This window comes from Tiliqua scincoides, chromosome 3 (genome assembly GCF_035046505.1).
Source record: "Tiliqua scincoides isolate rTilSci1 chromosome 3, rTilSci1.hap2, whole genome shotgun sequence".
Classification (NCBI taxonomy): Eukaryota; Metazoa; Chordata; class Lepidosauria; order Squamata; family Scincidae; genus Tiliqua; species Tiliqua scincoides.
The window spans coordinates 241,445,420-241,506,367 of record NC_089823.1 but is presented as its reverse complement, the minus strand read 5'-3'; the positions used below and the strand labels follow the sequence as shown (position 1 = coordinate 241,506,367).

The window sequence follows — 60,948 nt, the reverse complement described above, 5'->3', positions numbered from 1 at the left end:
CTTGGACTCAGCAGCTGGCCACTTGCTAGTTCCTTTGGTCCATTTCTTTAGGGGTCTAAGGAAGAGGCCTGAAAGGAAGCTTCCCATCACAGCTGCCTGAGTGGAATGGGCATGTGGGCAAATAGATAAGGGCCCAGCTGGCACTTGGCCCCCCCCCCACTGTCAGAGACAGTCGCAGCCCCTCCCTTCTGTCTCTCCACTCAAGTCAAGAGAATGACTGCGCAGAGCAGCCTCTGTTGCCAGCCAGCATTTGCACGCCTGAATCCCAGGATGTGGCCTCTCCCACACAGAGCCTCCAGCAAAGGATGCTGAGCTCAGCACAATCTGAGGCCAGAAGGAAGCCTGGCCGAGCTCCACAAAGGGCTGGTCACTGCTGCTGCTGCTGCTTGCACTGGAGAGGAAGCAAATGCCCCACAAGCTGCACAGCATGCCCTGGGACACAGTCTCTCCCCAGGACGGGCCCCAGTCCCGCTACAGTTTTGGAAACGAGGGGTTGGGACTCCTGCTAGCTGAGCACCCTTTCTGATTTGTTGTCTGGTGAAATGCCTGTGGGTGCCACTGAGGTGCAGGGTCCACACCACACGGTTGTAGAGGCGCAGGTTCAGCTTGTACAGAAGGGCAGGTGCTGCAGGCCAGAACTGGCCTCCATGCCCTGCTGAGCAGAAAGGGTGACTTCTCCAGACTTGGAAATGTTGGAGAAGGGCGGACTTGCTGACCAGTCGGTCTGTGGAGGAGCAAACCAAGGAGAGAGAGGCAGCATTGCTCTGCTGGAGAAACCCTCCACAGTTGGAAGAGCAGCCTTTGCCATTCTGGGCATCCGCTGGGCAGGTGGTGGTGGGGAGGAAAGAGCTGGTGCAAGAATCCAAAGCAAAAGGCAGGGGGGGGGCATTTTGGACCACATCCCAACCCAAGATGCCACCTGGGGCTGTTTCAGGGGGACCCTCTGCCTCTGAATGCCAACCAGGTGGTGCCCAAGTGCATCTCAGCATCCTGTGCACAAAAGGAGCCCAGCTGGACAGGCTGCCCCAAGGCTGGCCTTCTGCAGGAATCGGTGAGAGGCAGGACCTCTGAGAGAAATTTTATCAGGGGGTACAAAGTTTCTTTTGGGCCCCTTCCCCAAGGGGGAGGGACACAATGGGGGCAGGCAGAACAGGGGGCAAAATCAGACAGCGGGAAGGTGCTGACAGCCAGAATAGTCTTTGGAGCCCAGGTGTACCAGGTTTCTTGAGCAGATCCCAGGTCTACCCGACCATGTGGCATTGGCATTTAAATAAAATAATATGGAAAACCAAGCACACTCCCAAGTCTCTCTCAAATCTCTGAAATCTAGAAAATCCAATGCAGAAATTAGCATCATGGTATTTAGGTTCACACTAAGACAGGAAGTGTCCTGCATGCACCAAAATGATCTTCTGCAGCACCTGCAGCCGGGTCCCTGAGCTCCCACCCACTTCTTCATGGTTACTGGATCCACAAGCCAAAGAGCTGCTGCATCAGGCCAGTTTCCTCCCAGATTTGACACTGTGTTAAGGCAGGTCATGGATGCCTTGCCTTCCTGGGCCTGGTGTGTATGGCTGGCAGCAGCAGTTAACACAGCATGCACGTGGTTGTGCCCCAGCATCATTCACTAGCAGTCAGTTCAGGTGAGATAATAAAATGGCAGAACCCAGGAACTTTCTGGGCCCCCTCCTTTGACTCCTTTCTGACCCTGGGCCCGGGTAAACATAGGCCTCCAGGATGACCACCAGCTGGCCAGGTAGACACGCCCAGCCTCACCCTCCAGAGGCTCACCCCCCCGCGCCGAGGCTGCTTCCGCGACAGCCACAGGCCCCTGTCCACAGGCAGCAGACCCACGAGAGCAGTGGCGTAGCTAGCGGGGGCGGTCCACCCCAAGTACTACCCTTGGGGGGGTGTAACACCACAAATGCCCCAACAGCGCTAGCATTGTGAAGGTTAGGGGTAACCCTGTCATGCTATGTACTGTTGGATGTGGAATTTCCAGCAGCATGCAATGCAGAAAACCAGATTGAACTTTCCATCAAATGTTACGGCCAAAAGACCGGAAACCAAAAAATGCATGGAACCCTATGGAAAATGAAACTCAGCCATATCGTGCATTTACTCGTGAGTAGGCAAAGGTGCTATAGTCTGTCGGAAAGGGCAGGTTGAGAGGAATCCAATGAAAGCAGCCCCCCAAAAACACCCAAGAAGGCAGTCCCTCCCTGCAAGCAGAGGAATGTATTAGACCCTATGGAAAGCGAAAGTAAGCCACATGGTAATATTTACTCTAGAGTAAGCAAATGTGCCTTGGCTCCTGGTCAAGTCAGGCAAAGAGGAATGCAAGGCTAGCTGCATGGTCCCAATCTGATGAAAGTGGAGTTCAACTCAACAAATGCTCAGGAAGGCAGCCCCTCCAAGAATAAACCAGAGGCTTGAGCTGGTAAGGTGGGCACTGGGGAGGGCTGAAAATCTCACTGCTTTATTTGTGGGGGAGGGGTTTATCGCAGGCAGGCTACAGAGAAAACTCACTTGGTGAAACGGCTGGCTTCCCCTTATTTATCTGTTTTAATTTAATTTAATTATTTATCATTATTTTATTTTGTTTGATGATGTCACTTCCAGCCATGACATCACTTCCAGTGGGTCCTGGACAGATTGTCATTCTAAAAAGTGGGTCCCAGTGTTTGAGAACCACTGCCTTAACTCAAAATAATAATAATAATAACAATAATAATAACAACTTTATTTTTTACCCCGCCTTTCTCCCCGAAGGGACTCAAGGCGGCTTACAACAGATTAAAAACATAATTTAAAAACAAATAAAAACATATTAACATATTAGACCAGTATGACAGGCCAATTAGACATCCAGGGGTGGGGTGACACCCTGGTGACCAAAATTCTGGCTTTTAGGAATAACACCATCATGTTATATACCATTTGATGCAGAATTTCATCCATTCCTTGTGGGGAATCATTCACTGCATTTCTTCTTCTGGCCACTGCTATTATTCATTGCATGTCTCACCTACCTCACAGGGCTGTTGTGAGGAACCATGCACACCACCCTGAGCTGCTTAGAGGAAGGGTGGTATAAAAACTGAATTAATTAAACTAATTAATTAATTAATATGGAGTGGCAAAAATTTGTGGGGGCGGGGGGGGTCAAATGACCGAGCCAGGGCTCTGCCTATAGAGCGCTGGCTGCAGCAGCAGGCTCTGCGATGCCCCGCCCCGGGACATTTCTGGACCCCTCCTCGGGCTCCTCCGCCCCTCTCCCGGGCCGGGTGCGGGAGCGCGGGCGGCGCACCCAACGGGCCACCTCAGGCGCGGGAGGGTTCGATGGAGGGCAGTGGATGGAACCGCCCGCTCCGGGGGCGAGGGGCGCGCCGAGAAGGCGCGGGAGGGCTGTCCGTGCAGGCACTTCTCCCGCGGCCAGCGCGGCCGCCCGCCGTCTTCGACGAAAGCGCGCGGAACAGCCGTCGGCTGCCGGTAGTCGCAGCGCCACCTCCGAGGACGCGGCCACGGTGCGCCCGCCGCACGGGGTCTGGAGCCGCCCCGAAGGCAACTGCGGCCGGCAGCGTCTCTCGGAGGCGAACTCGGAGCCCCGGGAGCGGAATGGCGCGACGGCACCATCTTCGCGGCAGGGAGGAGGCGGAGGCGGCGCGGCATCAGCCGTCGAGCAGCCGCCCTGCCCCGCCCCTCGCGCCAGCCGGCCGGCCGGCTTGCTCTGTCTTAGCCCGCGCTGCCGGTAAGCGCCCCGCCCGCCGCGGGACCCCGGGCCGGGCCTCGCTCCCCGCGTGCCCAGCAGCACTTGCCCGGAGGGGGGCCGCAGAGTGCTGCCCGCCGCGGGGGAGAGCGAGCGAGCGAGCGAGGGGGCGCCTCTGACCCGGCGCAGCCGCCGCCCAGCCCGGCAGCGCGCCTGGCGGAGGAGCCGGACTCGCGGGCGTCGGGCCAGTGCCGGCGGGAAGGTGCCCGAGCCCGTCCAGGGGGAGCCTTGTGGAGCTCGGCTTGCTGGAAGCAGCCGGTCGGGTCTGAAAATCTGCCCCGGATCCTGGCACTGGAGGGCGGCGGCGGGAGGGGCGCGGGAGCCCTGGCCCTGTCGGGGGACGGGCCCGAGTGCCTCCCGGCGGGGCCCTCCCTCCGGGGGGAGCGCAGGCGCCTGGGGGCAGACGCCCCGGGCGGGCCTGAGAGGCAGGCGGGGCCTGCCCAGACCCAGGGGCGCTCCAGCCGCGTACAGAGCCTGCCTTGGCGGCGCGCCTGCCCCGCGGCCGCAGAGCTGCCCGCAGCGCCGCGGCCCCTGCTCAGAGTTTCCGCCCGGCAGCCTCAGCCAGGCGCCCCCCCGGGCGCTAACGAGGAGCACATGGGGCGCGCCCAGGCACGCAGGAGGCGCAGCCGCCCATTCGGGACGCGGCAGGGAGCGCGCGGCCGGCCGGCTCTGGCTGTTGCCGGCTCCCGCTGGTCCTGCAGCACTGCCCGCCACTTGAAGGGCCTGCGTGGGGGGCTGGCCGCAGCCGGGACCGTCCCCGGGGACTCCGTGGCCTGCCGCGGCTGCAGCTGCAGAGGGAGCTAGACTGGCCCGTCCCCTGCCTCTCTCTCGGCTGCGGCCCCCCCGCCCCAGGCCTCCCCGAAGCGAGATCGGCGCGCGTGGAGAGACCCCCCAGCCAGGTCAGTGCCCCCCGGGTTCCGTGCAAGAGCGGGCAGCGGAGAGCCCGTCTGGGGCTGCCTCTCAGAAGCCGGCCCGTTAGAGCGCGCGGGGCCTGCTCTCCGCAGCCGGAGAGCCCCGAGGTGGGGCAGGGCCGACCCCGCTTCCAAGCTCCCGGCCACGGAGCCTGCGACCTGCGCCCGCCTCGGGACGGAGCGGAGAACGTCTCCTCCGCGATGGGAGCGGGCGGGGGAGAGGACCGGCCCACCGCGGGGGGCGGGGCACTTCCCTTCCCCGGAGCCCGCAAGCCCCGCGCCGGAGCGACGTCTTCGGAGGGGTCGCCGGACGGCTCTGAAACGGAGCCTCGTCGGGTCTCGGTCGCGGAGACTCGAGGGGGAGACCACCGGAGGAAGCCCGGGGAGGGGCTTCCAGGACCCTCGGCCGGAGATCAAGCTGGAAGAGCCCGTCCAGCCTCTTCCTCCTCCGGAGGCGCCGCCGGGCCTGCACCGCTGTAGGAAGGGAGGCCGCCCCGCGCACTCTCGCCCGCCTGTCTCCGAGGGCTCCGCGGCCCGCAGCAACTGCGGGGACGAGGCCCTTCCGCTGCCCGCGCCCTCCTAAGTGCCCCTGCGGTGCTGCGCTGCCCCGGGAGGGGCCTGGCGACTGGCCCGCCCACAGAGCGCAGTGCTGCTCGCCGGACGGCGAGGCCCTCCTCCGCAGCGTGCTCGGAGCCGCCCCGCCGCATGGCTTCCCTGGCCGGCAGGCAGCCGCGCGCAGGCGGCCCTTCCCCTCTGGCCACTTGGGGGCGCTCTGCCCCGACCCTCTCTGGGTCCCGCGGCCACCCCAGCAGCGCGCCCCCAAGTGGGCAACCCTCACGCCTGAACAGTTTGGGGCCAGTCTCCGGAGGCCCCCTTCTCCCGAGGGGCCTGCTAAGATCTTCCGAGAGGCCCCTGGGTGTGTCCCCCACGCGGAAGCCGGAGCAGCAGCCGTCTCCTGGAGGGAAGGGCCGAGGTGGAATTCCCTTCTGGGTGATCAGGCCCCAGACGCTTTCTGAGGGGTCTGAAGACTTACCGAAAAGCAAAGGTTTTTGGTTGTGAATGGGGGGGGGATATTTGATATGGGGAGGGGTCTGCTGGACTAGTTGCGTTAATCATTGCTTTCAACCACTAGTTGCCTTTATGCTTTATGTCTCAGCTGTTTTTAGGCGTTTTCTGCTGCCGGCTATTTCTGGTGGTTTTAAGTACTGTGATTTTATTGTTTTATTTATATAGTACTGTGTGTGTTGTGAAGTGCCGGGGGCGCCAGGCTTTGTCACCCAGGGAAAGGGGGCATTTAAATCCCCAGCTAACTGGAAAAAAACAAAAAACCTGGGGGAAAAACAACCTGGGTCCCATGAAGAGAAGTGGGTCAGCATCTGTCCCAGTTGCCCCACCCGTCCCCCGCCCAGTCATAGCAGAGCCCTGGACTACGGGGCTGTTTGGGTATCAGTGGGGTTAGGAACAAGGAGGTAGAGAATGCAGCAAGCAAAGACTTGGTGGGGGAGGGGCTGGGTCCCACATCCTCCTTTCTCAGTTAGATCCATGTGTAGTTTTTGGCTTTGCATTCTTTTCCTGAGCCTCTCACAATCTCCAGGCTGAATCTCTCCCCCCCCCCCCATTAAAAGATTCTGCCAGAGATCAAGCTTGGAGGACACTCCAGTTGGGGTCCTCATGGGCTGGCTCAGCCCTGCTGGCTAATCTTCCCTGCCTGTGAGCAGGCCGCCCCCCCCCCGCTTTTTCGCCTCGCTGGCTGGCCAACTTCCTTCTTTGCACAAGGACCAGGTGTGCCTGTGGGCCGTGTCCCGCCTGGGACGCCCTCCAGTGGGACTGAGGGTGGGACAGGACATCTGCCAAGCAGCCAACAAGGGCTTGGGAAGATGGGCGGGGGGAGGGGCTGCTGCCGCCGCCGCTGCTGGGTCTAACACTCAGTGTGGCTTTGCTTGCAGGCACCATGGAGTGGCGGAGTGGCTGCCTCGCTCTGCTGGCGCTGGCTGCCTGATCTCCGCCCAGCTGGAGGTCACTGCCCCGGAGAATGTGCCTGCTCCGTCTGGCCCAGGTGGAGTGCTCAGGCCCCCAGATTGTGGCGGTGCCCGGCCCCCTGCCCCCCAATGCCCTGAGCCTTCAGATCCTCAGCACCCACATAGCTGCCTTGGGGGATGCAGCTTTCGGGAACGCCTCTGCGCTTGTCGCCCTGCGGATGGAGAAGAACGCTCTGGCCCGCCTCAGCCCAGGGGCCTTCCAGGGCCTGGTCTCTCTGCGCTACCTCAGCCTGGCCAGCAACCAGATCCAGGTGCTGCCGCCGGGGGTCTTCCAGGGCCTGGGCAGGCTGGAGGCGCTCCTGCTCTCGGGTAACCGTCTCCGGCACGTCCACCCGGCCCACTTGGCCCCACTGAGCAGCCTCAAGGAGCTGCAGCTGCATGGGAACGACCTGCAGGCCCTGCTGCCCGGCACCTTTGACCCGCTGCAGGCCCTCACCAAGCTCAACCTGGCCAGGAACCACCTCGCCCACCTGCCCACCCGGCTCTTTGCTCCCCTGAGGCGCCTGCAGGTGCTGCGGCTGTACGAGAACCAGCTGAGCGAGGTGCCGCCCGGGGCCTTCCACACCCTCGGCGAGCTGCAGGAGTTGGGCCTGCACCAGAACCGGCTCCGGGAGCTCCCGCCCAGGCTCTTCTTCGCCACCCGCAAGCTGCAGAAGCTGTTCCTCTCCCACAACCAGCTCGAGGGCCTGCCGGCCGGGCTGTTCCTGGAGCTGCCGGAACTGTCCCGGCTGTCGCTCGTTGGGAACTGCCTGCGGGAGCTGCCGCCGGGGCTCTTTGGCCCCATGCCCAGGCTGAGGGAGCTGTGGCTGTACGACAACCGGCTGGCAGCCCTGCCCGGCCCGGCCTTCAGCAACCTCACCGGACTGCAGCTCCTGGTTCTCAGCAGGAACCGGCTCCACTCCGTCTCGCCGTCGGCCTTGGCCGGGCTGGGGGAGCTCCGGGAAGTGTCGCTGCACACAAACGAGCTGCACGCCCTGGCAGAGGAGACCTTCCACGGCCTCGCCCGGCTGCAGAACCTCTCCCTGCAGCACAACCGGCTGCGCGACTTGCCAGCGCGCCTCTTCCGAGACACCCCTGGCCTGGTGAGCCTCCAGCTGCAGAACAACTCCCTGGAGACCCTCCCAGCCGGCGTCTTCGCCCGCCTGCCCCACCTGCGTGTGCTCCAGCTGCAGGACAACCCCTGGCGCTGCGACTCTGCGCTGCTGGAGCTCAAGAGGTGGCTGCAGGAGAACCGCCTCCGCCTGGGAAGCAGCCCCCCTGCGTGTGCCCTGCCACCCCTCCTGCAGGGCGCGCCCATCGCAGAGCTCGACGACAGGCACTTTGGGCCTGCGCTCCCCAGTTCGGCGCCCGCGTCCACCCCAACGGAGGACCCTGGTCCGCAGACAGCTGCGCCAGCACCGTCCCAGCCCCCTTTGGAGGATGGGTCCGGCAGTGCCGCGTCTGAGCAGGAACTCCGGGGGGCAGCCACTGACCCTCCTGCTCCTGGCACTGAGCAGGCCAGGGGGGGCATTTGGGGCCTGACTCGCACCCAGACCGGCGTGGTCGTCACCTGCATGGTGGTTGGCTGTGCGGCAGTCCTCGGCGCAGGGGCGGCATTGGCCATCTACGGCAGCAGGAGGCGGCCGTGCAAGGCCCTTCAGCCTGCAAAGGCGTAGAACGCAGCACTGCTTGCCTGCCGGAGACGGGGGGACCCCCCACCCTTGCTTTGCACCCCTTTCTCCAAACAGTCAACTCTCACCCGCTTGGACATGCGGGACCCCGTGCACTTGCCCACCCCGCCACTCCCGTGCCCCTCCCCTCCTGGCATGCATCGCACTGGGGAACGTGTTCCTCTGCTGAGTCTTCCTCTGGTCGGATGAGCCCAGGGCCCCCCAATGGGCCAAACTGCCCAGGTGCTCCCCCCTTCCTTCAGAAGGGATTCAGCCCTCCATGGCTGAAGAGCAGTGCTGTCCCAGCAGTTGTAGGGTCTCACCCGTGGTGGGCGCCATGGGGCTGCCGACCTTGAAGAAGCAGCACCTGTTCCTGAGTCGCAGAGAGCAAGAAATGGAGAGGCCGCTCGGTCTCTTGCACCTCTTGTGGGTCCCTAGACGGCTGCTGCCACTGCCTGCCCCAGACATGCCTATGCCTTCCTGCTGCCTGCCCTGCCGAGGCATCTTGCAGGACAGGTGATGACCAGCCATAGGGTGGCAGAAGCAGAGAAAGCTCAGTGCCCCCCCACCCCCAGGAGGTTTTTTAACTATTCTAAAAGGTTCCTTCTGGGAAGGAAAAGGGGGACGTGTGCAGGGGTTTATGGGGGTTTGGCTGCAAGGCCAGTGTTCCCTGAAAGCACATGGCCCTTACGGAGCTGACAGATCCCCTGAGTGACCCCCCCCCCGCTCATAAGCCTGCCTTGGGGGGGTGTCAGTCTCAAAGGCCAATGGCATCAGGCATGCCTGGGGAAGGAAGGGGTTGCTCAAGGGAAGGCGCCCTGTTCATGCCCGCTTCCTGCACAGGGACAGTGGAGTTATGCTAAGCCACTCTGCCTGCTTGCAGGGAGTCCTGCCTGTTGTCTGCTGCAGCACCCTGGGGGGCAGTGGAGGAGAGGCTTCGGGGGGGGGGGGGTCCCAGGAATGACAGGTGGCTCAGATTCTGCTTGCAAGAAGACCCTTCTCCTCCAGGAAGTTCCTGCATCCTCCTCTCTGCCCCTGCATGTCCTCTCCCAAACTGATTTTGGGGGTTGCCATGGAGTGCGGGGTGGTCGCTTCACCCGACTGGCTTTGTACACTGACAGATTGGGCCAGAATCACTGGGGGACGGGACGGGACGGGGACAGCATTATGTAGCCTTCACTTCCATGTAATGTCAGTGCTGCCAACACATTTAGAAAGCCTCCCCCCAACCCCCCTTTGTAAGACCCCTGCAACTGGCCACCCTCTGCAGGCAGAGGAGAGGAGGGCTGGCCTCTCCTCTCCTCTCCCCTCCCAGGTGCCCAGCTGTGGGCAAGGGGTGTGGGGCTGTGTTTCCGCAGACTCTTCATTCCACATTCATCATGTTGGGGTTTGTGGGACTGTCTGAAATTCATGGAAATCTGCTGCAAACGGAAGTGTCTTAAATCCATGCAATGCTTGTTGCATAAAGCACCTGTCATTGCGAAGATAAGTGAGGAGTGGAGAGGTAACAGGCCACCCTTCCCACTCAGGGCTGGACCATCTGGGAGGCCCACTGAAGTAATCGCCTCAGGCAGAAGATTGGGAGGGACACCGTCCTCTGCCTCTCATAGGAACATCAGGAGAGGTCTGATGGATCAGGCCGAAGACCCGTCTGGTTCAGCTTCCTGTATCTCACAGTGCCCCACAAGATGCCTCGTGGAGTACAAAAGACAACGAGATACCTGCATCCTGCCGCCACTCCCTCACACCAGGCGCAGCCAACCAGGAGAATGCACATGCCCACTGTGGCTTGTAACCTGTGATGGACTTACTCCAGAAATCTGTCCAGTCCCCTTTAAAGGCATATAGGGTTAGGCCATCACCACATCCTGTGGTGCAGATTAATTGCATGCTGGGTAAAGAAATGTTTTCTTTTTTCTGTTCTAAATCTCCGGCCACTCAGCTGTAGTGGTTGCCTCCTGGTACTTCCCTCTACCCCAGTGGTTCCCAACCTTTAGGAGCCCAGGGACCACTGAAGCAAAAATTGGAATCGCGGACCACATGCAACCCTCAACCCCCCAAAATACAATTAAGTTTTTAATAAGATTAATTAATCAATTGGTTAATTAACCCCACCACTGCACACAAAAAATAAATATGTAATAACAAGAGAAGATGAATAATTAATGTGATTGTTGTGCTTCCCTGTTCTGAGAAGCAGACTGCAGTGCAACTAGCAAGCAGGGAAGGAGAGAGTGAGTGAGTGCTCTTCCATCATGGACGTAGACCAGGCAGTCCTCTCTGCGGTCCAGCACTTTTCAGAACAGCAGCAGCAAAAAAAGCATCTTGCCATCTTCCAATCTGGGACAGTCAATGAGATCGAATGAGGAAAATAGAAACACAGTGAGGGGCACCAAGATGAACAAATGTACACACAGGTATTGACATACACTTGCGGTGCAATCCTAGGCATGTTTTCTCCGAAGTCAGTCCCAGTGTATTCAGTTGGGCTTACTCCTGTGTAAGTGGGCATAGGCAGTGCATACCCAGCTGTAAACAGAGCTACAGCCAAATTTGCCAAACTTGGAGGGAGAAGGGGGAAAGCCCAGAAAGGTGCCAGCGAATGCCAAGTCAACTGCGGTGGGGGAAGGGAGCCCAGATCAGTGCTAGGTGTCTGTAGAGGTTCCTCCCCCCCCCCAAGGCTGGCACTTCCAGGTCAAAAAAGAGCCCCTGCTGTGCTGCCCTTTCCTGAGAAACACCTCAAAGCAAGACTGGGCATGATTGTGAAGGAGGCACAGGTCAGGCAGAGTGGCACTCCCCCCCCCCCCCCACTGGCAGCAGCCACAGCTCCCAATGTGATGCTGTGGTGATCCGGAGGTCCTCCACTCCATGGGACACCTCCTGGAGCCCCGGGCCTGCCTGCCAGCCGAATGCAGAGAGCTGTAGCGGCTCCTGGCCGGCCAGTGCCGCGCCTTTCAGAGGGCTCCAGACCATGTGGAGCCTGCTCCCACCTGCAGCGTGCCAGGACCCACTGTCTCGGGCAGACAGGGAAAACCCTGGAGCAGCCACGTGATTGCGGAGCCCCTCGCCAGCAACCCCTGCGGGCACAGCAGCAGGCAGGCTGTGCCCTCCCGGGAAGCAGCATCAGCAGTGCGCAGACATTTGCTGGTGACCCTAGAGAGGCCAGCAGGGAGACCTGGCTCCAAACTGGAAGGCGGCAGTCCGACCCCTCCACTCGCGGGGCCAGGGACTGCGCGCACCCTCCAGGCAAGCCTGCTCAGAAGCAAGTCCCCCTCTGCTCCATGGGGCTCACTCCTGGGAAAGAGTGCCTGGGCTGCACCCAGTGGCATCACCAGGTTTTGTGTCACCCAGTGCAGGAGGCCTGTGCGTAACCCCATGCAGTGGGGGGGGGGGGCAAAACCAACACCCCACCCCCACTGGTTTTTTGGCTGTACCTTTTGTTAGAACACAGATATTTCAGTGTGGTTTGTTTCATTGCATTCTGCATGAAATTACGCATTGATTGATATATAACATGATGGTCTTATTCTTCCAAACTGATTTTAGTGATTTTCAAAACTTGTAGAGTCTCGCGCGCGCACACACAAACACACACACTCTGTGTCAACTTACCAACACCTTATTGCGGCAGTTCTCAAACTTTTAGCACCGGGACCCACTTTTTAGAATGACAATCTGTCCAGGACCCATTGGAAGTGAAGTCATGGCCAGAAGTGACATCATCAAGCAAATTAAAATAAATAGTTATAAATAATTAAATTAAAATAAAAGAAATAATTAAATAAGGGGGAGCCAGTCCTGTTCCACCAAGTGAATGTTCTCTGAAGTAAGTCCTATTGTGGTCAGTGGGGCTTACTCTCAGGAAAGTGTGGGTAGGATTGCGGCCTATGAGCTCAAGCCTATGCATATCTACTCAGAAGTAAGTCCCATAGTGGTCAATGGAGCTTACTCTGTAGCCTGCCTGCAATAACCCCCCACCCAAAAAGAATCAGTGAGATTTCCAGCCCTCCCCAATGCCCAGTTTAAAGTTCTTCTGTTTCAAGCATATCAAGATAAAGACCCACCTGGCTTTGCAAGTGCAAAATAGAAAACATTCCCCTTAACAGTTGAAGCCTTTTTTAAAAACCTTTTTAGTGTGTGTTTGTGTGTGTGGGGGGGGCTGCCTCTGGACATTTGTTGCACTCCAGCTCCATTGAATCAGGACCATTCTGGTGTGCTCACATTCCCCTTTGCCTGGCCTGACCACCAGCCAAGGCACGTCTGCCTACTCGCGAGTAAACGTGACCGTGAGGCTGCTTTGCTTTCCATAGGGCTCAATACATTCACAGCTGGGGGGGACTGCCTTCTCCGGTGTTTTTGGGGGCTGCATTCACTGGATGAGGACCATTCGGACCTTGTTGGAGTCTTCTCTGCATGCCCTTTCCGACAGACTAAGGCAAGTTCGCCTACTCGCGAGTAAACGCGGTCATGTGGTTTTGTTTTGGGCTCAGACTCGCAGCTGGAAGGGAGGGAACTCGGGTGTTTTTTTGGGGCTGCATTCTTTGGATTGGGACCATTCTGGTGTCCTTGGGTTCCTCTCAGCCTGCCCTTTCTGACGGACTATGGCAAGTGCGCCTACTCGCGAGTAAACACGTGATATGGCTCACTTTCACTTTCCATAGGGATCCATTCATTTTTTCTTTCCAGTTTTTTGGCCATAACTTTTGAAGGAAAGGAGCTATTTCAATTCTGATTATTTGCATTGCGTTCCGCTGGACATTCCACATCCAGCGGTATCTGGCATGATGTGGTAGCTCCTAACCCCCCCCATGTTAGCACATCACCCCCCCAGGGCGCATCTACCCCCTGGCACATCACCCGGTGTGGCCCGCACCCCTCTAGCGACGCCACTGGCTGCACCTGAGCCTTTCCTTGGTGCAGAGACCATCCCCCACCTTATAGACCAAACATGGCTGGGACGTGGGATCCATCACAGGAGAGGCCTCCTTGGAAGTTGCACCGGTCCTGAGTACAAGGTGGGCTGGATGGAGTAAGGTCAGTACTGTGTCCACGTGCAAAGGAGGAAGAGGGCTGGGCGATGGTGCCCTAAGAACCCTCTGAGCCTGCCCAGCTCCCAGCGCTCCTCCAATCCCCCGCACAGGAGGAGCTCTCGTGTTCTAGGCTGGGCCAAACAAAACCCCAATCCTGCTGCTTACGTTGCGTTGTTTGTGCACCCCCCAATGAACAACATAGCTGGGAGAAAGGGCCACTTTGTTAATAGTTAGATAGTAAGAAGGAAGAGAATGAGACCTGCAGAAATGTGACAGCAAAGCAACCTGTGGTGCAGAGGCTGGACCATTAGAAGGAACCAGAATTGCCTCTGTCCCCAGCTGGTCTCCATGCCTGGCCCCTTTCACAGGTGGCACAGCAAGGGGGCTTCCAGGGGAGGCTGCAATCCTAGCCACACTGTCCTGGGAGTGTGAGTGTCCCCAGTCTTATCCCTGTTGGTTTAGGCAAAAACTCTTAAAATCTTCTACCCAGGCTGCTTGCAAGCTAAGGCACAAAAACTCAGATCCAAAGGTTAAGAACAAAGGCAGTTTACTTACAATCTGATGCAGAGTTATACAAACGTTTCTCACATCAAGGTTCTTAAAACTAGAAGACCAGGAGCCCTAAAAAGCTGCCCCTGGATGCATGCAAGTATGCTAAAACAGATTAAAATACACTCTCCTGTTCTACTAAAGTCAGCAAACAAGAAGCTATATATACATAAGGAGGAATCAGCAAGGGGACACACCCTTTAAAAAGACCATTAAAGGGACCACATAGAATTTCAACATTAAAGAACCAGATACTCAACTAATAACCACTACTCAGTGTTGTTATTCCCCAACAATCCCCTGGGGGCTGGGGATAAGAATAGGCCCTCAGTTTGGCTGTACTTGTCATAAGAGGCGACTAAACAGCCACGGGGTAGATGGGACTCGTCAGCCTGGGAAGGCAGCTCATCTGAGAGAAGGAAAACTCTGATCCCAAACCTCCACTGCCTTGTGGCTACATCCAGTTGTGGAAAAGGCTTCAGGAGTCAACCTCGAGGCAAAATCCGGAGCCGGAGTCCCTGAGGCAGTTCATGGCTGAACACAGTCACGTTCTGGCAACTCCTGCGACGCCGCTGGAACCAACCGTATTGGCCTCTGCCTTTCCATTGGACCATTTCAGCGACGTGGAGAGGGGGGATTTGCTGCATGGGTATCCTCCATACCTACTTTACCCAGGCTTCGCGCACTGGAGAGGACACTCTGTTCCAGAACCACCATTCAGAGCGTGACACCATAGTCTTCCGAGACTGAAGGATGCCAACATGTGTCCTGGGAGTAAGCTTCATTGACTTTAATGGGGCTTACTTCTGAGTAGACATGCCTGGGACTGGGCTCTGAGACACTTGGCTTCTGAATGCACTTCATCCCCCTGCTGCTGATCTGCAGCAAGCTTGGTTGCCTGCTCCTCCATCAGCCCATGTAGAAGAAAAGGAAGGAAGCGGAGCCTCTGCCTTGGAGGAAAAGCCTCTCTCCTGCCGCTGAATGGAGAGCTGCTGACAAGAAAGGTGGGCTGAAAAGATTTTTTTCTTTCAGAGGTCTGTTATATCCGAGACCTTGCGGACCATCTAGCAGGGTCTCGTGGGCCATCGGTTGGGAACCCAGGCCCTTCCCTCTCTTGACTGCTCCCTGAGACACCTGATGGACCACTGTTGAGATATAGAAAGTACTACTAGATGGGCTCTGGACCTGATTAATAATAATAATAATAATAATAATAATAATAATAATAATAATACAGGTATTTATATACCACCTTTCTTGGTTGTCAGATTTCTCCTCAGACTTTATTCAAGGTGGTTTACATAGGCAGGCTTATTTAAATCCCCGTAGGGAATTTTACAATTGAAAGAAGGTTCTATCTTTCAAGAGCTACAACAATTCAGATGTTTCGTTCTTGATCTGGTCGCACATTCTGGCCTCCATCCTCCCACGCTCAGAGCAGATGGAATAACTCGGCTCAAATGGAGGCTCTACCCTCTAGACCAGACCTCCTGCTCCTGATCCAGCGGGGCTCTTCTTATAAATGGAGTTTCAGCATCACTGTTCTGGCATCCCCACTGAGAAAGAAGCCAAGGATGGGTGAAACATTTGTCCCTCCATTCCAGAAGGACAGTCTGTCAGAAGACTTGGGGGGGGGGCATGCAGTTGCCCTTGTGCTTTTAAATGTTTAAAAAAATGAAAGGGGGCAAAATGCAAGTCAGGTTAAAAACCAGATAGTTTTAACCAAAGACAACTAACTATCCTTGTGGAACCTACTGCCACTAGATTGAAAAATGTCCTTTGGGAGTCTCGAGCACCCGTCTCCCAAAGGACCCCAGGCAACCTGCAAGAATACACTAGCTGATCATTCCACATCAAATCAAAATGAGATCCAATGATGTAGCTAAGACCAAGAGGCTCAGCAGAGTGGGCGACTCCCTCCCTCAGCGCAGGGAGTCCGTGGCCGCCTTCACTGAGCCTCCATCTCTTGGGGAACATCTTGTGGGCATCAGCCTCAGTGCGGTTGCAGAGGAGCTCCATACCCCAAGGCCAGGCACAGGCCATGCATCCGGGTTGTCCTGTGCCTGCCGGGTCTGCGGAGGGGGGGCAGTGCTGCCCCCTGCTGGGTCTGGCCCTTCTGCCTGGCAGATGCTCTTCAGGGATTCAGGCAAAAATTCCTTTGGGCGGGTGGAGTTACCACGGCCCGTAGTTGGGTGTAATGCCTAGTGCTGGTATACAGTCCATGCAAGCCGACCTCCCCCTCGTCCCACACTTGGATTCTCCCAGCAGGGGCTTGCTTTTCAGGCACAGGCTCACGCAGAGAGTGCACAAGACTCCGTCTCTTGCTGAGATACGCTGCCATGGCCAGATCAGCCTGCTCCAACCTGCAGCAGGCACAGCCGGAAGAGCAGAGTGGGCTGGGCTGCACCCCGACTTTGCAAGGAGAATGCCCCCCACCGCAGGAGCTGGCAGAGCCCCCACCAGGGCAGCTGTCCTGCTTTGCCTGGGTCCAGCAGCCGCTTGTCCTCTCATCACACCCAAACCAGTGCCCAGTCCAAACACTGTCACAAGACACTCCCTGCAGATATGCGCCGTCCTCAGCTTGGGGTGGCAGAGGAAGTTCCCATCCAGGCCTTTGGAGGCTGCAGGCTGGTATTGAGCAGCCCAGCACCAGGCCCCAAACTGCCTCCCAGCACAACTGCGCCTGTGGCTGCAGCTGACGTGCCCAAGGGTGCAAGAAGCACCGAGGACGCAGAAAGGGCAGGGCAGCACTGGCATATCTGTGGGGGATGCCCCCTGCAGTGTTTCTCAGGCTGTGGGTTGGAACCCACTAGGTGGGTTGCGAGCCCATTTCAGGTGGGTCCCCATTCATTGCAATATTTTCTTTTTTTGATATGAGACTTGATGCTGCCCTGGGATGTAAGTGCAATTGGGAAATGTGACAGACCTGTACTTTGAACAGGCTACTATGTATATTCTTTTAACAATGACAGTCAATGGGACTTACTCCTGGGTAAGTGTGGGTAGGATTGGATTGTTAAAATCCGTGCCCCCCTCCCCCACTGCTGGTTTTAAAAAATTTTTTAAAAAGTGGAAGTGGTGGAAGTGATATTTTTAGACTGCCTGGAGGCCTCAGGAGGTCCTGTGGAGGCATCGGAAGGCCTTCTGGGCAGCCTCCCCAGCCCTCAAAGGGCACTTCTTGGTGGGGTGGGGACCCTGTGCTGTAAGGGCTGTGCTTAGAAGAGCAGGCTGGTGATGAGGCTTTCTGAAACGGCAGCAGACACGTTCAGTGCTGAGACCCCTGGGCCTGGCGGACAGAGAAAGGAGCTGCTCAGGAAAGCTGGGAGAAGGAACTTGTGCTGTGCCAAACTGCTGTTGGGGAAAGGGAGGAGGGGGCTCTTAAGGAAGCAAGAGGAAATGAAGCCACCCCACACTAGGGCATGCCCCTGGCACCCCTTCCTGGGCTTGGTGTTTTGAGCACGACTGGTCAGCTGTCTTCAGAAGGAGGTTGCCTGCTGGCAAGAATCCAAAAGCAGAGGGGCGTGGCGGCGGCAGAGTGATCAGGCGTCCTCTCTTTCCAGGTCATATCCTCATTTTTAGTCTCACATCCTGGAAAAGTACTTAAATGTCCTTCTTCTCCCTTTGAGCAGGCCCCTGCAGGCAGATACTCCACTATAATACCTAAAATTTTTGCCAAGTAATCCAGCTCCAATTATCACTTTGCCTTATCTCCGGGTCAATCAGAGGGCAGAGCTTTCCAACTCTGAAAAGTTTCCTTTCTTGCTCAAGAGGGTCTTTAGAAGCAATGCAGAGATTAGTTTCTATAGTAACTTCAATTTACTTCAACTTTCAATTCTTTGAAAAGGTCAACAGGCATGTGGATGCAGGAGAACCCATGGGCATTACATATCTGGACTTTCAGAAGGCGTTTGACACGGTCCCTCACCAAAGGCTACTGAAAAATCTCCACAGTCAGGGAATTAGAGGGCAGGTGCTCTCCTGGATTGAGACCTGGTTGAAGACCAGGAAGCAGAGAGTGGGTGTCAACAGGCAATTTTCACAATGGAGAGAAGTGGAAAGCGGTGTGCCCCAAGGATCTGTCCTGGGACCGGTGCTCTTCAACTTCTTCATAAATGACCTGGAGACAGGGTTGAGCAGTGAGGTGGCAAAGTTTGCAGACGACACCAAACTTTTCCGAATGGTGAAGACCGGAAGTGATTGTGAGGAGCTCCAGAAGGATCTCTCCAGACTGGCAGAATGGGCAGCAAAATGGCAGATGCGCTTCAATGTCAGTAAGTGTAAAGTCATGCACATTGGGGCAAAAAATCAAAACTTCGCATACAGGCTGATGGGTTCTGAGCTGTCTGTGACAGATCAGGAGAGAGATCTTGGGGTGGTGGTGGACAAGTCGATGAAAGTGTCGACCCAATGTGCGGCTGCAGTGAAGAAGGCCAATTCTATGCTTGGGATCATTAGGAAGGGTATTGAGAACAAAACGGCTAATATTATAATGCCATTGTACAAATTGATGGTAAGGCCACACCTGGAGTATTGTGTCCAGTTCTGGTCACCGCATCTCAAAAAGGACATAGTGGAAATGGAAAAGGTGCAAAAGAGAGCGACTAAGATGATTACTGGGCTGGGGCACCTTCCTTATGAGGAAAGGCTACGGCATTTTCAGCCTGGAAAAGAGGCGCTTGAGGGGAGACATGACTGAGACATACAAAATTATGCATGGGAAGGATAAAGTGGATAGAAAGATGCTCTTTGCACACTCACATAACACCAGAACCAGGGGACATCCACTAAAATTGAGTGTTGGGCGAGTTAGAACAGACAAAAGAAAATATTTCTTTACTCAGTGTGTGGTTGGTCTGTGGAACTTCTTGCCACAGGATGTGGTGATGGCGACTGGCTTGGATGCCTTTAAAAGGGGATTGGACAAGTTTCTGGAGGAATAATCCATTACGGGGTACAAGCCATGATGTGTATGCGCAACCTCCTGATTTTAGAAATGGGCTATGTCAGATGCAAGGGAGGGCACCAGGATGAGGTCTCTTGTTATCTGGTGTGCTCCCTGGGCATTTGGTGGGCTGCTGTGAGATACAGGAAGCTGGACTAGATGGGCCTATGGCCTGATCCAGTGGGGCTGTTCTTATGTTCTTAACTACAATTCCCAGGAGGCCTTGCAGGTCTCTTGTTATCTGGTGTGCTCCCTGGGCATTTGGTGGGCTGCTGTGAGATACAGGAAGCTGGACTAGATGGGCCTATGGCCTGATCCAGTGGGGCTGTTTGATGGGAAATTCCAGCCAAAGTTAACCTTTTCTTCTCCTCTGTTCCATTTTGCAAATGCTGCTGCAGCCTTGTTCTGTTTTGCAGAGATCTGTTTTTTTCCACACCAGGATGGGATCCTCCTTTCCATTTGAAGCAAAGTTCCAGGCTACAATTCAATGCACCTTTATTTAAGAATAACTCCCATGGAAAGCAGTGGGTCTACTGAGTAAAAAGGGTTGCAATTCAAGGTGCTGGTTTTGACCTTTAAAGCCCTATACTGCTCTGGGCCAGGTTATCTTAGAGATCGCCTACTTCCGCACAATCCGGCTCGTCCTCTCAGGTCATCAGAGAAGGCCTTTTTACAAGTGCCGCCGCCCAAGGAGGTTCGTGGGGCGGCGGCAAGAAATAGGGCCTTCTCAGTAGTGGCACCAACGTTATGGAACTCCCTTCCCCTTGACTTGAGAATGGCTCCCTCTCTTGAGTCCTTTCGGCGAGGCCTGAAGACCTTGTTGTTTAACCAAGCCTTCTGACTTTATGGCCTTTTTAACATCTTTTATACATCTTTTAGTTGCTTTTTTACAGGCCCGATTCCTCTAAGAACTGCTGTTTTATGCTCTTTTATTCTGACTTATATCTGACTACTGTTTTTATGGGTTCTGCTAATGTGTTTTTTAATATGTTTTTATCTGTTGTGAAATTATGTTTTAATCTGTTTTATATGTTGTTAGCCGCCCTGGGTCCCTTTGGGGAGAAGGGCGGGATAAAAATAAAATTTTATTATTATTATTATATCTCATCTCTCTGCTGTGAGTTGAATTGCACACTCTCAGTTATGTGTTATGGGTTGTATGTTGTACGTAGAGCTTCTGGCTTAACACACCAGACACCTTAAGGGTGGATTTGATTCATGGATCTCCTGCAGGGGTTCCCAACCTTTTTCACTTGCATATCCCTTGGCAGGCAGCCCATTTCCATAAATTGTACCCTTCATATTAGCTAAATGTTTGTAATACAAGCGCTCATCTCCAGACTTCATGTATTCGTCACATATTTTCTCTTTTCATCTGTTTGAAGAACAGAAGACTCTGCCTTTGCACTGTTTTGCACCAGAAGTGTGCTGAGAAATTCTGGCTGATTGATCACTTTCCATATTATGTTTCAGCTTTTTTACTGTGCTGGTTTTCAATCACTGGTTCATACATGAACATCTGCAAGAGGGATCTGAAGGCCTTAGGGATGGACCTCAACAAGTGGGAAACCCTGGCCTCTGAGCGGCCCGCTTGGAGGCAGGCTGTGCAGCATGGCCTTTCCCGGTTTGAAGAGACACTTTGCCAACAGTCTGAGGCTAAGAGGCAAAGAAGGAAGGCCCATAGCCAGGGAGACAGACCAGGGACAGACTGCACTTGCTCCCGGTGTGGAAGGGATTGTCACTCCCGGATTGGCCTTTTCAGCCACACTAGACACTGTGCCAGAACCACCTTTCAGAGCGCGATACCATAGTCTTTCGAGACTGAAGGTTGCCAATACATGAAATGATGACCAAAAACTAGCTATTGGTGGGGCTTTCACAGCCAACTAGCTACGTCCCTTCCTGCCTTGCTGGTCTTTGCAAGGCATTCTGGAGCACAACCTGCCTTTTTCTGCCATTATGCCATTCTTTTTCAAGTACCCCTAAAGTGAGTGTTGAGTGCCCCTGGAAGTACATGAATCCCAGATTGGGAACCACTGTTTTACTGGTATGTTGTTTGCAGTGCACAGGTAGTGTTTACAAAAAGGTGGTGAAGACCGTAATTTAAAAAGAACAAAAATGTATCTTATGATCTTTTACTATGTTTTTAATAAATTAGAGACTGTGCAGTTCTTAGGTAACAATTAGTGGTAAGTTATTTTTCCCGAGGATCTGGCCTCGGGTAAAATCAGTCAAAACTATAGTCAGACACCCCCTAAGTTTAACCCCCGACTTATCTGAGGGTCATAGAAAATTCCATGGTTTTTTTGCTCAAAGCCTGCCCTCGACTTATAGGCAGGTGTCTACAGTAATAAAATTGTGAGTAATAATAAATTACAGTTTTAAATTTAATAATATAGTGTTTAAATTAACCACATGAAATCAATATATGAGTGTTTTTTAGCTTTTATGTCCTACATTTTACTTGGATGTCCTACATTTTGGTGTGCTTTGTCCTCTTGTGGTTATGATATCTGGTCACAGGGCATCTTCCCTGCGAGCAGAAGCAACAGCAAGTGGGGCCAGAGACATGACAAGGGTGGAGGCTGAGGAGCACCTGCTCTGGGTGCTGCTCCAGGGGGGTAAACCCACCATTGTTTCTCTCTCCCAGTGTCTCCTCCTCCAAAGAACCTGGAAGTGTCGGAGGAGGAAGTGCTGGCGGCGGCCCCTTCGCAATCTGGCTGCTGCTCCCTTTTCCTTCTGTGGAGGCTGAAGGAAGCCCCCACAGGAGGAGGAACAGGGAATGGCAGCCAGAACTTAAAGCGGCAGCTGCCAGTACCATCTCCTCTGGGCAGACCCAGACGTGATAGCACATCAAGTGATGGCTTGACATCATGATACCACTGCCCCGGACACCGGGGCTGTTAGACAGGCCTGTTTGGGGCTGCTGGGGCGGGAAAGGCATCTGGATGGCCATGGTTTCCTAGGGGGGAAACCTGGATCCCGATTCCTGTAAGGGCTGCTGAGTTCTTGCATTTTTGAGCTCAAGTGTGGCTCCATCATCACTCCTGACGCTCAAGCAGTGTGTAGGCGGAGAACCCCTGTTGGTGGCTCTCCCACCAACCCACAAATGTGCAGAGTGGGTACTGGCCCCAGGTGTGGAAGGAGGAGAATCAGCTGTGAAGTGCTTTGGGCTCCACACTCATGGCTTCCTTGTAGCCCTTTAGCACTTAGCCTGGTCCCACCTGGGCTGTCTATGGGACACAGATGGACTCTGCGCACAAGCACGCCCGGTCAGACAGCAGCACCCTCTAGAAGCCAGTCACTAGCCGGGGCACCCCGTCACGTGACATACAAAATCATGCAGGGGATGGACAGAGTAAATAGTTTTGGCCAGGGCCCAAAACAGCACTCCCCAAACAGCGCCCTTCTCTCTCAGCCTAGTGTGCCAAGATGCCAGCCTCACTCAGCTCCCATCCTCTTCAGCCTCTGCTACACCCTCCCTCTGGGGTGTCTCTGCAGACTGGCACCCACCATGCTACCCAGGACAGTGCCCCAGAAGTCCTGCCTGTTGTGCTGGTACGTGGAGGGGCTTGGATAGTGGAGCGCAACTGGGGTGCTGAGTCCTCTGCCAGTTTCCCCTCCTGATTCCTCAGGGCCAACTGGACCTTCTTTTCTGGAGGCGAGGTTGGCTGGCATTCAGTGGCTTTGCTGGGGGGTGGTGCAGACCACACTGTGTGACACAGTCAGGGGGTGACTGGTCAAAATTGTGAAATCTTGGTATTTTCAGATAATGCCATCATGTCATATATCATTTGATGTGTTATTTAATGAAGAATGCAGTGAAAAAACCTTGTTGAAATATCTGTGTTCTATCAAGCATTATGGCCAAAAAAAACCAGAAAAGGAGAACACAACTGCCTTATGCAACAAAAAGTGGATTTTCTTAACTCAGAACTGACCAATGAGACTGATTGTTCCAAGAGCAAATCAGGTGTTATTATTACACAGCAGGGAACCAATCAGGTTAATGCGAGTCAGCTCTCATTTCTGTGCATCAGAGCAATTCGAGAACTCCTAGAGCCCAGTCCCATCCAATTTTGCATCATCAATACAGCCCCAAGGTCAGGCACAAACTCACCACAGGATGCAGCACGTGCCCCTTTGGCATGGCTGCATTGGCGCTGGGCCCTTATTCAGTTGTGTGAGGGCCATCAAGTCGGCCACTGGTTTTTTGTTGGTTACTGATTTGTTGGGCAACCTGGACTGTGATAGATTGAAATAAATAAATTTAATGGGAGTGATACCGACCCTGGTGATGCCTCTGCATTGAGGCTGTGCACAGAATCTTGTAATTCATTTTGTATGGTTTGGTACAAGAGGAGGCGCACCGCGGGGGTGACGCACTGAGCTCTTGCACTGGGTGCTGCAAATCCTGGTGACGCCTTTGCTGCCTGATCGCCACTGCCCACCATTTCATGCAGGGGCCCAAAAGGGAGCCTGGCACACACTCTGTCTTCTTCCACAAGGGGGAGATCTGTTGTAGTGCACACTGTTCAGCTTGCTGGGCCAGGGCCCTTGCCTTTCGCCAGGAAAGACACTGCTGTGCCCCGGGCACGTGTGTCCCGGGGTTGCCTGACAAACAGCCTATGGACCCCACTGCTGCAGCCGCCCACGGAGCCTCCAGCAGGGCAGCTGCGCCTGTCCTCCTGGGCCCAAACCTTGTCCCCATTCTCTTTCTGCCCACGCGGTTCAGTTTGCCAGGAGTTCCTTGCACAGCAGCTCCACCCAGTGGCAGGATGAGAAATTGAATTGTGGGGATGATTTCTCCTCGCAAATTAACAGGATGATATTAATATTAAAAAATAATAGTGAGTGCGTGAGTGAGTGAGACTTTGCTATATGTGAGCCTGCTGTGAACTTAAAGGGACACAATCCAGGTGCACCAAAGGACTCCATATCTGTTCAGATCTGCTGCTGCTTCTCCCTGCTGGCTGAGTTCCCTCCCTCTCTCCCTCCCACTTGGCTGTTGGTTCTCTTTCCGTACATTTCCTCCAAGGAGCACAAGGCCGTTCTTTCTCCAGCATCTCTTTCTGAAAGGATGTCACTGCCTGCGGTTTCCCTTCCTCTGGCAGCAGGAATCTCAGTACTCCAGAAGTCTCCTGCTCCTCAAACAACAGAGGTGTTGTTCGCATGAATCAAATCATGCAGGGGATGGACATAGAGAGACTATGTGTTTCCTTCTCACATGACACCAGAACCAGGGGACATCCACAAAAGCTGAGTGCCGGGAGAGTGAGGACAGACAGAAGAAAATTTCTTTACCCAGCGTGTAATTAGTCTGTGGAACTCTTTGCCACAGGAAGCAGTGATGGCACCTTGCCTGGATGCCTTTAAGAGGGGATTGGACAAATTTCTGGAGAGAAGTTCATTACGGGTTACAAGTCATAGTAGGAATGTGCGAGCTCAGGCTGCCTCTGATTGTCAGATGTAGGGGAGGGCACCAGGACGCAGGTTGTGTCTGTTGTCTTGTGTGCTCCCTGGGGCATTTGGTGGGCCGCTGTGAGATACAGGAAGCTGGACTGGATCGGCCCTTGGCCTGATCCAGCGGGGCTCTTCTTATGTTCATATGACCCTCCCTCCTCCTGAGAATGAGGGCCTGTCCTGTTCCTAGTCTCCTACTTCTCCTGTCCAAGGTTTCCCATGGCTGGCAAGTGCTTTTCCAGGTCCTTATAAGCAAGACGCACACTGGAGCCAGTCGGGCAGACAGGAGGGACACTGTGGAACACAGCACCTATGCCCAGGAAGAAGCCCTTTGGAGGCATCATTCAGCTCATCCAGCAGCCACTTTCGGAGTCCAGGGACAAGGACTGCTGCGTGCTCAGAAGGGTGTCCTGAGCCCCGTGGCGCAGCTTACATGGAGTGTGCCCCCCCCCGGTTGTGGATTGCAAAGACCAAAAGGGGAGTGCTTCTTCTGCCTGCTGTGTGATCAAGGGTCACTGGACTTGTGGGTGGGGAAGCTGCCCCCTTGCTGTGCTTTCCCAACTCAGCCCTGGTGGCCCCGGCTTGTTTACCCAGTGGCCGGTGCCCGCCTCGCCCCCTCAAGGCCACCAGCCATTGCCCAGACTCTCCAGGGATGTTGCTCCTGATAAGCCAGAGGTGACAGGCCAGTTCAGCACTGCCTGGCAGTGACGCCACACGATGGATGGGAAATACTGCTGAGCGGGGAGCTGTGCTGGCAGGCAGAGGAAAGGTGCCATGGCTTGCCTCGGATGCCCACTCCCACACCACGTAAGTGCTCAGGTTGGAGTTCGGAGGTGGTGGGAGCAGAGCCACCCTTGCCAGTGGGTGAACAGGGCAAGGTACACGCCAGCTACTGCTGTGGCCGGAGTGCCCCTTCCGTGTGTGTGTGGGGTGAGGAACAGGTGCTCTTGGGCCTTAAGGGTGGGTACAGCAAGCCTGCACCAGCGTGACTCTGTGGTCCTCCTGAGGGAGTCGACTCTGCTGACAGATTCAGACCCTGGAGCAGGTGGGGGGCAGCGGCCCCAGAGCCACTGCCTAGGAGGAACGATCCGTGCCACAGAGGCGGTGTCAGGGGGGGGGGCACCCAGCCATTCACTGATGCTTGCAACCATTCAAAGGGTGCTGCAGAGCTCTGGGATGATGCTGATGTTGGTTGCCTTTCTCCCCAGGGCAGATGGCTGGTCGGCCAGCAGCACTGCCTCCTGTTCGGCCTCCTGCTGGCTGGTCTGGCCCAGCCTTGTCCGGCCCCCTGCCAGTGCTTTGGGAGCACTACCGTCTTCTGCACGGAGGAATTCCTCATGGAGGTCCCGGAAGGGATCCCCCCCAATGCCACCCAGCTGCTGTTTGTGGCAACCTCGCTGGAGGCAGTTCCGAGCCGGGCGCTCACCAACTGCAGCTCCCTTGCCAGCCTGGCCTTCCTGGACAACCCCATCCACTCGGTGGCAGAGGCCTCCTTTGCAGGGCTGCCGCTCTTAGCTGAGCTGGATATCTCTGCAAGTCAGCTGACCGCACTGCCCAGCGGGGCATTCCTGGGCTTGGCCAACCTGAGCCGACTCGCCATCAAGTTCAGCCCCATTGACACCCTGGAGGAGGGGCTCTTCAACCACACCCCACGCTTGGAAGCCCTTCACCTCCTTGGGAACAGGATCGGTTCTCTGCCCCCCCACATCTTCCGCCCCCTGCGGCACTTGCGGACTCTCGATGTGTCCCAGAACCGCCTCGCCACTGTGCCGGAGCAGCTCTTTGCGCCCTTGCTGGACTTGCAGGTGCTGAAGCTGAGTGACAACAACCTGTCCTCCCTCCCGCCCACCCTGTTCTCCCCCCTAACCCGCCTCCAGGAGCTCTTCCTGGATGGGAATGCCCTGACAGAGCTGCCCCTGGGCATCTTCTCCCAGCTTGCCTGCTTGAGGCAGCTTCACCTTCAGCGCAACGCCCTCCAGTGCCTGCAGCCCTCCATCTTTCCCCCCTCACTGCCCAGCTTGGCAGTGTTGAACTTGGCCAGCAACCAGTTAGCAGAGCTGCCAGAAGGACTCCTGGACGGGACCCCCCACCTCACGAAGCTCTCCCTGGCCTCCAACCAGCTCCAGCAGCTCCCCGAGAGGTTCTTTGGCCAACTCTCCAAGCTCTCCACCCTCCTGCTCTCCCACAACCGCCTCCACAGCCTGCCATCGGGGGTCTTCCAAGGCCTGCCTGCCCTCACCAGGCTGGATCTGGCCCACAACAGCCTCACTGTGCTGCCCAGGGAGGGCTTTGCCAACTTAACTGGCCTGGAGGTACTGGACATTGCACACAACCACCTGCGCGTCCTACCAGAGGGGATCTTTGATGCCAACGAGCTTCTCCACCAGGTGTCTCTGAAGGGCAACCCCTGGGCCTGTGACTGCCGGCTGGCCTACCTGGCCAAGTGGCTCCAGGACACGGAGCTCCCCCTCAACTCCCAGGCCTTCTGCTGGAGCCCGGCTTCCTTGAAGGGTCGGGACCTCCCCACAGTCCCCAAAGAGCAGCTGGTCTGCCCCCCTCGTGACCCACCAGAGAAGTCTGGTTGCCGGGCCAAGCCGCAGGTCCCCTCTGGGGAGGCTGACTCAGCCACCCCTTGGTGCACTTCCCAGGACGCCACGGGGGCTGCTCAGCTGCTGTGTGACGATGCAGGCGCTTGCCACCAGCTCCTGCTCCTGCTGCCTTCTGGCGAGGGCTGGGACAGCTCTGGGCAGATGTTCAGTGGGGAGTGGTCTCTGGAGGCAGGCTGTGGGGGGATGCCAGGACTCCGGCTGAGGGTGAGCCTCGAGAAGGAGGAGCCCCTGCAGGGCTGAGTCTGAGGGGCCACTCTGGACCACCCCCTGGACGGAAGCCCCCCCTGCACAAGACCAGACCCCACCCAGGCTGCGTTGCCCTGGAGAACTCTTCCTGCTGGGCCAGTCACAGAGGGGCCAAGCCACAGTTTGCAGAGCAGGTCCTGTGTCAACAGCTGAGCTGTCCTTGTGGCGGTGGTTGTGCAAGCTGTCCTGTCCGCTGACCAGGCAGATCAGGGGCCCAAGGTGGGGAGCCCAGGAAGGTGAGGGAGTGGCATGAACGGCTTCTGTGCAAGGAAAACAGCACCCCGCAAAACAGAGGCCTGGACCCCAAGAAGTGGCAGGTGTGGAATAAACAGACGGAAAAATGGGCATTGATGTACAATACAGTCCAATTCTCAGAACGGTCTTTAAACCAGGCTCATTCAGCAGACTGCAGTCAGTCACCGTGGCTCATCGTGAGTGCCCCCTTCACCGAAAGTTCCCCTGGGAACGCCTCTCCACCTGTCCTCCCTTTCTTCAAAGCAAAGGGTGTGTGTGTGTGTTTGTCAAAATAACGAGCAAGCAAAATAAAAGCCCCAGAGCAAAGTGTGCCAAGGAACCCACTGATGCAGGATGGTGGAAAAAGTACTGTGTGTGCATGTGTGGGGAGGGAGTCCAGGACCCACACAGTGACAAGGAGTGGGTTCTGCAGCATGTGAGATACTGATGGGGGGAGACGTGGCGGGGGGAGGGCTAGGAGTTCAGAACGGTTGCTGGCAAGTCAGGGGTTGGAGCTGGTGTGGTCAGGATGGGGCTTTGTCACCCCATGACGACAGGCCTGGGGGAGCCTCCCTTCCCCACTCCCAGCATGGAGTGGGGGGGGCGGCGCTTCAGACCCTGAGCAGCTCCAGGTACGTGAAGAGCAGCAGGGAGCCCCAGCAGTTCACCTTTCTCTGCCCACCTGGTCCTCTGCAAGCAGCCAGGTGGGCGGGCAGAGACCGGCTGGGAAACTCCCACTCGCTCTGTGTGTCCCTTCCCTGCTCCAGCACCAGTGGAGGAAAAGGAGGCTGCCACTTCCACAGCTCTCTGGTGAAGTGGTTGCAAAAGTGAGAAGAGGGCTGGCGCCAGGCAGATGGGCTGGGGACTTGCCAGGTTGCCCATCCTATGTGGTGGTTTCACAGTGTGCCACGGACAGGCTGGCCTTGGCTGTTGGCTTGAACTCGGGAGCTGCTCCAACATGGAGCACTGACTGAGAGGAGCTTGCACAGGAGCAGTGGCTAACTAGGTCATTTGACAGCCGGAGCCCACAAATTTTTGTCACCCCATATGACATAACTAACTAGGGCTGCAATCCTAACCAACTTTCCACCACTGACATAAGAGCAATGCAACTCCGAGGTAAGGGAACACACACTGCTTTACCTTGAGGAGGCCTCCATGACTGCCCTCCATCTGCAGGATGCAGCAGATGCCCCACTGGCACAGCTATGCCAGTGCTGGAAAGTTGGTTAGGATTGCGCACTAACTAACTAACTAACTAACTAACTAACTAACTAACTAACTAACTAACTAACTAACTAACTATTTTTATACCACCCTTCCTGAAAGCAGCTCAGGGTGGTGTGCAGGGTTCCTCCCCTTATTTTGTCCTCACAACAACCCTGTGAGGTAGGTGAGACTGAGAGATAGTAATAGTCATGACATGGAATAATAATAATGGCCAGAAAATAAATGCATTGAATTTTTCCCCACAAGGAATGGATGAAATTCTGCCTCAAAGGAGATACATGCCCAAGGCAGACAGTGTTTTGGACAAGAGTACTCCAGGCACAAAACACAGCAGCGGAGAGGGCAGCTTTGTGCCTCCACAGCCACTGGTGCTTCTCAGGACAGGGCTGCAAGAGAGGGGTGTTGCTAGACCCGTTCTGGGCTTCGGAACCGCCTTGATGCCCAGCTGTGGTTCACGGGGGGGGCCAGGCGTTATCTCTTCCTGCAGAAAGCAGCAACACACAGACAGGGAGCAGCTGTGCTGCACAGATCCACCCTCTTAGCAGTGGGTGCCTCTGAAAGATTAGGCCCGAGAGGTCTCACGCTGCAGCCTGCGTGCAACTCCCCAGTCCCGCCAGGTCGTCTTCAGGGAGACGGGGCAGGTAAGTGGGGCCCCCACTGGCGTGCATCCTGGCTCGTCCACGCAGCTGAAGGGAGCTAGAAATGCTTCAGAGGGAAGAGAGGAGCGTCCAGATGAGGCGCACGGTCACCTTGCGCTGGCTTCAGTCCAGTGGCTCTTCTTTCCGAAAGCCTAAGGGAGAGGCGGGGTGGCTGTGCTCTAATGATCAGTGGCACTGGCATTATTATGAATATTGAAATAGAATCTTTAATCACAGCCTCACACCCAGAGTTTTACAAAGGGGGCAGGACTTTGGTGTTTCCACCTGGGTGGTGTTTGGGGCAATGGTCAGGATCCAGCTGGCGAATGCACAGTCCGGAAAGAGGGAGTGTGTGCCTCTCTGGAGCGCGAAGGCTTCACAGAGCTGTTTGCACAGCAAAACAAACAAGCCAGGAAATGGTTCCCTGCCTCCATAATCTCAGAAAGATGCTGAAGGGACGCCAGCAGCAGCCCCTGGAAAAGAGGCCATGCGGGGTGAAGAGGGACCCGCTAAACCCGAGGGGAGCAGCACCACTGGAAAGGTGCCTCTGAGCACAGGTGCAGCATGGGAGGGGCACATCCGCACCTGCTCCTCCCACATCACCTCTAGCAGGGGGCCTCCATCTTGCTTCACTGGGGAGGCTCAGAAAATTCCTGTGGAGAGGCAGTGGCCAGAACAATCACAAAGAGTGTTGAGGCCCCTCCCAGGTGGATGGAAGCGAGATGCGGAAGGCCACGAAAGCTGCTGCTGATTTTTGTGGTGCTGCCAGATTCTGTGCTGCATAAGTCCAGGGTGACAATCAGGCCTGCGTTGGGTGCCAAACGTCAACGCTAGTATATGTTGACATAATGTTAGTAACTAGATAGGTGTATTATTCGAGGAAGGGCAGTATAAAAATATGATAGATAGATAGATAGATAGATAGATAGATAGATAGATAGATAGATAGATAGATAGATAGATAGATCATCAGGGCTGGCCCATCCATGAAGCCAACTGAGGCAGTGGTAGGAGGGCCTACCTCTGTCCATCTTCCTGCCTCCACTGCCCCGCCTTCTCCTTCCAATCCCTGGATTGGAAAAGGAGGAGGAGGACAGAGAGGAAGAGGAGTTGTGGGGAAGAGAATGTGGAGTGCCAGCATTGGCAGTGGGAGGAGCAGAGGCTGGCAACTCCTTGGTGAAAGAGGCAGCGTTTGGCATGGCACGGGGCATCCTGGGCTGGCCTTGTTAACAGTTGTTCTACTCAGCTCTCTAACAGGGCTCCAAGCACAGGTCTGCCACAGAGTTTCTTCCAGTCCACAGTGGAGGGAGGGAGGAACCTGGGAGTGGGGACCTCACAGAATCAGGTCACTGTGTCAGGAATAATGTGAGAGGTGATACCACAAAGGACAGCTGTAGACTGGGAAGCAGGCCAGGAAAACAGAAGAGCACATTAGCTAGAATACAGAATGAAAACCAAGAACTTGCAATGCCTGAGTGATGGAGAGATGTACCCACCGCATCCATCTAGGGCAGGGGCCTCCAAACCCCAGCCCAGGGGCCAGCTGTGGCCCGCGGAGTGCCTCTATCCAGCCCGCAGCCAGCCTCTGATTCCCTGAGAGCCTCTGGCCCAGTTGACCAAACACAACCAGAGTTGTGCTTCTGGGGTGGGGGAACGGAGGCCATTTAAGTGTACGCTTTTTTTCTTAGGCTGTGTTGGTGCTTGGAGAAGTCCTGGACATTTGAGCCCATTCATTCATTCATTCATTCATTCATTTCAGTCATTCACCCAAGTTCCATCTCTAATGTATTTATTTACATTGTATATTTAATTTTTTCCCAGCCCTCAACACCGTGCCCAGATATTTGATGCGGCCCTTTGGCCGAAAAGACTCCGATCAAGGGAGACGGGCACCAGCAGGTGTGCCTGCTTCCTTCCAGCATGTTGCTCAAAAGCGCCATTCTCCTTCTGTTCCTCACCTTGGAAACCAGCAGAAGCAGCATGACCATTCCGGGCTCTTCAGCCCCCAAGTACTACCAAGACATTTACACACAGACCAGAGACGTCAAGGAGATTCCAGGCACGGTGAATCCCATCATTACGGAAATGATCTTTGTACAGACCAGCCTCGTGAGAATCCGCGCGGGGGCCTTCCAGAACATGTCCCAGCTGGTGAAGCTCTTATTTCTCAGCAACAGGATTCGCACTGTGGAAGTGGGGGCCTTTGATAACTTGGAGAAACTGGAGGAGCTGGAAATCAGCGGTGCAGAGTTAGCCAGTCTCCCCCAAGGCACCTTCAGAAACTTGTCCCGCTTGCAGAAACTGACTTTGCGGGACGCCCAGATCACTGGACTCGAACGAGGACTCTTTGAGGACCTGGAGAACCTGGAAGAGCTTTTCTTGCATTTGAATAAAATCCCTTCACTCCCCGAGGGTGTCTTCGATGCTCTTCCCAGACTGACCCAGTTACACTTGGGAAGAAACAAGATTGCGGGCCTCCTCCCAAAGGACATCTTCAAGCACCTGCCTCAGCTGAGGGTCCTCCGGCTGTATGAGAACGAACTCAGCGGCCTCCCAGACCACAGCCTGGACAACCAGCAGAACCTGACAGAGCTCAGCCTCAGTAAGAACAGGATCCGGAGCCTGCCACCCGACTTGCTGAAGAGTCTGCCGAACCTGGAGAAGCTGCTTCTGGACAGCAACCAGATTGAGGCCCTCCCAAAGGAGGCATTTTTTGAGAAGAGGAAGCTGAGGCAGTTGACCCTGTCTGCCAACAGGATCCAAGCACTCCCCAGCCGGCTCTTTGGGGAGATGCCCCTGCTCCAAGAGCTGGACCTGGGCAGGAACCTCTTGCGGGCTCTTCCGGGGGGCGTTTTTGGCAACCTCACAGCACTCACGAAGCTCACCCTGTCCCAGAACCAGCTGGCCTATTTACCTCCAGGGGCCTTTGCAGGCCTCCATCGGCTCTCGGAGCTCTATCTGGAGAAAAACAACCTCTCTTCTTTGGAAAGTCTGCTGGGTTCCTCTTTCCCAAAACTGAAGACCCTCAGACTGCACAGGAACCACCTCAAGAGCATCCCTGCAGGCCTATTCAACAACTTTGGACAGCTTGCCTCAGTGACACTTGCAGGGAATCCATGGAGATGTGACTGTCACCTTCGCTACCTGCACCGCTGGATGACCAAGACCCTCCCGAAGGTGAGAGATGCCAGGCAGGTCACCTGCGGAGGCCCTGAGGTGCTGGCCGGGAGAGCCCTCAGTTCCGTGACAGAAGACCAGCTGGTCTGCCTCTCAACCACCCCTGTTTCCACTACCTCCATTGATGTCACCACCATGGTACCCAGCTCCAGCCTGCCATCTACTGCCAAAGCCATGTTCACCAAGGATGAGGCTACAGCGACAGCAGTCCATGACCTTGACACTGTCAGGGCTCCTACCACAGTCCACCAAGTCACCACCACCATTGGCAGCCCTACCAGGACCCCACAGAGTATCACAAGTATCCCCAAGGCAACCCCCAAAATGACTGCAGAGATGTCCATCACAAGCCCCCAACTCACAGCCCCTAAGAGTTCCACCACAACCCAACTGACCATTGGCACAAGTGAGAGCACCACTTCCAAGGAACTTCTAAGCACCAGCAAGTCAGCCATTTCAACCAGCACAGTTCCTGAAGGAGCCACAACCATCCCTGAGACTTCGTACACAGCCCCCCGAAATGCAGCCACCGCCAGGATCTCAACCACAGACCCTGAGGGTGTTATGGACAAAAGAAGGTCCAGCAGGGTAATTATCTGACTGTGAGAAAGACAGATAAAGGCAGCTAAGCAAACTCTTTTATTGCCTTCACGCAATTTTATTGCCGCCTTCTGCTTCAGATGATCTCTTCCTAGACATTCTTGCTGTTTTTCACTAGTTTGCTGATTAAAAACTTCATGAACTAACTTCATTATCATATTTTTCACTATTAACATCATACTCTTTGCTTGATATTGCAGATGAGGTAATCAGATATGTCATAGAACATTTATGCAGAGCAAGCAGTAGACGCTACAATTCATAATAACCTAAGAACAGCCCCGCTGGATCAGGCCATAAGCCCATCTAGTCCAGCTTCCTGTATCTCACAGCGGCCCACCAAATGCCCCAGGGAGCACACCAGATAGCAAGAGACCTCATCCTGGTGCCCTCCCTTGCATCTGACATAGCCCATTTCTAAACTCAGGAGGTTGCACATACACATCATGGTTTGTAACCCAGAATGGATTTTTCCTCCAGAAACTTGTCCAATCCCTTTTTAAAGGCGTCTAGACCAGATGCCGTCACCACATCCTGTGTGTCATGAATATGTACAGTTTTGGCCTAGTAGCATTGCAAAGCCTGAACCACAGTAACCCAGTAACACAGAAGGGGCTTGCAAGGTCCTAGCTGCTAAGAATTTACAATTCAATGGAAGGTGATTATGTAGCACCTAGGCAGCCAGAAAGACGCCCATCAAGGATGGAATGCAGCTGTAGATCTCCAGGGGGGAGGGAAGGGCTGAGAGGGCAAGCTTCCAGCCCACTTCCAGTAATCATCTTGGTCACTCTCTTTTGCACCTTTTCCATTTCCACTATGTCCTTTTTGATATCAGCCTATATGTGAAGTTTTGATTTTTTGCCCCAAAGTGCATGACTTTACACTTACTGACATTGAAGCGCATCTGCCATTTTGTTGCTCATTCTGCCAGTCTGGAGAGATCCTTCTGGAGCTCCTCACAATCGCTTCTGCTCTTCACCACTCGGAAAAGTTTGGTGTCGTTTGCAAACTTGGCCACCTCACTGCTCACCCCTGTCTCCGGGTCATTTATGAAGAGGTTGAAGAGCACCGGTCCCAGGACAGATCCTTGGGGCACACGACTTTTCACCTCTCTCCATTGTGAAAATTGCCCATTGACACCCACTCTCTGTTTCCTGGTCTTCAACCAGGTCTCAATCCAGGAGAGCACCTGCCCTCTAATTCCCTGACTAGTTCAGTTAGTTTACAATTCAACTATTGGACACCAATTATAGACCAGCATTCATTCACTTGGGAACCAAGTGCCTCGGGAACTAAGTGCCAGGTAAGGCACAAGAGTTTAGCATCTGGGCGAGGAGAAGGCAAGGAGACCCCTGAGTTTTGGAGAAGGAGAGGAGGAGGAGCAGGAGGAGGAGGTAAGTGTACTCATTCTAACGCTTTGTCGTTCTAACTCCCTGTCTTCTAACCTTAACCTTACCTTTAAAGCAACCTTAAATCAAAATTGAAAGTTAGCACCTAAGGGAGGTACAGAGTCCTACTCGTGAGTAGGAGCAGAGTCCTACTCGTGAGTAAGTGCCCAAGGGTCAGGCATTTAAATCAAAATTGAAAGTTAGCTGCACCTAAGGTAGCACTTAATCGAAGGAAGGGAGGAGGATAAAGTGAAAAGCAGGTTTTCTACTTGTTTAAATTAAACCTATACTTAACCCAGGTTAAACCTAATCTAAGTTAGAACATAACCTAAACAGGTCAGTAAATTGGGACACAGGATCTAGAGAGCAATAAATAATTAAACAAACCCAAATAAAAACTAGCTTGAGGTTACAAAAACAGTCCAGCCTAAGAGAACAGAACTAGGAGGGAAAGGACCTAGGAAGGGCCAATTCCCAACCCATTAAGAGCCCCATTAGGCTAATCCAAGCAGTCCATTCAGGAGCCTGCAGAGTAGGTCACGCCCATCAGCAGCCATTTGCCTTCCTGAGCTTTTGTAAACTCACCTGGGAAGGCCAGCCCCCTTTCAATCAGGAAGGAAGGAGGGGGGAGGAGCCAGCCAGGAGCATAAAGCTAGGCAGGCCATCGCGTGAGGCTCTCTGCAGACGCGTGTGGCCTCTGGGAACCCAGTGCCTCTGGGAACTAAGTGCCAGGTAAGGCACAAGAGTTTAGCATCTGGGCGAGTTCAGCAGCAGGGCGAGGAGGCCAGGGCCCCAGACACAGCCCTTCCTCTTCCCTAGAGAAAAGGGCTGCTATCCAGTGTACGGTTTTTAAAAGGACCCCTACATAAAACAACAACAACAAAAAAGCTATGCAGTCAGACAGCCAGCAGCAGGGTGGGGGCTATCCAGTGTTCTGCATCGAGTGCCACATGTATGATTATATGCCTCTGGGGCATAAGTCATGGGTGTGTCCTCGATGCAAGGAGCTCCAGGCTCTCAGGGAACGCGTCCGCTCCCTTGAAGCCTTGGTGGCCTACCTGGAGAAGCGCAGGCAGCCAGAGGAGGACCGTGGGGAGACTTCCGGGGACGATCAGGCTTCGTCCCAACCTCAGGCGTGCAGCTCCTCGGCTGCCCGGGTGGGAAGTCTCGGGACTGGAGGACGTCATCCTGGAGAGGAGGGAAACAATCCCCTAGGGGGGATCCCTTCTCCAGGGGATGGGCCCGTATCCGAGCGCACTCGGGATACTCCTCGGCGGGAGGGGGGTCGGGGGCTTCTTGTAGTGGGGGATTCGATTATTAGAAACATAGAGAGGGGGGTTTGCGACGGATGTGAGGACCGCATGGTGACTTGCCTGCCTGGTGCGAAGGTTGCGGACATCACTTCTCGTCTAGACAGGCTAGTAGACAGTGCTGGGGGAGAGGTAGCGGCTGTGGTGCATGTCGGCACCAACGACGTGGGCAAGTGTAGCTGGGAGGTCCTGGAGGCCAAATTTAGGCTTTTAGGCAGGAAGCTGAAAGCCAGGACCTCAAAGGTAGCGTTCTCTGAAGTGCTACCTGTTCCACGCGCAGGGCCAGCTAGGCAGGCGGAGATCAGGGGTCTCAATGCGTGGATGAGACGGTGGTGTAGGGAGGAGGGGTTTAGATTCGTTAGGCACTGGGGAACGTTTTGGGACAAGCGGGGCCTGTACAAGAGGGACGGGCTCCATTTGAACCAGAATGGAACCAGACTGCTGGCGCATAACATTAAAAAGGTGGCAGAGCAGCTTTTAAACTGATCCCTGGGGGAAGGCCGACAGGAGCCGAGGGGCATCCGGTTCGGGACTCCTCATCCCTATGGGATGAGGATGGGGAGGTTAGAGAACAACAAGACAAAGGCAGGGTAGGAGAAGAAATTGGGAAAGGTAGGGAGATGGGATGTGATAGACAGTTTGGCACACTGAGAGGATGCAGGGACAAAGGAGCGAATAAGCAGCCCATCCTGGGGCATTCCGTGTATAAATGCTTTTATGCGAATGCCCGAAGTCTACGAGCAAAGGTGGGAGAACTGGAATGTCTGGTGACAAGGGAAAATATTGACATAGTGGGCATAACGGAAACCTGGTGGAATGCGGAGAATCAGTGGGATACCGCAATCCCGGGCTATAAACTCTACAGGAGGGACAGGCAGGGGCGTGTTGGAGGTGGGGTGGCCCTTTATGTTAAGGAAGGGATATTATTATTATTATTATTAACAGTATTTATATACCGCTTTTCAACTAAAAGTTCACAAAGCGGTTTACAGAGAAAAATCAAATAACTAAATGGCTCCCTGTCCCAAAAGGGCTCACAATCTAAAAAGATGCAAATGAATACCAGCAGACAGCCACTAGAACAGACAGTGCTGGGGTGAGGTGGGCCAGTTACTCTCCCCCTGCTAAAAAAAGGAGCACCCACTTGAAAAAGTGCCTCTTACCCAATTAGCAGGATAGAATCCAGCAAAGTAGAGATTGAAGGTGGGTCCGACTCCACCGTAGAATCTCTGTGGGTTAAATTACCAGGCTTGAGCAGCGATGTAATACTGGGGGTGTGCTATCGTCCTCCAGACCAGAAATCTGATGGGGACCTTGAAATGAGGAAACAGATCAGGGAGGTGACAAGGAAGGACAGGGTTGTAATCATGGGGGACTTCAATTATCCTCATATTGACTGGGTCAATTTGTGTTCTGGTCACGATAAGGAAACCGGATTTCTTGACGTGCTAAATGACTGTGGCTTAGATCAGCTAGTCAAGGAGCCCACCAGAGGACAGGTGACTCTGGATTTAATTTTGTGCGGTACGCAGGACCTGGTTAGAGATGTAAACGTTACTGAGCCATTGGGGAACAGTGATCATGCTGCGATCCGTTTTGACGTGCACGTTGGGGGAAGAATACCAGGCAAATCTCTAACAAAAACCCTTGACTTCCGACGGGCGGACTTCCCTCAAATGAGGAGGCTGGTTAGAAGGAGGTTGAAAGGGAGGGTAAAAAGAGTCCAGTCTCTCCAGAGTGCATGGAGGCTGCTTAAAACAACAGTAATAGAGGCCCAGCAGAGGTGTATACCGGAAGAAAGAAGGGTTCCACTAAATCCAGGAGGGTGCCCGCATGGCTAACCAGCCAAGTTAGAGAGGCTGTGAAGGGCAAGGAAGCTTCCTTCCATAAGTGGAAGTCTTGCCCTAATGAGGAGAATAGAAAGGAACATAAACTGTGGCAAAAGAAATGTAAGAAGGTGATAGGGGAGGCCAAGCGAGACTATGAGGAACGCATGGCCAGCAACATTAAGGGGAATAATAAAAGCTTCTTCAAATATGTTAGAAGCAGGAAACCCGCCAGAGAAGCGGTTGGCCCTCTGGATGGTGAGGGAGGGAAAGGGGAGATAAAAGGAGACTTAGAGATGGCAGAGAAATTAAATGAGTTCTTTGCATCTGTCTTCACGGCAGAAGACCTTGGGCAGATACCGCTGCCCGAACGGCCCCTCCTAACCGAGGAGTTAAGTCAGATAGAGGTTAAAAGAGAAGATGTTTCAGACCTCATTGATAAATTAAAGATCAATAAGTCACCGGGCCCTGATGGCATACACCCAAGGGTTATTAAGGAATTGAAGAATGAAGTTGCAGATCTCTTGACTAAGGTATGCAACTTGTCCCTCAAAACGGCCACGGTACCAGAAGATTGGAGGATAGCAAATGTCACGCCTATTTTTAAAAAGGGAAAGAGGGGGGACCCGGGAAACTATAGGCCGGTCAGCCTAACATCTATACCGGGTAAGATGGTGGAATGCCTCATCAAAGATAGGATCTCAAAACACATAGACGAACAGGCCTTGCTGAGGGAGAGTCAGCATGGCTTCTGTAAGGGTAAGTCTTGCCTCACAAACCTTATAGAATTCTTTGAAAAGGTCAACAGGCATGTGGATGCGGGAGAACCCGTGGACATTATATATCTGGACTTTCAGAAGGCGTTTGACACGGTCCCTCACCAAAGGCTACTGAAAAAACTCCACAGTCAGGGAATTAGAGGACAGGTCCTCTCGTGGATTGAGAACTGGTTGGAGGCCAGGAAGCAGAGAGTGGGTGTCAATGGGCAATTTTCACAATGGAGAGAGGTGAAAAGCGGTGTGCCCCAAGGATCTGTCCTGGGACCGGTGCTTTTCAACCTCTTCATAAATGACCTGGAGACAGGGTTGAGCAGTGAAGTGGCTAAGTTTGCAGATGACACCAAACTTTTCCAAGTGGTAAAGACCAGAAGTGATTGTGAGGAGCTCCAGAAGGATCTCTCCAGACTGGCAGAATGGGCAGCAAAATGGCAGATGCGCTTCAATGTCAGTAAGTGTAAAGTCATGCACATTGGGGCAAAAAATCAAAGCTTTAGATATAGGCTGATGGGTTCTGAGCTGTCTGTGACAGATCAGGAGAGAGATCTTGGGGTGGTGGTGGACAGGTCGATGAAAGTGTCGACCCAATGTGCGGCGGCAGTGAAGAAGGCCAATTCTATGCTTGGGATCATTAGGAAGGGTATTGAGAACAAAACGGTTAGTATTATAATGCCGTTGTACAAAACGATGGTAAGGCCACACCTGGAGTATTGTGTCCAGTTCTGGTCGCCGCATCTCAAAAAAGACATAGTGGAAATGGAAAAGGTGCAAAAGAGAGCGACTAAGATGATTACGGGGCTGGGGCACCTTCCTTATGAGGAAAGGCTACGGCGTTTGGGCCTCTTCAGCCTAGAAAAGAGACGCTTGAGGGGGGACATGATTGAGACATACAAAATTATGCAGGGGATGGACAGAGTGGATAGGGAGATGCTCTTTACACTCTCACATAATACCAGAACCAGGGGACATCCACTAAAATTGATTGTTGGGCGGGTTAGGACAGACAAAAGAAAATATTTCTTTACTCAGTGCTTGGTGGGTCTGTGGAACTCCTTGCCACAGGATGTGGTGCTGGCGTCTAGCGTAGACGCCTTTAAAAGGGGATTGGACGAGTTTCTGGAGGAAAAATCCATTATGGGGTACAAGCCATGATGTGTATGTGCAACCTCCTGATTTTAGAAATGGGCTATGTCAGATGCAAGGGAGGGCACCAGGATGAGGTCTCTTGTTATCTGGTGTGCTCCCTGGGGCATTTGGTGGGCCGCTGTGAGATACAGGAAGCTGGACTAGATGGGCCTATGGCCTGATCCAGTGGGGCTGTTCTTATGTTCTTATGTTCTTATATCCACATCAGCCTTGCGTGTTCATTTTGTGTGGTCATTTTCCTTCATATTTTCTCACTATTCAGGTTTCTATAGTCTTAAATCAGCATGTTTATTACTTGGATTAACTGATTTCTTACTGATTAGGTGACTAGATAGTTTCCATTTAGTTTTACTAGTTCAGCACTCAGCTGGTTAATCATTAATGCATCTCACAGCAGACTTCATACCTGTCTTGGCTGCAGACTTGGCTGTCTTCATGGCAGCACTTATTTCATTCTCTTTTAAGTTTTGCTCAAACAGGATTGTGATTTCAATTTTTCCCCAACAAGGGCAGCAGTCCTGGGACTCCGGGCAGTAGACCTGGCACGGCCCCCATGGAGGCATCATTGGCCACAACACCTGCTCTCCACTCAGCCACAACCCTTCAGACTTTCACCACTCCTAAGACCTCCACAGGAACTCCTGACACCATCACAAGCAGACCTGAAGCGCCTTCCACAGCTCTCATAATAGCCACGACAACCACCCAAGTAGCTGCCACAACTCCCACACATGGGACCAGCACCACCACCAGTGCCTTGATTGGCCTTGACAGGGTAAGTCCTGCAGGGGAGCGGTCATCTGGGTTCTCCACTGCGGAGCTGCCCTCTGAGCAGAAGTTCCCTGCAACCTCCAGTCTGCCCTCAGCACTCCCCTCCACTGGGATGCAGACACAGACGTCCACTGCTGGTGCAGCCGCAAGCCCTCAGCCTACCACAAGAGGCATGTGTTGCACACCTCCCACCTCGAGCAGGTCTACAAGGATGTCCTCCCCAAGCTTTGGCATCAGCCGCGCAGGCAGCACGGCTCTGTTTCTACGCCAGCTCCAGGCCTGGGGACTGGTCCTCAGTTCCAACCACCGGTACTGTCAAGAGGCTTTCAGAATGTATCTGCTTGCATTCTGCATTGAGCTCTGCTGCACAGTCGCCTTGGCAAGACTTGTGTATGTGCTGTGCCAGGCCACACCCCCGCCACACCCACCAGCTGTGCCCATAAAGCTGGTGAAGATACAAGACAGGAAGGAGAAGCTTTAATGCTAATTGGGTAAGATTAGCTAACCCCTGCTAATTGGGTAAGAGGCACTTTTTCAAGTGGGTGCTCCTTTTTTTAGCAGGGGGAGAGTAACTGGCCCACCTCACCCCAGCACTAGTGAGCACTAGCCAGTTCTAGTGGCTGTCTGCTGGTATTCCTTGGCATCTTTTTAGATTGTGAGCCCTTTTGGGACAGGGAGCCATTTAGTGATTTGATTTTTCTCTGTAAACCGCTTTGTGAACTTTTAGTTGAAAAGCGGTATATAAATACTGTTAATAATAATAATAATAATAATAATAATAATAATAATAATAATGGGACCTGGGCAGCATGGGCGCCACGGAGGCCCTGGCAGCACGCTCTGGAGCCCCAGGCACTCCTGGCCATCGCTGCCCAACCCCTCCCGAAAGCCAGCACTGAGGCCAGGCCTCACCACCGGAGGGGGAGGGACTGCTTGCCACAGCTCTGTCCGTTCTACAAGGAGGAGGAAGAGGCCGAAGAACAGCCGTTGTTGTCTTCCACTGACTCCCCTGTCTTCCCTTTCTGGACAGGGGAGGTGCTAGTGATGACAGAGGGGGATGTGTGAGGGAGGGGAGTGCATCGTGGCCCAGTCCTCCCCCACCCTGGAGCTGTTGCTACTCTTGGACTTCAAGCCAAGGCAGCATCAAATCCCAAGCTCAGGGAAGGCTTGACTGGAGATCACCCCTCCCCCCAGGCTGCTTGGAATGACTCTGGAAAATGAAACACCTGCTTCCTTTGGAGCAGAGGTTCTCAACCTTTAGGAGCTCAGGGACCACCAAGGCAAAATTTGGAGACCACATGCGACCCCTCCACTCCCATACACAAAAACTACAACTAAATTTGTAATACATAACATAAGAAGAGACGCGTGAAGGAAGCACCAGCTCAGAGAGACATCTCAGAATGGCTGCTGCATGTGGTCTCAGGAAGAAAAGCCCTTTGGGCATGCAGTGCGAGGTCTTTAGGGGGGAAAAAACACTTCCAGTTCTAACTGCTGTCTTGCTCCAGCTGTGGACTGCTTTGGTTGGGGCTAGGAGAGCATGAGAGAGCCAGGGAGGTGTAGTGGTTTGGGAAGTGGACTGAGGGACAAATCCTACCCAGTTTTCCAGTGCTGGTGCAGCTGTGCCAACAGGGCATGCACTGCATCTTGTGGTGGGGAGGCAATCATAGAGGCCTCCTTAGGGTATAGGAACATAAGAACAGTCCCGCTGGATCAGACCATAGGCCCATCTAGTCCAGCTTCCTGTATGTCACAGCAGCCCACCAAATGCCTCAGGGAGCACACCAGATAATAAGAGACCTGCATGCTGGTGACTCTCTTGCATCTGACACAGCCCATTTCTAAAATCAGGAGGTTGCACATATACGTCATGGCTTGTAACCCGTAATGGATTTTTCCTCCAGAAACTTGTCCAATCCCCTTTTAAAGGCATCCAGGCCAAATGCCGTCACCACATCCTGTGGCAAGGAGTTCCACAGACCAACCACATGCTGAGTAAAGAAATATTTTCTTTTGTCTGTCCTAACCCGCCCAACACTCAATTTTAGTGGCTGTCCCCTGGTTCTGGTATTATGTGAGAGTGTAAAGAGCATCTCCCTATCCACTCTGTCCATCCCCTGCATAATTTTGTATGTCTCAATCATGTCCCCCCTCAGGCGTCTCTTTTCTAGGCTGAAGAGGCCCAAACGCCGTAGCCTTTCCTCATAAGGAAGGTGCCCCAGCCCCGTCATCATCTTAGTCGCTCTCTTTTGCACCTTTTCCATTTCCACTATGTCCTTTTTGATATGTGGTGGCCAGGACTGGACACAATACTCCAGGTGTGGCCTTACCATAGATTTGTACAACAGCATTATAATATTGGCTGTTTTATTCACAATACCTTTTCTAATGATCCAAAGCATAGAATTGGCCTTCTTTACTGCCACCGCACATTGGGTTGACACTTTCATTGAGCTGTCCACCAGCACCCCAAGATCTCTCTCCTGATCTGCGCAGACTGCCTCCAAGCAGGCCGCTCAGAGGCCAGGGTTTCCCACTTGTTGAGGTCCATTCCTAAGGCCTTCAGATCCCTCTTGCAGATGTCCTTGTATCGCAGCTGTGGTCTACCTGTAGGGCGCTTTCCTTGCACTAGTTCTCCATAGAAGAGATCCTTTGGGATCCGCCCATCATCCATTCTCACAACATGACCACAACACAGGCGTCTCTGTTTCAGCAGTGCATACATGCTAGGGATTCCAGCATGTTCCAGGACTGTATTGTTAGGAACTTTGTCCTGCCAGGTGATGCCGAGAATGCGTCAGAGGCAGCGTATGTGGAAAGCGTTCAGTTTCCTCTCCTGTGAATGACTCTTATTTTACATCACAAAGGTCAGCAACGCTGTTTTTAAATCACCAGAGCAAAGAAATTTTGTTTTTTAAATTGATTTGCTATAGTGTGCTTTTTGCCGGCTGTGCAGCATGGCCTTTCCCAGTTTGAAGAGATACTTGGCCAACAGACTGAGGCAAAGAGGCAAAGAAGGAAGGCCCATAGCCAGGGAGACAGACCAGGGACAGAATGCACTCGCTCCCAGTGTGGAAGGGATTGTCACTCCTGAATTGGCCTTTTCAGCCCCACTAGACGCTGTGCCAGAACCACCATTCAGAGCGTGATACCAGAGTCTTTCGAGACTGAAGGTTGCCAACTAACTAGTGTGTTTTTTGCTATCCACGTGCGTGCTTGGAACCACACAAATAATGAGGCTCAACCTGTAGATAGATAGATAGATAGATAGATAGATAGAGAGAGAGAGAGAGAGAGAGAGAGAGAGAGAGAGAGAGAGAGAGAGAGAGAATTGGGGCTGGCCCATCCATGAAGCCAACTGAGGCAGAAATGGGTTATGTATCAGAATGCAAGGGAGAGCACCAGGATGCAGATCCCTTGTTACCTGGTGTGCTCCCTGGGGCATTTGGTGGGCCGCTGTGAGATACAGGAAGCTGGACTAGATACATCTTTGGCCTGATCCAGTGGGCTCTTTGGTGGGGAGAGCTCTCCAGTATCCTGTTTAGTCCCTGACACACCCTCTTTGCTCTCCTTGAACTTGCACCAGCTAAATAGCTGGCGCAGGTTGAAGTGACCTATTGGAGACGTAGTGACAATGGAGGAGGGTTTTATTGCCCTCTCCACCCCCACCTGGTCTCCAGCTGCCTGCAGGATGCCAGTGACACTGTGCCTGGCGGACAGGATTGGGCTGCAATGCTGCTCGGAGAAGGAGCTCCTTTAGCTGGCCTGAAATCACTACCCGCCAGTGGCACTGGGTTGCCCAGCCTGCTTCAGGTATTGTGGGAGAGAGAAAAGTTTCTCTCTCTCCACACCAGGCAGAATTTTTGAAGTCTCAGAACCCAGTTTGATCCCCTGACAGCTCATAGCATGCAGCACCACTGACACAGCGTGCGCTGCATGCTCTGGGGGGAGCGGCCAGCTGCCCCAGGACCAGTCAGTAAAAATCTTTGTTATTTCCTCCCCAGGGGCCACCTGCCCTTGAATGACCCATGCATGCCAGCTCTATTGCTGACTAAGTCCAAGGAGACTCCTGGGGGTGGGAGGGAAGGTGAGATAGGATTTCAGTGTGTACTGTTGCCACCAATTGGCCAGTGGCCCACTCCCCACTCTGAACTGCCCATGATCCTCCCCTGAACTACCCCCATTGCCAACTTACTGTTGGCAGCAGAGGATTGCGGAGGGGCAGCCTGAAAACAGAGAGGGGTGTCAGTGGTCAATTTACAATGGAGAGAGATGAAAAGCAGTGTTCCCCCAAGGATCTGTTCTGGGTCTGGTGCTTTTCAACCTGTTCATAAATGACCATAAATGACAGGTTAAGCAGTGAGGTGGCCAAGTCTGCGGATGACACTAAACTTTTCCGAGTGGGGAAGACCAGAAGAGCTTGTGCTCCAGAAGGATCTCTCCAACTTGCAGAATGGGCAGCAAAATGGCAGATGCATTTCAATGTAAGTAAGTGTAAAGTCACGCACGTTGGGGCAAGAAAAAATAAAAATCAAAATTTTACGTACACATTGGTGGGTGCCGCAGGCAGACTGGTTGCCAAGCCAATAGTCTGAGATGTGCAAAGGTGGATCAGGAAATCTGCCACCGTAAACCCAGCATGCATTGAGCAGTCCATCGTGCCCCTCCTTCGCTGCCTGTTTTCTAAGCTAGGAAGTCCCAGACACTGCAGTCTTTCCTCCAGCCCTCTGGGCCATTTGGGCTGCTCTCTTTTGTGCCTTCTTCACTCCACAATATTGTCCTTAAGGTGTGACATCTAGAACTGCACTCAGGATCTCAAATGTGGCCGCTGTATGATCCCGTATTCCTCCTCCATTTAAATCTCCTCCCCTGTCACTCCTCTTTGTCTGTTGTCTCCCTTATGGCTCTTTCTAGAGTGTGAGCTCCTTGAGGCAGAGATATGTCCTGTCATCTGCTGTAAAGTGCCATGTATGCAGATGACACTGTACTACTATTGCTACAGGCGAATATTGCTTTATGAAGTTCCGACCAGCGATGGACTGCGTATGTGATGGTCCATGTGACCTGGTGCCAAACACTGCCCCCCAAACCTCCAGAGCCAAGGGGAACTGTGCGCAGATTGCTTGCTTGATAAGCTGAAAAACCTCCCTTGTAGTTTTGTGAGGAAACAGGAAGTTGTGATTTTTCAGCCAAAAAGGCCATTTTGAGCCTCATAGAGGCAGCGTGTGGACCTGTGTGGCCTCTTTGGGGCTCAGAAAGCCTCCAGAGGTGAGAGGAGCACCCCTTCCCTCAGCTTCAGAGACTTGGGGTGCAATCCTCACCCCTGATGTCAGTGCTTTCCAGCAGTGGCATAAGGGCAATGCAGCTCTGAGGTAAGGGAGCAAATGTTCCCTGACTTGAGGAGGCCTCCGTGAGTGACACCCAACTGCAGGCTGCAGCACACGTCCCATTGGCACTGCTATGCCAGCACTGACATAAGGGGTTAGGATTGCACCCTTAAACAGGTGATGTTCAGTTGCGTACCTCTCATAGACTTCTCTGGGGCAAAAGCCACTAGGACCCCGCGGAAGCCTTTCTGAGGCTCCCGACGGAGGGCAGAAACTGTGCTTCCCGTTTTTGGAAGCACAGTTTAAAGCATAGGGCAGTGGTTCTCACACATTTAGTACCAGGACCCACTTTTTATCTGTCAGAATCTGTCAGGACCCACTGGAAGTGATGGCATGACTGGAAGTGACATCATCAAGCAGGAAAATTTTTAACAATCTTAAGCTGCAATTCTTTCCACACGTACCCAGGAGTAAGTCCCATTTACTATCATTGTTAAAATAATATACATTGCACCTTGTTAAAAGTACAGGTCTGTAACATTTACCCAAACATTTAACCAAGGATCCGTTGGAGTGTGAGGCCATCTGCCTGCCCGCTGGATCCGTGCCCAGCATGGCTGGTTAGATCTGCCCGGGAGGGACTAGCCGAGTGGACAGAGAGGGTAGTAAATTCTTCTTTGAGGGAGGGGGTGGTGCCTCTGGCATTAAAGCAAGCAGTGGTTCGCCCCCTCCTGAAAAAGCCCTCTCTGGACCCCTCTATATTGGATAATTATCGGCCAGTCTCGAACCTCCCATTTCTGGGCAAAGTGATCGAGCAGGTGGTGGCGTCTCGGCTCCAGAGGATCCTGGATGAAACGGATCCCTTTCATTCTTCAGGCTTCAGGCCTGGCTTCGGGACGGAGACGGCCTTGGTCACCTTGGTGGATGACTTACGCCGAGGGCTGGATGGAGGGAGTGCATCCTTGCTAGTCCTTTTGGACCTCTCAGCCGCTTTTGACACCATTGACCACGGTGTCCTTCTGGGACGGTTGGCCGAGGTGGGGATCGGGGGCACTGTTTTGCAGTGGTTCCGGTCCTTCTTGGCCGACAGGTCCCAGATGGTGGTTTTGGGGGACTCCGGCAACCTGGCCCTTGAGGTATGGGGTGCCACAGGGTTCTATATTGTCCCCAATGTTGTTTAACATCTACATGAAATCGCTGGGAGAGGTCATCCGGGGATTTGGAGTTGGGTGCCATCAGTATGTGGATGACACTCAGCTCTATCCCTCCTTTCCACCTGACTCCAGGGTGGCTGTCTCTGTCCTGGAGTGTTGCCTGGAGGCAGTTGGGATCTGGATGAGGGCGAACAAGCTGAGATTAAATCCGGACAAGACTGAGGTCCTCCTGGTGCAGAAATCCACGATGTGGGTGCTGGACTATCGCCCAGCTCTGAATGGGGTTGCACTCCCCCTGAAAGAGCAGGTCCGCAGCTTGGGGGTTCTCCTGGACTCGCAGCTCCTCCTGGATGTCCAGGTGTCAGCTGTGGCCAGGGGTGCCTTTGCCCAGCTTTGGCTGGTGCGCCAGCTGTGGCCATATCTGTCTCAGGCGGATCTGGCCACGGTGGTCCATGCCATAGTGACATCAAGATTAGATCATTGTAATGCGCTCTATGTGGGGCTGCCCCTGAAGATAGTCCGGAAGCTACAACTAGTGCAGAATGCGGCGGCTTGGGTAGTTGCTGGGGGTCGGCGGTCTGACTCTGTCACGCCGCTACTCCGGCGGCTGCATTGGCTGCCCATTTGTTTCCGGGATGAATTCAAGGTGCTGGTTATGACCTTTAAAGCCCTAAACAGCTTGGGACCAGCGTATCTGAGAGACCGCCTTCTTCCGTATAATCCGGTCCGTTCTCTCAGGTCATCAGAAGGGGCCCTGTTGGTTGTGCCGTCACTGAGAGTGGTGAAGGGAATGGCGGCCAGAAACAGGGCCTTTTCGCTGGTGGCACCTGCACTATGGAATTGTGCACCTCCCCTTTGAATTGAGAGCAGCTTCCTCATTATTAACGTTCCGGCTGGGCCTGAAGACTTTTTTATTCAGGAAAGCCTTTGAGGCACAATATGTATTGGCAACCTTCAGTCTCGAAAGACTCTGGTATCGCGCTCTGAAAGGTGGTTCTGGCACAGCGTCTAGTGTGGCTGAAAAGGCCAATCCGGGAGTGACAATCCCTTCCACACTGGGAACAAGTGCAGTCTGTCCCTGGCCTGTCTCCCTGGCTATGGGCCTTCCTTCTTTGCCTCTTAGCCTCAGACTGTTGGCAAAGTGTCTCTTCAAACTGGGAAAGGCCATGCTGCACAGCCTGCCTCCAAGCGGGCCGCTCAGAGGCCAGGGTTTCCCACTTGTTGAGGTCCATCCCTAAGGCCTTCAGATCCCTCTTGCAGATGTCCTTGTATCGCAGCTGTGGTCTACCTGTAGGGCGCTTTTTGAGGCACAATAGGGGCTGTTTTTATAAATTTATAACTTATGTCTTTTACTGCGTGCTTTCAGTCTGCTGCTATGTATTTTATCTCGTTTTAATTGTTTTTAAGTGTTTTGTATTTTTAATGTTTATCTGTAGTTTTTTAACTTGATTGTTAAAAGTGCCGCCTTGGGTGCCTTTGGGGAGAAAGGCGGAATACAAATCCAATAAACAAACAAATAAATAAATAAATGCAGTCACATACCTTCGCAGCATCAAGTCTAATATATTAAAAATAAAATATTGAAATGAATGGGGACCCACCTGAAATTGGCTCACAACCCACCTAGTGGGTCCTGACCCACAGTTTTACAAACACTGGCATAGGGGAACCTCACAGAGGTTTTCCTGACACAACTGGAGGTTGTGCAAGGCTCTGTGAGCCTCTGGTGAGTAGAGAGGGTGGATTTCTGCATGGGGGGGCAGCAATAGCCTGCAGGGGGCGCCATTGCGGAGCTTTGCCCTGGGCGCGGGGCTACAGAGGTCTGCAGCTGGTGATGTCATGTAACAACCCGCGTCAATTGATGATGGGGGTGTAGGAATATATCCCTGTTGTTAAGCGGCACACACCTGTACTACTACTACTACTACTACTACTACTACTACTACTACTACTAAGAATAATAAATTTGATATTTAAAAGGGGATTGGACAAGTTTCTGGAGGAAAAATCCATTCTGGGTTACAAGCCATGATGTGTATGTGCAATCTCCTGATTCTAGAAATGGGCTATGTCAGAATGCCAGATGCAGGGGAGGGCACCAGGATGCAGGTCTCTTGTTATCTGGTTGCTCCCTGGGGCATTTGGTGGGCTGCTATGAGATACAGGAAGCTGGACTAGATGGGCCTATGGCCGGATCCAGTGGGGCTGTTATGTTCTTATGATATACAGGTGGAGCCTCAGTATCCACAAGGAATCCCCTGCGGGTACAGAAAACTGTGGATAATGAAATTCCTGGTTTTGGTCCCTTTAAACCTCTGGAAGGCTTTCCGAAGCCTGCAGAGGCTGTGTGCATCCTCCCATGGCCTCTGCAGGCTTCAGAATGCCTCATAGAGACCAAAAACCAACAAAAATCACCCTGCGACCTGGTTTTGGACAAAAAGGCATTGGGAAGGCTGGGGAAGTCTCTGGTTGCCTTTGGGGGGTTCAGGTTGAGTCAATTCCAGGGCACCGATGTTGAGCCAAATCTGCAGTGGAAAACCTGCAGATAAGTAGGCTCAACCTTTTAATAACAAAAACAAGACAAAGAGCTGAGCTGCTGGATCAAACCAGAGTCCTTACAAGAGCGAAGCCCCACTGCTAGTTGGGTGACAACTGACAGCCCAATTCATCTTCCGCAATGCAGCTGTGCTGATGGAAAGTGCACCTCATGCAATGGGGGTGGTGGGGGAATCAGACGGCCAGCAAGACGGCCAGGTTTTAGAGCCTATCTCTGAATGCCTGGTGAAAGGCAGTGGCAACAGGAGGCAGGTATCACACAGCCCTGTGGCTTCTGGGGGGCCACAGTGAGATACAGGAAGCGGCACTAGATGGGCCCTAGGACTGTTCCAGTAGGTTCATACAAGAGAGAAGCAAAAGCATCTTCTGTTAGGCTGCCTGGTTGCCAGTGGGTCTCCTTGGAATCATGGCAGCTATTTGGCTGGAGTAAGTCTGAGGAGAGGAAGGGGGCAGTTCAGGCTGGAGAAAAGGATCCTGGTGTGCCATGTTACTGTTGGGTTCCACCCCCTTCAGCCCCTTGCCCTCCACAAACCGCCCATGCCTTGCCCTTGTGACCACCTCACCTGCAGTGGGGTAGGCTGGGTATCTCAGTGGTGAGCAGGTGCAGCTGTTTGTGGTGGCAGCTCTGACATGCAGGGCAGCAGTGCGCCACTTGCAGCACCACTGTGGCCTTTATGACATCGGAATGTGAGATCTGCTGCCACTGAGGTCCTATAGAATTCAACTACTTACGGATTCTCTTGCAAGGAGCCACCAGGTGGCGCCAGAATACGCTGGCAAAGGAGCCAGCCGGAAGCCTCTGGCATTCTGCCTTGAAAGCCTTTCCTTCGTAAAAGCTCTCAGTGGCAGGGAGCAGACACTCTGCACATGTGCAGGGACCCTGTCCTTATTACACTGCATGCCCAGTGGTGGTGGCACTGGGATAATCCCAGCTGGGCCCTGAACTCACCCCCACTGGAACAGCTCAGAATGTCTGTTGTGGGCAGGCAGGGAACAAGCTTGTCTGCACCGCCTGGACCGCTTCTTAGTCCTGCTGCTCAGCACTCTGCGCAACCAGCGGGCTGCCTGGGGGAGGCGCTCCTGGCTGGCTGGGCTGAGGGCACCATGTGGGTGAGGGAAGGATAGGATGGGGATGTGCACCCCGGGCAAGACCAGCACCTGATTCCCATCTTTCCAAGTGGCTCTTTGCCCCAGCAACCCCAGGAGTCATTGGTGAAGGCTGCCTGGCCAGCTGCAGGACTGAACCAGAGGAGTTCTGTGCAGCGTGGCCCTTGTGGAAGATGCCGCTGGATTCCACAGAGAGCTCCTGTCTTTGGAGTCGCCCCCACAGCCCAGTCGTGCTGCAGCTGCTTCCAGCAGCAGCCAGCGAGGCCACACCCCTCGACTGCAGTGCCTAAGGGTCGCAGAAGGCCCCACAGCACCTGGCTGGCAGCATCTCTGTTGCCGCATTAAAACCTGCATGTGCGTCTAGCTGGAGCAAGCACAGCCTGCCAGAGGCAGGAACTGCTTTCTCAGACTGCCTGTGGGAGGCGCTGCCTGTGGGAGGCCCAGTCTCTCGAGGTGCAGAAACCTCTGCGTGGCGCCTTAGCTCTTTCTCCACACTCCTCCTCCCCATTGCAGACAAGGCTTTGGGGTCTCCCACTGCATCTGCCCAGGATGGGTCCACCCAGCTCCCGCTGCTGGGAAGGGGAAGGCAAAGAAGGGCCTTCCCCAGCCTGAGCAGGAGGTGCTGCCAGGGCTGGACGTTACTGGGCCTCCAGCATGCCCTCTGGACCTTCTTCTGGAGAGTTCTGCTCCTTCATAGGCAGGCAGGCAGGCAGGCAGGCGCCCCCTGGGCCACTCCTCAGCCACGGCTCCCAGCAGTGCTCCTAGCCAGAAAGCCAGCACTGCAGCCCCCACAGCTGCATCTGCCAGTGGCCCAGCTGGCCCAGAATGCCTTGATAAGCTCCTCAGGTTTTTACTAGGCCTTGACTCCAGGGCCTTCTGCTTGCCAGGCAGCCATGGAACCCTGAGACTGAGGCCAGCTGGGTCTTTCGGCGTTTGCAGGCTGAGCTTGGCCAGACCCTACACCAACCCGCACCCTGGACGGGAGCAGGGTCAAGACTGCGAACCAGCAGGAGCCAACAGAGGTGCCCGTGAAGCTCAGCAGTCTTGACCAGGCAACCTGGAAGCGCCACAAAGGCGGGAGCCAAATGGACCCCCAGGGGCCAGGCTTGTGACACTCTGCCTGCAAGGCTCACCTGCAGCCCGATGGGTGGGGTTCCAATTGCCCATTCAGGCCAGGTTGCTGGCACCCTGGTCAGGTGTGGCTCAGACCCAAGGTTTGCCACCAACACTATAAAGGGCCATGCCCTCGACTGTGGCCAATCACAGCTCTCAGACCTTTGTGAGACACCACCTTGCCAACACGCACATCTCAGTGGCAAATTACCACAGAACATTTTTAGCCTTTTAAAAGTGCATTAGGTGTACACCTAAGAAGAGCGGTCCTGAAGGAGCTCCCATAGTCTGCCAGCAGCAGCTGGCCAGCTGCCTCCTGAGGCTGCAGCTGTGCAGGTGTCCGGCCTGCTGGGTCTTTAGGGCTGAGAGGCTCCTGCAGGGCTAGGGAGCCTGGGAGGCCTATCTGGGCCTGTGGACTGCCGGAGGCTGTGGACAACAGCAGTCGGTGCCAGCAGCCTGGAGGTTTCCTCGGAGAAGCAATCCGGGATGCACCCCCTGCGGGTCCTCAATTAGGAGGTGGGAAACCATCAGAGGGGCTCCACAACTCTCCAACAAAGGGCGTCTGGGTTCCATTCTGAACATTCAGTTGCACCTGGGAGACCTGACAACATCTGGAAAAGCACTCAGCAGTCTGGAGGTGGTGGGGGTTGGAGCAGGAGGAAGCTGTGTTCCAGGGGAGGGCCAAGAGGCCTTGCTGGGGGGGGGTAACCACAGCCAGATGGGAGGCCTGTTCTGGCTGGTGGCTCCTGCAGCTGCATTTTTCCAAATGGTTCCAGGGAGCGATTCCTGCTTCGCCGGGCACCTGGGTTCTAGGAAGGCCGGCCCAGCCCGGCCCAGCAGAGAGCAGCTTTGCTCTGCCAGATCCTGGCTGGCAACCCACGCTTTGGGCAAGTGTGTGGGAGAAGGAAGAGCGTTAAGCACAGCACAGCTGCATTTGGGGAGGGGCTGTCTTGGAGCCTCCCTCAAGAAGTGCAGCCTTGAGAATCATAAACTCCTAGAAATATAGAGTTGGAAGCAAAAAAAAGGTCATCTAGTCCAACCCCCTTCCTGTAGCAGGAACTCCACCTGGAGCAGAGGCGTCAAAGGCTGGTTATGCCCCACAGAAGCTCTTTCTCCAGTCTCTATGAAAACTGGCTTCTCCCAGAGCCACCTGTCCAGCAACACTGAGGGAGGGAGAGGTGGAAGGAGTCCCCAGAAGTCAAGGAACACTGCAGAGGAAAGGGCAGGCAGAGAGGGTGCGAGAGGGGGATGCTGCAGAGGCTCTGGGCAGCCCAGTTTTCATGCCGGCCGCCCTTTCAGCAGTGCCGCTTCTGCTGAGGTGTCACTGCAGAGTATCTGAGCTGCAAAGTGATGCCTCAGCAAAAGTATCATTTATTACCTTGTTGCGGTGGTGGCACATCTTTGTCTTCTTCGGGGTGGGTATTTTCTAGTGGCAGTTCTTCTTGTAGGTTTCCTGATGTTTCTTCCGTTTGCATTGATATTTCTACTGGCCTTGCTGTTCGTTTCTTTTTGCAACTATTTTCAATTTCTTTTAATTCAATCCCACCGAATACTTTATTTCACATAATAAACCGTCTCCTATCCTGTGCTGGAACAGGCAAGCTAAGAGGCTTGCGCTGTATCCTGTGCAGGATAGGGGCCATAAGCAGTTCAACCAGAGGCAAGGGGAAACCACTGGCCCCTATGGGTCTCCTCAGACTTACGCCACCTCCTGGAGCCGCTCTGTTTTCCCCAGGAACAGGGGTTGGGATCTGGCATAACTGCCAGATTCCACCCCACCTCCTGCTCCCGGGCCGCCCCCCTCCCCCCCCTGCCCAGGAACACCTCCCTCCCACCTCCTCCCCGTCCCCCTGCCTACCTCAGAGGCTTGTGTCAGCCTCCACAGGCTGGCAATTCTCTGAGTGCTGGCCCAGCTTCCTCTGGAGGAGGCGTAAATGTGCCTTACACACATTTATGTCCTTATGTTAAGGACACACAGGCGTTTGCGACCCTCCTGGGCTGGCGCAAGAGACTTGTGCTGGCCCAAGTCAAGGACTCTCCTTGCGCATAACATTAAAAAGGTGGCAGAGCAGCTTTTAAACTGATCCCTGGGGGAAGGCCGACAGGAGCCGAGGGGCATCTGGTTCGGGACTCCTCATCTCTATGGGATGAGGATGGGGAGGTTAGAGAACAACAAGACAAAGACAGAGCAGGAGAAGAAATTGGGAATGGTAGCGTGATGGGATGTGATAGATGGTTTGGCACACTGAGAGGATGCGGGGACAAAGGAGAGAATAAGCAGCCCATCCTGGGGCATTCCGTGCACAAATGCTTTTATGCGAATGCCCGAAGTCTCCGAGCAAAGTTGGGAGAACTGTAATGTCTGGTGACAAGGGAAAACATTGACATAGTGGACATAACGGGAACCTGGTGGAATGCGGAGAATCAGTGGGATACTGCAATCCCGGGCTATAAACTCTACAGGAGGGACAGGCAGGGGCGTGTTGGAAGTGGGGTGCCAGGCCATGTGCCAAGGTGTCCGCTCTGTCCAGCATCCTGGCATTTGAGGCAAGATGCCCTTCTGGGTTCCAGTGCATTCTCCTACAGGGGCAAAAATCTTTATAAAATACTCAGCAGGTTTCACTGGGACAGAAACAACAGAAAATACAGAATTTGAACTCTGCAAGAGTTCCCATGTCTCTGAAAGGATCCTCGTGCAGCCCTGAGCAAACCGGATTCCTGGTCACTCCCTCAGCTGCAAGTGCAGGATGACCCCACCACACAGTCCTACACTCCAGGCAGGAGGCAAGACCCTCCTCTCTGCCTGCCTGCCAGCTCACCCCCAGCCTCCTGATGCAGATGTTGTGCACAAGCTTCCTTCCCCCGCAACCACTCTCCTGCAAATCACTCCTGCCAGCTCTTGCCAGCTCCAGGGACAAAGAGCAAGGTATGGTGCCTCGGCTTGTGGCTGACCTTTCACAGCTTTGAACAAATGTGCAGCAAGCAAGAGATGGAGGCAGGCACAAAAGGGCCCAGAGCCGGACAGCGCAGTGACCTTGCCTGCCACGGCTGCCTGCTGCTCCACCACAATGGAGACCACAGCCCAGGAAGATGAAAAGGCGCTCCCAGACCATCGTGTGCCTGGCGACCAGCGCTCTCCTCATTATCCCAAGCCCCGCTCTTCGAAGGGAAGACAAACTCTGCTCGGGCAATAAAGAAGCAACAAATGCAGAAGGAAACAGGCCTGTGGAAAGGGACTTAACCAACATACAGGGAGAGTGGCCACCTCTGCGCAGCCCCCTGCAGAAGCAGCCCCCTCTGGAGTGACTCAGTGTGCCCTTGAAAAGGCTCCACTGCTCACTGGTGGGGGGAGGGAGCTGGACATCCTCCCCTCTCCAGTGCTGCTGAAGCAAGAGCTAATCAGCCAAGATGGGCTGCTTATTAGCTCCTTTATCCCTGCAACCTCTCATTGTGCCAAATAGTCTCTTACATTCCCAATTCCTTCTCCTACTCTGTCTTTACTTGTTGTTTTATAACCTCCCCATCCTCGTCCCATAAGGATATGTAGTCCCGAACTGACGCCTGGGGGAAAGCCAACAAGAGCTGAGGGGCATCCCTGTGATTACCTCCGATAGAGGTTAAAAAGAAGATGTTTCAGACCTCATTGACAAATTAATGATCAATAAGTCACCGGGCCCTGATGGCATCCAGCCAAGAGTTATTAAGGAACTGAAGAATGAAGTTGTTGATCTCTTGACTAAGGTATGCAACTTGTCCCTTAAAATGGCCACAGTGCCAGAGGATAGCAAATGTCACACCGATCTTTAAAAAGGGACCCAGGAAACTATAGGCCAGTCAGCCTAACATCTATACCAGGTAAGATGGTGGAATGCCTCATCAAAGATAGGATCTCAAAACACATAGACGAACAGGCCTTGCTGAGGGAGAGTCAGCATGGCTTCTGTAAGGGTAAGTCTTGCCTCACAAACCTTTTAGAATTCTCTGAAAAGGTCAACAGGCATGTGAATGTGGGAGAACCCGTGGACATTATATATCTGAACTTTCAGAAGGTGTTTGACACGGTCCCTCACCAAAGGCTACTGAAAAAACTCCACAGTCAGGGAATTAGAGGACAGGTCCTCTCGTGGATTGAGAACTGGTTGGAGGCCAGGAAGCAGAGAGTGGGTGTCAATGGGCAATTTTCACAATGGAGAGAGGTGAAAAGCGGTGTGCCCCAAGGATCTGTCCTGGGACTGGTGCTCTTCAACCTCTTCATAAATGACCTGGAGACAGGGTTGAGCAGTGAAGTGGCTAAGTTTGCAGACAACACCAAACTTTTCCGAGTGGTAAAGACCAAAAGTGATTGTGAGGAGCTCCAGAAGGATCTCTCCAGACTGGCAGAATGGGCAGCAAAATGGCAGATGCGCTTCAATGTCAGTAAGTGTAAAGTCATGCACATTGGGGCAAAAAATCAAAACTTTAGATAGAGGCTGATGGGTTCTGAGCTGTCTGTGAGAGATCAGGAGAGAGATCTTGGGTGGTGGTGGACAGCTCGATGAAAGTGTCGACCCAATGTGCGGTGGCAGTGAAGAAGGCCAATTCTATGCTTGGGATCATTAGAAAAGGTATTGAGAACAAAACGGCTAATATTATAATGCCGTTGTACAAATCAATGGTAAGGCCACACCTGGAGTATTGCGTCCATTTCTGGTCACCACTTCTCAAAAAGGACATAGTGGAAATGGAAAAGGTGCAAAAGAGAGCGACAAAGATGATTACTGGGCTGGGGCACCTTCCTTATGAGGAAAGGCTACGGCGTTTGGGCCTCTTCAGCCTAGAAAAGAGGCGCATGATTGAGACATACAAAAATTATGCAGGGGATGCACAGAGTGGCTAGAGAGATGCTCTTTACACTCTCACATAACACCAGAACCAGGGGACATCCACTAAAATTGAGTGTTGGGAGAGTTAGGACAGACAAAAGAAAACATTTCTTTACTCAGCATGTGGTTGGTCTGTGGAACTCCTTGCCACAGGATGTGGTGACGGCATCTGGCCTGGATGCCTTTAAAAGGGGATTGGACACGTTTCTGGAGGAAAAATCCATTATGGGTTACAAGCCATGACGTGTATGTGCAACCTCCTGGTTTTAGAACTGGGCTATGTCAGATGCAAGAGAGGCACCAGCATGCTCGTCTCTTGTTATCTGGGGTGCTCTCTGAGGCATTTGGTGGGGCCACTGTGAGATACCGGAAGCTGGACTAGATGGGCCTATGGCCTGATCCAGCAGGGCTGTTCTTCTGTACTGCAGCGAGTCATGGACTCTTCGCTCACAACAGGAGAGGAAACTGAACGCTTTCCACATGCGCTGCCTCCAATGCATTCTCGGCATCACCTGGCAGGACAAAGTTCCAAACAACACAGTCCTGGAACATGCTGGAAACCCTAGCATGTATGCACTGCTGAAACAGAGACGCCTGCGTTGGCTCGGTCATGTCGTGAGAATGGATGATGGCCGGATCCCAAAGGATCTCCTCTATGGTGAACTCGTGCAAGGAAAGCGCCCTACAGGTAGACCACAGCTGCGATACAAGGACATCTGCAAGAGGGATCTGAAGGCCTTAGGAGTGGACCTCAACAAGTGGGAAACCCTGGCCTCTGAGCGGCCCGCTTGGAGGCAGGCTGTGCAACATGGCCTTTCCCAGTTTGAAGAGACACTTGGCCAACAGTCTGAGGCAAAGAGGCAAAGAAGGAAGGCCCATAGCCAGGGAGACAGGCCAGGGACAGACTGCACTTGCTCCCGGTGTGGAAGGGATTGTCACTCCCGGATTGGCCTTTTCAGCCACACTAGACGCTGTTCCAGAACCACCTTTCAGAGCGCGATACCAGAGTCTTCCGAGACTGAAGGTTGCCAACATGACATTTGGAGGAAGTACGTGGCGTTGACCAGCTGCCATTGTGCAGGGTGGGGGACACAATTTGTCTATTTCCAAGTGGGGTTGGCCACAGCTGTGACTACTCTCTCCACAATGGAGGCCCAACAGCCCTCACATGTGTAAATCATCTCACATCTGCCAGCCCTTGGGTCTGGCTACCATTCCTAAAGTCCCAGAAGCAAGAGTTGTACAGACGCCTTCCTTCCTTCCTTCCTTCCTTCCCAAACACACTTGTGCCCTGTCTGTCTTTGTCACACTTGGCTGCTTGTTCCTCTAGCAGCTGTTTGTGCACTAGTGCTGTGGAGTCTCCTCCTCCTCCCCGCTTGGGCCTTCCAAGTGTGCCTTCAACTGGTCTTCCTTCCCTTTTCTTGAGTTCTTTTTCATGCAAGAGCGCAAATCTTCCAAACTGGGGGAGAGCAAAACTGCAGGAGGCTAATTGCTGGAGAAGACTGCAGAACGTATTTTGCGCATGAGATGGACCGGGATGCCCCAGCGTGACCATGACTCATTTCAAAAACCCAGTGGTAGTATCTTTGCCAAGCGCGCCTTGCAATAATACTGACCGTGTTTTCTTCCAGGGATTAGGCGGAGTGGTCATTCCTCAAGAAGCAGCAGCAGCAGCAGCAGCAGCAGCGCCTCAATGCTTTGGCAGCCCTGCTCCTGGCCGCAGCTGTAGGCACTGCACAGTGTGTCATTGTAACGCTGTGCCCAGGAAAATGCAGAGCTGGAAAAGGTCTTCAGCAGGCCCTTGTGTCATCCGTGGTGCCTCTTCGCTCTCCGCTAGCTTCTCCTGCAGAATGCCTGGCACCGTTTCCCGGGCATTTCCTTGCCTAGAGAATTCCCCTGTGGCAGAGGCAGGCGTCGGAGCTCCCGGCGCTCGCACGTGTGATGGCTGCACATGCAATGGGAGAGTTTATTTGTCTGAAGCCAGGAGGCTCCGGCCTTGACAGATAATTTGCTGGCTCCTGAGGAGAGGTTAAGGGCTGGAGCACAGCTCCCTTTCAGGCTGCCCGGCAGCAGCCTGTCATCTGTCCTCAGTCCTAATCAAGTGATCCTCTTTGGCAGTGCCTGCCTGCCTGCCTTGTCAAAGGGGACAAATTCCTAGCAGCGGGACGTGGGCGCTCTCCTGCGTAGCAGGCTGAAAAGTACCTGCAACCTCTGCCCGGCCTCGCCGCCCGCCGGCTTGTGCTCGGAGCAGGCCCCTGCTGCTCGCCTGACATGCCTCTGCTGCTCAGAGGCAGAGGCTGTGCTCTGCTCTGCTGGAGGCAGCATTCTTCCCTGGGCCCCGCACTGCAGGTCTGGCCTCTTGTCCAGGCCCATGGAGACACACAGTGTGTGCTCCTGCAGCCACGAGGGAGGGAGGGCTGGCCTCAGAACCGTCATGGCCAGGGGAGAGAACTGGACCCCTTGAAGGGCAACAGGTTTGGAAACGGGGGGGGGGCTCCCAAAGTTTCCAAGCAGCCCCCCTACAGCGATGCCCAGCCCACCCCACAAGCCAAGGAGACACCCAGAAGGAAGGAAGCCCCCAGAGCGAGCTTGGCAGTGCTCCCTGTCCTCTGCACACACACCAGCAGGGAGTGAGGGATACTCTGGACAGACGCAGTGCGCCCCTCGGACTGAGACCGGGCCTCCGGGCAGGCCCTCTCGATCTGAGGGAAGTCCTGCTCCTGCTTAGGAGTGCAAGTCTGGGCAGGGGCCAACTGCAGCGAGTGCTCACAGCACACAACCAGTGTGCCAGGCCTGCTGTGAAGCCTGAGCCAGAAAGCAGGCACTGCCCTCATGCAGGGCATCCATGTAAGCATCTGTGCTCAGTCAGAAGCATCAGGCCAAGAGCATCACGCCTCTGAACACTGGGGAGCCCTTCTGCAGGTCTTCCCTGAAGAATTTCTTGCTCTGAGTATTCCATTTTCATGCTACCATTTCTCCTTCCAGGAACTCTGGGCACCACGCAGGGGTCTTCCACTCTCCAACTGAATCTCACAACAGTCCTGTGAGGTGTGTGAGGTTGAGACACACTGACTGGTCCAAGGTTGCCCAGGGAGTTTCACAGCTGATCCAGGATTGGAGCTCAGGCCTAGTCCAAGATGGCCCCCCCACAGCAACACCACACTGACTTGTCGGTTCAGGTGGGTATCAGGACTTAGGGAGCAACTGTGACCAGCTTGATACACCCAAGGCGTGCCCCGCTTTGCACGGAGAAGCAGGAGGGGCTTCCCCAAAGGGTTTCCACCAAGGAGTGGGGCAAGGGGGTGGAGATGGGGCGGCGGTTGCAGCCTCAGTTCTTGAAGGCAACAAATTGGTCTGCAGTACACGCCAGAGCCTCAACAGTTAAAGTTGGCCATGGTAATCTGGACATAAATGTCACTCTGGCGGCCTCGGCACTTCGCGACAAAGGCTCAGGTACGGAGCCCTGGCAGGGGGCTGACCTTTCCGAGCCGCGAGAAAGTGCGTGGCCAGCAGCCTCCACAAAGAGAGCTTGGGACTGGCTGGGAAAGGGATTCTGCTGGCCACGGCGACCTGCTGCTCGGACACAATGAGGCCCAGCACTTGCTTGGCCAAGACGTCAAGAGAAAGGCGCGGAGACAATACCAAGACAGGCCAGGCTCAAAGGAGGCCTGCGGGGCCACTTTTATCCGCCATGAATAAGTGATGTGCCCCTTTCTTGTAGCCTGCACAGTTCGGAGCCGCCTTTGTGCTCCCTTCCTTCCCAAGCGACGGCAAATGCCTGATTAGAAAACATCAGGAGAGCTCAGGGAGCAGCAGCAGCAGCAGCAGAGCCACTTCATGGTGGGAGGAGGGAGGGGGTGCTCACGCCCCCTACAGTTGTGCCGTGGAGAGGGGCCTCTTGGAGCATAGGCAGAGTGCCTCCTTCCCACGGCAAATTATCAGAGGTCAAGGCGGTGCCCAAGTCAGGGTGCCCTGGTGAAGGCCAGTATTGGATGCTGACCAGGACCAGGGCCAACTCAGGCATCCTGCTGCCTGAGGGGGCATGCCAGGCTCCTTCCCTCCCCTTCCCCAGTGTCCCGCCAACCTCTGCTCCTCCACTCTCCAGCACTCTCCTCTCAGGGCCACGGTGGCACAGCCATGCACCTCACAGCCAAGCACTGGGCAGCGCAGAGCTTGGCAACCGAGACGCTCGGCGATGACGCAATGATGCTGTTACTGAACGTCTGCAGAGACACCTGCTGAGGAGTCTTGTGCTCTGCTGTGGACCCCTCAGAGGGGAATGCTGCTCCCCTCCCTTCCTCCCCCACTCTGTCGCCCTCCTCCTTTTCCCATCCAGGGGCAGCAGAGATGGGCGCCCCACACCAATCTGCTGCTTGAGCCAACTGGCTTCATGGAGGGCCTGGCCTTCAGCCAAAGGGTGCCGCCCCACAGTGTCAGGCTCACATCACCTTCTTGGAGATCTGGCTGACAGAAAACGTGTCTGCCTTGCCCCCCCCCAGGGCCCCACACCCTGATGAGGCTCTGCA

The 60,948-nt window shown here is 54.1% G+C and overlaps 3 protein-coding genes across 4 annotated transcripts; all 3 read left to right on the top strand.

Moving 5' to 3' along the window:
• The first annotated feature begins 6,688 nt into the window (after positions 1-6,688).
• LOC136644583 (leucine-rich repeat-containing protein 15-like) lies at positions 6,689-9,294 on the top strand. Its single transcript, XM_066620592.1, has one exon. It carries the CDS (start codon positions 6,713-6,715, stop codon positions 8,372-8,374), a length of 1,662 nt encoding a protein of 553 aa, XP_066476689.1. The 5' UTR covers positions 6,689-6,712; the 3' UTR covers positions 8,375-9,294.
• Positions 9,295-11,277: 1,983 nt separating this feature from the next.
• CPN2 (carboxypeptidase N subunit 2) lies at positions 11,278-27,201 on the top strand. Its single transcript, XM_066621590.1, has 4 exons — positions 11,278-11,614; positions 21,540-21,703; positions 22,391-22,447; positions 25,561-27,201. Exons 1-4 carry the CDS (start codon positions 11,278-11,280, stop codon positions 27,199-27,201), a joined length of 2,199 nt encoding a protein of 732 aa, XP_066477687.1.
• Positions 27,202-29,226: 2,025 nt separating this feature from the next.
• Positions 29,227-43,298, top strand: LOC136644507 (carboxypeptidase N subunit 2-like). Of its 2 annotated transcripts, none has more exons than XM_066620436.1 (3): positions 29,227-29,312; positions 31,131-33,074; positions 40,041-43,298. In XM_066620436.1, exons 2-3 carry the CDS (start codon positions 31,230-31,232, stop codon positions 40,782-40,784), a joined length of 2,589 nt encoding a protein of 862 aa, XP_066476533.1. In that variant the 5' UTR covers positions 29,227-29,312; positions 31,131-31,229; the 3' UTR covers positions 40,785-43,298. The 2 variants fall into 2 exon arrangements, with proteins under 2 accessions (XP_066476533.1, XP_066476534.1); XM_066620437.1 differs by having other exon boundaries at positions 40,046-40,152.
• Positions 43,299-60,948: the final 17,650 nt, after the last annotated feature.

Coding starts and splice junctions, on each gene's coding strand:
- LOC136644583 (XM_066620592.1), top strand. CDS start 6,713: ATGTGCCTGCTCCGTCTGGCCCAGGTGGAGTGCTCAGGCCCCCAGATT.
- CPN2 (XM_066621590.1), top strand. CDS start 11,278: ATGCAGAGAGCTGTAGCGGCTCCTGGCCGGCCAGTGCCGCGCCTTTCA. Junction 11,615..21,539: donor GGACTGCGCGCACCCTCCAG/GCAAGCCTGCTC, acceptor TCTCTCTCCCAG/TGTCTCCTCCTCCAAAGAAC. Junction 21,704..22,390: donor ACTTAAAGCGGCAGCTGCCA/GTACCATCTCCT, acceptor GTGTCTCTGCAG/ACTGGCACCCACCATGCTAC.
- LOC136644507 (XM_066620436.1), top strand. CDS start 31,230: ATGTTGCTCAAAAGCGCCATTCTCCTTCTGTTCCTCACCTTGGAAACC. Junction 33,075..40,040: donor ACAAAAGAAGGTCCAGCAGG/GTAATTATCTGA, acceptor TTCCCCAACAAG/GGCAGCAGTCCTGGGACTCC.